General features: G+C 38.8%; 1 protein-coding gene across 5 annotated transcripts; it reads left to right on the forward strand.

Annotated features, from left to right (window-relative positions):
* The first annotated feature begins 34,178 nt into the window (after positions 1-34,178).
* On the forward strand, positions 34,179-37,982 carry LOC100520753 (macrosialin). 5 transcript variants are annotated; one of them, XR_014813732.1, is made up of 7 exons: positions 34,179-34,304; positions 34,389-34,885; positions 35,062-35,181; positions 35,313-35,385; positions 35,498-35,668; positions 35,967-37,362; positions 37,667-37,982. XR_014813732.1 is itself a non-coding variant. In XM_084973862.1 (7 exons), the coding sequence occupies exons 1-6, from the start codon at positions 34,256-34,258 to the stop codon at positions 36,098-36,100; spliced, it is 1,044 nt and encodes a 347-aa protein (XP_084829988.1). In that variant the 5' UTR covers positions 34,179-34,255; the 3' UTR covers positions 36,101-36,128; positions 36,162-37,982. The 5 variants fall into 5 exon arrangements, 3 of the variants coding, with proteins under 3 accessions (XP_084829988.1, XP_003128950.3, XP_084829989.1); XM_084973862.1 differs by having other exon boundaries at positions 35,967-36,128; positions 36,162-37,982; XR_014813733.1 differs by lacking the exons at positions 35,313-35,385; positions 37,667-37,982 and having other exon boundaries at positions 35,967-36,128; positions 36,162-36,368.
* Positions 37,983-72,089: the final 34,107 nt, after the last annotated feature.

Below are 72,089 nucleotides of genomic sequence, written 5' to 3' on the forward strand. Positions count from 1 at the left end.
GTTCGATCCCTGGCCTTGCTCAGTGAGTTAAGGATCCGGTGTTGCTGTGAGCTGTGGTGTAGATCACAAACGTGGCTCAGATCTGCATTGCTGTGGTTGTGGCGTAGGCTGGCTGCTGTAGCTCCAATTAGACCCCTAGCCTGGGAACCTCCATATGCCTCGGGGTGTGGCCCTAAAAAGACAAAAGACCAAACAAAAAAAAAAAAAAAAAAGAAAGAAAAGAAACATGAATGAGACTATATCTTTGTGGAAGGAAAGAGATTTTCATTTTCATCAAAGAGAAAAAATCATAAAAGATAAATTTTGATGCATTAAACTAAAAACTTCTGCATGATGAAAAAGATCAGACATAAATTGAGATCTTAAGTTGTAAACTGGAAGAAGATACTTATAATCCATTTAGCAGTCAAAGAATTAGCAATTGGAAAATACAATGAATATCTTCAAATCAATAGCTAAAAATGAAGCAAATCCAATAAAAACAATCCAAGGATAAAAACAGGCAATTCACAGTTGAGGAAATCAAGATAGACAATAAGCATAAATATATGAAATATCCAACATCACTCATAGGAAGTTAAATGCAAATATCAACAGTAAGAATCTCTCTCACATCAAGCTGTCAAAATTAATAAGTATGGGAAGATTAGGTGTTGATGAAAATCAAAGAGACTTATTAGTAGATTACAAAATATTAGAACCATTTGGTTACCAATTTGCTTAAGGTAGACACATGCTATACTATAACCCAGATTTTCATTCTAATTTGCTATCCTGGAGACAGGGCCACACATGTGAAGTATAAACATACACGAATAAAGGTTGATTTAAATGAACTTAAATGAACCTTAAGTTTTGACAGCTTTTATTTGCATAGGCCTCTTTCCAGGGAGGATTTTTTTTTTCTGAATATTAATCCATGGTTAAACATAAAATCCTTGATTTCTGGATATTTAAAGGTATTGAATATGATGACAGACACTCAGTGCATCATTTATATTCTGTTCTTTTAATAAGCTAAATAGGAAACAAAATAGTGGGGCCATAGGCATGCATTACCTTCTTGAGACAGGTCAGTGCTCCTTAAGCAGCTGGTAATGACCTCCACTAGCAAGAGTTTCTTCCTCTTGGGTCCCTGGATGTGTTGGACATAAAGCTGCATCAGTACAATAACAAGGAAGCTTGTGTGTGAAGTACTGAGTTTAATACACTCCGACTATCAATAATAAAAATATAAATTTAGTTCATCCATGCTAGAGGGAAAATGATTTTCTTTCTAATTGCTCCATAGAGATATTTTAAAATGTCATGGGAAGAAGTAATAAAGGACTATGGTCACAAACATAGACAAAAATGTATTATAGAGGTAGATTGGGCAATTTATTTAAAAATACGTAACTTTTGTGGATTGCATGATGTTTGTGACATTTATTAGCTTTTTTTCATTTTAAGTGTATTGGGATTTCTTATTCTAAACACATACTTACTTTTAAATTTGTCTTGTAATTGTGTATTTTTCTTTAAATAAGGGATCCAGGGGGCACGTATAAAATAACAGTTAAATTGTTTTTATGTACAAGATGACATACACAGGAAAGATACACAAGATTAAGATACTGCCTATTGATGGGAAGGAAAGAAGACAGAGGAGGAGGAATTTAGCTGAATCTGTACTATTTTAAATTGCTTAATTTTTATATTTCTTTTCTTTCTAAATGTCTTCTGCTTAGATTTATATTACTAATGTTTTGGAGAAAAAAAATTCCTCAGAACATGACTGGTTGAACTTAGGATGCAAAGGGCTACACAATGCATTCACTAATTTATCAAATATCTACTGAGCTAGTACCATGCTCTAATGCTAGTCCTGGGTGTAGAGACCTGATCCCAAATTTTATAGAGCTTACAGTTAACTGGAGAACTCAAACAATACATCAACAAGAATATAAGTATATATGGATTATACATTGTGATAAATGTTCTGAAAGGAAGGAAGAGGCCATTACTGGAGTAAAGTAAGTCAGGGGGTGAGGAGGCTACTTTAGGAATATCACCATCTTTGAAGATGACATTTTAGCACAGACGTAAAGACTGACACGGACTCAGTGTTCAATGAATTGATCAATAACAAAAATAACATGTCGAGATAATCCCAAAGTTTTGAAGCTGGAAGGATTTGGGGGTGTAAATGCCATTGGCAAAAACAAGATCAATTATAGGAGCCATTGTAAAAGGTCAGGGGAAATTATAAATTCAATTATTAGCATACTGATTTTGAGATGTTATTAGAAAATCAATCCTTGGACACAACCTCAGGAGGGAAATGGTATAATCAGCCAATGTAAAATCATATATAAGTTAAAATAAATTAAGTGCATCTATACGTTAAAACATAGCAAAATATCAGAAACATAACACTGACTGAAAGGGCAAGTTGGGAAACTTGATTTATAAAATGTGAAACAATTTATACAGAGCATAAAAATACAAAATAGGAGTTCCCGTCGTGGCGCAGTGGTTAACGAATCCGACTAGGAACCATGAGGTTGCGGGTTCAATCCCTGGCCTTGCTCAGTGGGTTAACGATCCGGCGTTGCCGTGAGCTGTGGTGTAGGTTGCAGACGCGGCTCAAATCCTGCGTTGCTGTGGCTCTGGCGTAGGCTGGTGGCTACAGCTCCGATTGGACCCCTAGCCTGGGAACCTCCATATGCCGCGGGAGTGGCCCAAGAAATAGCAAAAAAAAAAGACAAAAAAAAAAAAAATACAAAATAATACACACTGGTATGAGTTCATATATATATGTATGGGAAAAGCATAAAAATATGCATGGAATATATTTGTATATATTTTACAAGACATTGGTTACCTCTGAAGACATAAAAGTAAGCGGGATTAGAGAGGGATTTAGATATGTCTGCAATATTTTAGTCAAGAAACAAGATTTAAAAGCAAGTATTTTCAAATATCAATATCTGATCAACTTGCAGTGGATACTTAAAGATGTGTTACATTATTTTTCATACTCTATGATCTTGAAATATCTCATAATCTTGAAGAGCAGTAAACAAAAGGGAACACAAGAAAATTAATGAAGTAATAGCATAAATCCATTTTTTAAAATTTTTGTAATTATCTCCTTTATTATCTTTTTTTTTCTTCTTCTTTTTAGGGCTTCACTTGCAGCATATGGAAATTCCCAGGCTAGGGGTCAAATCAGAGCTACAGCTGCTGGCCTACACTACAGCCACAGCAATGCCAGAGCTGAGCCACATCTGCGACTTACACCACAGTTCACGAAAACCCCCGATCCTTAACCCACTGAGTGAGACCAGGGATCGAACCCACATCCTCATGAATCCTAGAAAGGTTCTTTACTGCTGAGCCATGACGGGAACTCCCTATCTTTTCTTTTATTTTGGTAAGTGTATTTTGCATTTCACTTTTGGTGGTAAAGTGAGGAGGCAACTAACATCTTTGGTTTCAGCATGATTCTATCAGTCATGATTCAGCAGCAGATAACAGAAAGAAGCATAGGTATTTTAAGCAGAAAGGCATTTAACAAAAGGAAATACATGCTTACAAAAACCACTGGAAGGTTAAAAAGCTAGTTCTTTAGGAATTAGGTCCATACCAGCACTATAAAGCTAGGCCAGAGAGAGCTGTTATCCTTACTATAATAGAGAAATGAGAAAGTGGAAACTTACCACCAGAAATTGTGGAATGTGCTCCACACGTGCACAGTCGTAGCGTCTGTCCTGAAATCGGGAAGGCAAGGTTGACCACACCCTGCCTCTCAAGTCACACACCTAAAAAGACCCGGGAAGCAGCGCTTGGAAGGTCTTACTGAGGAGACGTAAGGCGGCCATTTTCCCTTTCTTCCTCTGTGTTTGTCAGTGATAATGGAGATTGAGAAGTTAAATCAATGTTTCCAACACCTGACAACTGCTCATGTGAAACTTCCAACACCTGAGCACCATTCACAGTGGCTTCTACAATAGCTCTCCAGCTAAAGTAGCTACAGATAATCCCAGAAAGTTCCTGACTAAACTTTCCAGCAGTCATAGCAGCAGTTGCAAAAGTATGGCTCTGTTTCCTTCTATGTCCCAACCTAATTGGATGCACTGTATCACATCAAGAACCTTCTGCAAAAAGACCTTGGAAATGTAGATTTAAGCTTCACAATCTCCACATTTCTCACAAACACAGAAGAAGGGACAGATGGCCTCCGTGGTCTCCTGAATGGAACCCTCCAAGCGTGTCCTTCTGTTTTACACAAAGACCAGGGAGATTTTGACATTTCCTTTTAGGGTCAACCCAGGTACAGTATAAATAAGGGATAATACCTAGAATATTTAGAAAGAAGTATGAACTCTTTCCAAACTCAAATGTCAGCAACAAGACCAGCTGGCTGCAGAACTGAGAGCTGCAGCTGGTCAGTGCTGGTCAGCAGCCAGGCAAATGCAGAGTAAGCTGGGGAAGAAACAAACAGACTTTGTTTCCATACTCATTAGGAAATTCCATTTGGAGGTCTAGCAGCTGTTCATGGTGATAAGAAACCTTAAAATTGTTTTCTTTTTACATCTATAATAAGCTGAATTTATACAATCTACCTAAAAGATTTTTACCTGTTTGGCTTGGGCCCTGAATTTTAATTATCCAGAGGTCTTATTTTCTGGCTCATTTCCTTTGTCATTTCATTTTCACTTTTATCTCCTTACAACACTCCAACATTCAAGGGAACATTACTATATACTTGTCATTAAATAATGTCAGGTAATACTTCAAGCCATGAAAAAAAAGAGGCAAATAAAACTCACCCCCCCCCAAAAAAAAAGAAAATTCCTGCATGGATGGAAAGGAAGACAAGCATAGGTAACATTCATTTCTGACAGCACTAATAAGGTCAAGAAATTCTCCTCCCATGGGGAAGATTAATTAGGCATTACTAGATCCATGAGTCCTATGAGAGCATGAACTATATCATTTTCTAGTCCTAAAAGGTAGATAGAACAGAACTCTGTGCTGGAGCCATTGCAATATGGCCCTAATTCTTCACTTTTCCCTATGTCAATTCTCTTTGCTAGGTAACTCTGGAGTGCCCTCCTCCTCTGACTCTACCGTCAGCCACTGGCTTGCTTTGGTTGGTAGGAAGCCAGCAAATGTGACCAAAATGAGGTTTGAAAGATACTTTTTGAATTCAGCTTACCTTCTTTTGTACCTCTGTCATTTTGATAAGAACATGCCAGGGAGTTCTCTTGTAGCATAGCGGGTAAAGGATCTAGCTTTACCACTGAAGCAGCTTGGGTTGCTCCTGTAGCATGGGTTTGATCCCTGCCCAGGAACTTTCCCATCAGTAAACTTCCTAAACCAAAAAAAGGGAGGGGGGCTGGCTCACTGAAGTCATCCCAGAGAAGGCTGTCCTAGATCAGCTAACAGACAACTTCCATGTAAGTCTATGAGCCCTGACAGTAACAGCAGTGCTGCCTGGATGACCTGCAGCTGAGATAGATGCATGAATGAGCCAGGGTTAATTTAGCTAAAACTTACACACAAGCTAATTAATGTCTCTGTGTAGGCCACCAAGTTGTCTGTGATGTAGCATTCATGTGGCAATAGATAGCCAGTACAGTGACCAATGAGTATTACATGGTGGAAACTGATGATGATGCGTGAATATACAAGATATTCAAGTTTCATTTATAGGTCTTTAACCTGACTTTAGTAAACCAAGAAATCAGATCTGAGTTGATTCTATAGGTGCTTTGAATCAAAAGCTGTAATAAAAGGTGCAAATTATTTAGTACGTGAAATGTTTCTTTTCTATATTTCAAAACAATTGTTATGACCAAGGTCCTAGTCATGGTCACAATATCTTTCCAAAGTTCTGATGCTTGAGAAGAGAATCCCTTTTTGCAACTAGCTTTTAACAACTGCTTTGACTTACTACAATCCTTTAGGCAACCATATATTTACCGTAATTATTCCTAAAATGAAGGTAAAATAAGGAATGTTTAGTGTCAAGAAAACCCAAGATGTCTGAGATTTGAAGAGAAGGACTATAGTCTCAGCAAATTGATTGGGTTTAGCTTGTTTTCCATCTGCCTTCTCTTTGCATCATGCTTCTCCTTTTTCATAGTAAGGAACACAAAGGAATATAATTAAATAATATCCTGACACAGGAGACTCCTGTAGTCTCTATTTGTACTTTTTTCTTGACCACCATGAAAACTTCCAATCTTGTATCCTCAAGGCTCTTTTTGGACTTTTAAGGTTTGCCTATGTATAGAATTTTTCATGAATAAGACTCCAAGTATTCTGAAGCATTTATATTAAAATTCCTTCATTAAAAATGAAGCTGTTAGCCAGAAACATAGAATTGCAATAATATAACGGTAAAAAAAGAGTGAAAAAATAATGGTAGAAAAATAATGAAATGAGGTCAAAGTGTGCTATATGTAGAAAGACAAGCTTTAAAGCCATGTATGATAATTCAAAGAGGGCAAGAAATGTGACAAACTTTCTAGTTACGAAAGCAAGGGAGAAATATTATTCTTTATAAGAGTAGTTTGGTTCATAAAACAAAAATATATCCTCAGGATCAATAAACGTCCTAAAAATGATCTGAGACAAAGATCTTCCAGGTACCTTTATTTGGATTAAGACCTCAAGTATATCCTCTATAGTAAATAGAAATTACAATGAGACATTAAAAAAAAAAAAAACAAACCTACATGAATACCAAAGTAAAAGCAACAATATGAATGATGACAAATGTAGTCAAATTGTGCAGCTTTCTGGTTGTCATATTGATCCAGAAACAAATGCGAGATTACCCAAAGAGATGCATGAACTGCTTATCCTTCAAGCAATCTTTATAAATATAGCTTCTCGCTACCTAACTCCTGTTACACATTGATCTATAGACACTTTGCAGTCTCACATGCTAAAATAAGTTCAACTAAAAAGAAAATGTGGAGTTCCCATTGTGGCTCAGCAGTAAGGAACCCAACTAGTATCCATGAGGATGACGATTTGATCCCTGGCCTCAATCAGTGGGTTAAGGATCGGTGTTGCCTCGAGCTATTGTGTAGGTTGCAGATGCGGCTTGGACCTGGCATTGCTGTGACTGTGGCGTAGGAAGTGACATCCCTCATCTCACTAGAAAAGTAGCACCGATTACTTCTTAATTGTCCATGAGCTTGCGGTAGATAGGATTACATTCAAAATGCATTTTTATAAAATTGTGTGGATAGTCAAAATAAATTTGATTCTGTTTATGATTCAATTTTGTATTTTTCTTGTTGGTTTGATTCCCAGTAGATTGTTATATATACTCCATAGAAATCTGGGTTTAAGACCAGCTCTTTCAACTATGAGATCTAGGTTAATAGTCAATTTAGTTCCTTCCCTAAACCTAATTCCTTATTCAAAGAGTGAGCAAAAGAATAATAACTAACTTAATAGGATTTTACAAGAATTAAATGGGTAGTTATATTTGAAATGCCTCATACATGGTAAATATTCAATACATGTGGTTAGCAGTAGGGGCTGTCATTAACATCAACTTTGGTGTCATCACTGCCACCACCATGCCTATCACCATGGCCTTAAACTGCTTTATATAAAGAAGACAGCCCCTTTTTAAGGTATTTGGTAAATGTATGGCTATGTTAAGAGTACTCATGACTCACCTTTTTATATACTTAATTTCACCAGTAACTTTTTGTATGTGCCCTGGCCATATTATGATAAAAAATATAGATAGATAGATAGCAATTACCAAGCAACCATTTCAAAATCATTTTCAGTTAAAAAAAGCAAAATCTGGAGTTCCTATTGTGGCTCAGCAGATTAAGAACCTGACATAGTATCCGTGAGGATACAGGTTCACTCCCTGGCCTCACTCAGTGGGTTGAGGATCAGACGCTGGCACAAGCTGCAGCGTAGGTCATAGATGTGGCTTGGATCCTACTGTGGTTGTGGCACAGGCCAGCAGCTGCAGCTCAGATCCCACCCACAGCACAGAACTTCCATATGCTGCAGGTGCAGCCTTAAAAAAAAAAAAAAGACAAGAAAAAAAAAAAGAAAACTCTACCTACGAAAAAACAGAATTAAATTGTAGAATATTATGGATTATGGGGGAAATATCTTAGCAGATAATGCTACCTTGAAAATACTTTATATATTTTGTGTTTGTTTTTTATTATCTAGAAAGTAAGACTGTCATAATTTATTCTCTGAAGTAACAATTTCTTTTTTAAACTACTCTATAAGTGTTAGTTCACTCTCACTCATTCATTTATTCAAACATTTCATGAGTGTCAAATCTATGTTGAGCAAGCACTAGCAATTAGAAACCAAGTTAGACACTGCCCTCAAGGAACTCAAATTTGGGGAGAGAGATAAGACAGAGAACTGTACAACTGATCCTAAAACAAAGAGATGATTGCTCCAAGAAAGGTGTGCTTGAGGTGTTACTAATAAAAAAAGCAAAGTGTGATTTATCATGGAGAAGGGTTGAGAGGAGAAGTCAATAATTTTTTTTTTTTGTCTTATTTCCAGGGCTGCATCCGCAGCATATGGAGGTTCTCTGGCTAGGGGTCTAATCAGAGCTGTTGCTGCTGGCTTACACCACAGCCACAGCAATGCAGGATCTGTAACCCACTGAGCGAGACCAGGGATCAAACCGGCAACCTCATGGTTCCCAGTCGGATTTGTAAACCACAACGGGAGCTCCCAAAGAATTTTTAAGTGTGTCTTCTAAAATAATGGATTCAATACTATAATTAAATGGATGCCTTTTTAAATATTTGTAGCTGTTTAATTTTAAATATTTGTAGCTGTTTAATACGAGTCTATTTTTTTTCAACTAGACTTTTTGTCTCCCAGGGAGGAGGAAACATAATAAAGTTAGAATTTTAGAGCCAACAATGACTTTTAAAAAAGCTTTAGAAGTTCCCATCCGTCGTGGCTCAGTGGTTAACGAACCCAACTAGTATCCATGAGGACGTGGTTCGATCTCTGGCCTCACTCAGTGAGTTAAGGATCTGGCATTGCTGTGAGCCGTGGTGTAGGTTGCAGATGCAACTCGGATCCTGCATTTCTGTGGCTGTGGTGTAGCTTGCAGCTCTAGCTCCGATTCAACCCCTAGCCTGGGAACATCCATATGCCACAGGTGTGGCTCTAAAAAGACAAAAAAAAAAAAAAAAAGAAGAAGAAAAGAGCTTTAACTCAGCATTCCTGTTGATTAAACAAAACAAAACAAAACAAAACAAACCTGTTCCCAGGTAGTTTAGGATATGCCCGATGTAGGGGTACATACTTGGTTGGTAGGAGAAGCAAAGCTATAACCCATGTTTCCTATTTCAACTCCCAAGACAGGATTTGGTCTGTAGCATGGCTCTTCTTTTCACTCTTATGTCTTCATTTGGCTAAGTGCCTAGTACAATGCTAACTTTCAGAGGACGCTTACAAGAGATAATTGTAAAAGAGTAAATAGACTCCTTTTGGCCACTAGAATTCAGTGCAGCACCATAACATTTTATTTAAAAAGTGTGGTTGTTCTCAAACAGTTAATACAGCACCAAAAATGCATACCTATGCCTTCAGAGTAATTTATGCACTGCCAGATCTACTGTAAATCTCATTTCACAAGCCATGCTTGAGGAATACTGAAATTAGTGCTATTCACGAGACAATATTAGCAAATGTATTTTTCCTATGCTAAATATATCCTTGTCATTTTTATTACCTACTTGTATGCTTATTTTTATTACTTACAAGAAAGATTTATTTAAATATTTCCCTGTGGCCATTAGAGGCTGCAGAACAAATTTATCTTGTATTCCATTAATTTATTCCCTATCTTGTCATTATACTGGCAGCTCTATTACTATAGGTTTCGGTAACTATCCCAAAATGTCCATAAGATGAAGGTCTAAAAAGATAAGAGACAAAATTAACAAAGTCAATGAATCCCCCCAAAGTTTCTTTTGTTTATAAATTTCTATTTCATAAATTAAAAGCTTTCAAATTTATTAGGTTTACCTAGGGAAAGCTATTATACTGCAAACTGTATCCTTAAGCTGCATTCTGTTAGGCTTTTTTGTTTTAAGCTACTCAACTAATTTCCTAGCATTAGTAAATAACAATAATCCTACATACAAAGTTTCAAAAGCAAATTGTTAATATTCAAAAAATATACACAACCTTAATTGTCCTTTATTAATCAAATGGTGGCACACTGAACATAAGCTTGAGCGACAGTCACAATTCTAAATCTTTAGATGAAAAAGAGTTTACTGTAGGTTGAAACTATTGCCAGGCTCCATATTCAATTTTCACACTTCACAAATAAGAAATTTCAATTATTATTAAGGAAAATGCAATTTATTTATCATTTGAATGAAATTACAAAATTTTATTTTTAAAAATCATAACAAACTTAATTTTAATAATATTTGCATAAAGTATAAATACGATATATGATTTTAGGAACTCACTATCCTGTAATTGATATAACAGTATTGCTAAAATTTCTGGATAGCTTTTAAAGGTACTATTCTAAATTATATATTTCTGATAACTGTAACTCTTTTTTTTAAATGATTTTTATTTTCTCCATTATAGCTGGTTTACAGTGTTCTGTCAATTTTCTACTGTACAGCAAAGTGACTCAGTCACACACACACACACACATATATATATACACACACACATTCTTTTTCTCACATTATCCTCCATCACGCTCCATCATAAGTGTCTAGATATAGTTTCCAGTGCTATACAGCAGGATCTCATTGCTTATCCATTCCAAGGGCAATAGTTTGCATCTATTAACCATCCCACTCCCTCCCCTTCCCCCTTGACAACCACACATCTGTTCTCCAAGTCCATGAGTTTCTTTTCTGTGGAAAGGTTCATTTGTGCCATATATTAGATTCCAGATATAAGTGATATCATATGGTATTGTCTTTCTCTTTCTGACTTTCTTCACTTAGTATGAGAGTCTCTAGTTCCATCCATGTTGGTACAAATGGCATTATTTTGTTCTTTTTTATGGCTGAGTAGTATTCCATCATGTATCTATACCACATCTTCTTAATCAGATTCCTCTGTCAATGGACATTTAGGTTGTTTCCATGTCTTGGCTATTGTGAATAGTGCTACAATGAACATGCGGGTGCATGTGTCTTTTTCAAGGAAAGTTTTGTCCGGATATATGCCTAGGAGTGAGATTGCTGGGTCATATGGTAGTTGTATGCATAGTTTTTTAAGGTACCTCCATATTGTTTTCCATAGTGGTTGTATCAATTTACATTCCCACCAACAGTGTAGGAGGGTTCCCTTTTCATCACACCCTCTCCAGCATTTGTTATTTGTGAAGTTATTAATGATGGCCATTCTGACTGGTATGAGTTGATGCCTCATAGTAGTTTTGATTTGCATTAGAACTATAATTCTTGGAGTACCTCACTTTGTCTTTATAACTTGTCTTTAACATTTCTGGCTTTATAATATTTATATTTTACAGATGTTTATATTTCTAAGTTCTCATACCAACATTTTTTCAATATAAGTCTCTTTCATGAAGTATTCAAAGAGCTTTATAAATATTTCATTACCTATTTTTATCTCAAGTTGCTATAATGAGAAAATCTTTTGGACCATTTTGGTTGAAAAAATATGAATTCTACCCAACTATATCGAGTTTGTGCCAAAAGGAAATTTGGAGGCTTATGCAACCAAAAGTTCTAGGGTATATTTGATTTAAGATATGTCAGTGTTCAAGGACACAAATATATCACCAAGTCTCTGTCTTTTTCCCTGGGTAGTCTTCATTCTCAGGAATGTGTTTCCTTTTGTTGGCAAATATGACCACTGGAAGCACTAGTGTTGCTAATATTTTATTTTATTTTTGTTGCTAATACTTTAGAGAGAAGAGTCCTATTTTTCTCATAAGTCTAGAAAAAGAGTCCAGAAATGACTCTCATTGGCTCACCTGGGGTCACTGTCTATTCCTGAATTAGTAACTTTGGCCAGTTCTGAGCTGCTCTGTGAAGGACTGGGCTTGGACCCACATGCCCTGGATTGAAGCCAGAAGGGGGAGTCAGTCTCACTGAAGCCATACTAATGGGGAGGGATAAAGTCATGATTTCTCAAAATAAAGGGGTACAGAGGAAACAAGCTCACTAACTCACATAGGCTTATATTGCCACAAGTAACATGTAAAGCGTTATCTTTATCTCTGCCTTTGGAGATATACAAAAGATGATGTGATATCCCTGGGACATTTACACCCACTGGCATACCTAACAAAAAACATATCATGACAATCATCATTATTGGAAATCTGCACTCCTCACCGGATTCTCAAAATCCACTAAAATACCTGAATTTCAGAGCTAATGTGTTCTATAATTTATCTAAAGCTAAGACGAGTATAAAAGGAAACCTTAGTCACATAAACTTTGTACCTGAGAGAGTTGGTTGTCTAATATTTTAGGTCATGGTGATACTCTTAGGAATGGAAGACTTCAGCTAGAAAATGATGATACATATAGTGGAAGACAAATTATGTGTGGATATTCAAGTTTTTGTTTTTTAATTGCTGCATGAATTTTATTACATTTATAGTTGTACAACAATCATCACAACCCAATTTTATAGCATTTCCAACCAAAACCCCCAGCGCATCCCCCCACCCCCCCCAACCTGTCTCCTTTGGAAACCATAAGTTTTTAAGTCTGTGAGTCAGTATCTGTTCTGCAAAGAAGTTCACTGTGTCCTTTTTTTTAGATTCCACATGTAAGTGACAGCATTTGATGTTAGTGTCGCACCATCTCACTGACTTCACTTCACATGGTAATTCCTAGGTCTATCCATGTTGCTGCAAATGCCATTATTTCTTTCCTTTTAATAGCTGAGTGATATTCCATTGTGTATATGTATCACATCCTCTTTAGTCACTCCTCTGTCAATGGACATTTAGGTTGTTCCCATGTCTTGACTATTGCAAATAGTGCTGCAGTGAACACTGGAATACATGTATCTTTTTGAGTCATGATTTTCTCCGGATAGATGCCCAGGAGTGGGATTACTGGATCAAATGGTAATTCTATTTTTAGTTTTCTAAGGACTCTCCATACTGTTTTCCACAGTGGTTACCAATTTACATTCCCACCAACAGTGTAAGAGGGTTCCCTTTTCTCCACACCCTCTCCAGCATTTATTGTTTGTAGACTTTTTGAGGATGGCCATTCTGGCTGGTGTAAGGTGGTACCTCATAGTGATTTTGATTTGCATTTCTCTAATAATTAGTGATGTTGAGCTTTTCATGTGTTTTTTGGCCATCTGTATATCTTCTTTGGAGAATTGTCTGTTTAGATCTTCTGCCCATTTTTTTGATGGGGTTGTTTGTGTTTTTTGGGGATTGAGCTGCAGAGGGTGTTTATAAATTTTGGTGATTAATCCCTTGCCAGTTGCTTCATTTGCAAATACTTTCTCCCATTGTGTGGGTTATCTTTTCATTTTGTTTAGTGTTTCCTTTGCTGTGCAAAACCTTTTAAGTTTAATAAAGTCCCATTTGTTTATTTTTGTTTTTATTGTCATTACTATTGGAGGTGGATCTGAAAAGATGTTGTGGTTTATGTCAGAAAGTGTGTGGCCTATGTTTTCCTCTAAGAGTTTTATAGTATCTGGTCTTATACTAGGTCTTTAATCCATTTTGAGTTTATTTTTGTGTACGGTGTTAGGAAGTATTCTAATTTCATTCTTTTACATGTGGCTGTCCAGTTTTCCCAACACGACTTATTGAAGGGGCTGTTTTTTCTCCATTGCATATGATATTCAAATTTTAATGACTGTCCATTTTACAGTCAATCTGAAGGTCATCCTACCATTCAGTATCATAATGAACTCAATATATCCCTTTTTCCTAGCCACGCAATACCCAGAATAACAGCAGTATCTCAGGCAGCCAGATCAGTTGTCCAAAGAAAATACTCTACTTGCAGGGAATACAATAAAAAAAAAGGATAAAGGATGCCCATCTATTATTCAACATTACATATTGACATCTATTCTGTGTTGGTTACTGGGAAGGAATTAGTCAATAAAACAAAAATCCCTGCCCTTATAGAGGTTATATTCTAATGGATCAAGATATATTGAGCCCACTGTTAACTTTCCTTCTCACTTCCGAAATGGTGTTTTTTTTTTTTTTTTTTTTCTCTAGTGTTGCATATTGAGCATCTCTGCTTGTTAGCACTGATTGAAGCACTACTGGCGGTGTGTAATCTCCTCCATGATGCAGACTAACTTGAAGAAGTCATGGCTTTAGTTATGCTATCACACAGAAGATGTCTGAATTTAGAGAAGAGTAACCCCATAACATTCCACTCCTGCCATCCTTTTTGTTAAGCTTAGCATATATTTTTTTTAAGTAACAATTAGGTAAAGTTAATAGTTGTACCAATATTTAATTTTTTTTCTGAAAGCAGAGAGTGAGGAGCTTTTGTGCTTATTTGTGGGATTTTTAAAACATTAATGGTGATACTTTGATAATCTTTATACAGGAAGAAGAACAAGAGAGAAGCATGCTGAGAACTGATTGAAAGAGGATATAGGAGTATGGTCTGCAGACAAGCAGAGGACTCAAGTGGACAAAAATAGGACCACCTCTTTCTGAAAGAGCCTTTCCCCGCTGCATTAATGAGGTTCCTATAAGGCTTCCAAGTTCTTTTATGACCCCAATTTTGGCCACAGATTAGTGGTTCAGAAATTATTCCACAATCCAAACTAGGAAAGTAGGTAAGATTGCCTGCATTCCTGGGATTTTTAAATTGCGGGCTATGAAAATCAACTTTTCTCCTATGTTTGAAAGTATGAAACTTAGGTGCTGTTTTGGCTTTACATTTTCAACCATGAAGAGAGAAACCTCGTCTGAGAGCATAAAGCTGTCCCAAAGAAAAACAATGATAAAAGGAAGCAAACCATTATGTTTGAAATGGACGGGCAATGAGGTCCTACTGTAAAGCACAGGGAAATATGTGTGATTGGGTCACTTTGTTGTACAGCAGAACCTGATGAAACATTGTAAATCAACTATAATAATTTTTTAAAAAGGAAGCAAGTTCTTTTTTCTTCTTTTATTTTTTTATTTTTATTTTTTTGTATTTTTAGGGCTGCACCCGCGGCATATGGAGGTTTCCAGGCTAGGGGTAGAATCAGAGATGCATCTGCCAGCCTATGCCACTGCCACAGCAACTCGGGATCCGAGTGACTTACACCACAGCTCACAGCAATGGTGGGTCCTTTAACCCACCGAGCAAGGCCAGGGATCTAACCTGCATCTTCATGGATGCTAGTTAGATTTGTTTCCACTGAGCCACAACGAGAACTCCAGGAAGCAAGTTCTAATGGCCCTCTTGCTCCTGCTGCAAGTACTTCTCTTTTTACTGAAGATGATAAGCTGGTTTTCTGTCGCTTTCATAATGTGCTAACTAATGCACAATTAAAGGTCACCAGGTGTCATTAAAAGTACTCAGACTTTGTTCTTAAAGTTCTTTCCTTTCTTTTCTGTCAGTTTCACTCACCTCTTTCAGCTCCTTCCTGTTTGTTGGGAAGCCAATTAACAAATTTTCTTATAATTGTATCTAAACTAAGGTTTCTAATTGCATCTAAACTAAGATTTCTAACTGTATCTAAATTAAGTTTAGGTGCACTTTGTAAGGATGTGGACAGTTCTCTCTTAATTAGAATGCCTGAGCATTACTGAGTGCATCTTGGACAGCTGTTTCAAGAGTTAGGGGTCTTTTTGCTTCCTTCTACAGGGCAAACATCATGTATGTGAGGTTTGTTAGGGCAACCAATTGTCCTGGTTAACCTGGGACCAAGGGGGCTTCCAGGATATAGGCTTCCAGTACTAAAACTTTAATAAAAGTCCCAGGCAACCTGGGATGAGTTGGTTACCCAGGTTTTAGAAGTGACCTCGTGAAATGTAAGGCATCATTGTGTTTAGGCTCTGGAGACAAATCCTCTGGGTGAAAATTCTGGCTCTGTTACTTAAGGCATCATCTTCAACAAAGTATTTAACTTGTTTAAATGTCAGATTTCTTTTTCTTTTCTTTTTTTTTTTTTTTTTTTTTTGTCTTTTTTTGTCTTTCTCTAGGACCGCACCTGCGGCATATGGAGCTTCCCAGGCTAGGGGTTTAATCAGAGCTGCAGCCACCGGCCACAGCCACAGCCACAGCAACATGGGATCCCAGCCACATCTGTGACCTACACCATAGCTCACGGCAACTCCAGATCCTCAACCCACTGAACGAGGCAAGGGATTGAACCCATAATCTCATGGTTCCTAGTCAGATTTGTTAACCACTGAGCCATGATGGGAGCTCCATATGTCAGATTTCTTAATATAAAATGAGGATAATGGAGGTTCTCATGTGGCACCACAGGTTAAGGATCCTGCATTGCTGCAGCTATAGTGCAGGCTGCAACTATGGTGCAGGTTTGATTCCTAGCCCAGGAACTTCCACATGTTGTGGTTGCAGCCAAAATAAATGAATACATAAATTAAATTAAATTAAATGGGGGTAATAATTATATGGTCTTATTAAGCACGTTTTGCATATTGTTAGTTAATATATGTTGCCTTGAATGCCTTGAACACAGTAAGAATGCATTTTTGGCTACTGTTGCTATTGTTGCTGTTATTACAAAGTTTCTAGTTTGTATGATGAAACTGATGGTACACACTTTAAAGGAAATTTCAGTACTGGACTTAACCTCAAGATTTGAGAAGAACATTTGTTATAAAATACTCTAAACTTTTACTGCTACCCAGATTTTAGTTCTTCCATTAATTTTTCACAGTATCAGAATGGGTTTTTTTTGTTTGTTTCCTTTTCTCTAAATTCACTGTATCATTACAGATTATTCTGTATTTATTTATAAAACAAAACATTTAATTTTTCTTATAAAGTTTCCCACTCTTTTTTTCCCTTAAGACCAGGCAAAAAAGAAAATGAGGAAAATGAATAAGAAGAGAAAGAGGTGAAAGATATAATTATATGGTCATAAAATGTCATAATGGTCATATTCTAATTCAAAAAGAATTTGGCATTTGGTCTAAATTTAAATTCAGTTGAATTTGAACTGAATCTATACCCAATGGCATTCTTTTTACTTCTCCTTTTCTTCTTTCTTCTTACTGCACCTGCAGCATGAAGAATTTCCAGAGCCAGGGATCAAACTCACACCACAGCAGTGACCTGGGCCACAGCAAACCAGATCCTTAATCCACTGATCCACCAGGGAACTCCAATTTCTCCTTTCCTTCCTTCCTCCCTCTCTCTCTTCCTTTCTTTCTTTCTTTCTTTCTTTCTTTCTTTCTTTCTTTCTTTCTTTCTTTCTTTCCTTTTTTTACAGCTGCACCTGTGGCATATGGAAGTTCCCTGGATAGGGGTCAAATTGGAATTACAACTGCAGGCCTATGCCACAGCAACACCAGATCTGAGTCACATTTACAACCTATGCCTGAGCTTGTGACAACACCAGATCTTTAACCCACTAAACTGAGTGAGGCCAGGTATTGAATCTACATCCTCATTCTATGTTCTTAACCCGTTGAGCCAAAAGGGAACTCCCAATTTCTCCTTTTCTTTAATGGAAAAAAACAGTAGTTTTAAAATATTAAACAGAACATGAGAAGGTATCTTTTTTAAGTACAATAAAAATTGATTTCATACACACAAAAATAATAATAACAATGGCTTTTATTTTCTACTGAGGGACTTGATGAGTCCAAATACTGGTTTAAATGCTTTACATATATCAGATCTCATTTTAGCCTTTACAATACTTTGTGACTTAAATACTCTCGATAGCACCTTTACACAAAAGATGGAACTGCAGATGAGTCTCAGCTGAGAGAATAAGTAATGTCTCAAGTAAGATAAAGAGTATTTGAATATGCATTATCTTTTATTTTGCTCAGGCTAAATTTACAATATTCTTTTTCTATTACTTATGAGACTTTCTTTTTTTAATATATTTATGTAATGATTTTTATTTTTTTCCATTATAGCTGGTTTACAGTGTTCTATCAATTTTCTACTATACAGCATGGTGACCCAGCTACACATACATGTATATATTCTTTTTTCTCACATTATTATGCTCCACCATTAAGTGGCCAGACATAATTCCTAGTGCTACACAGCAGGATCTCATTGCTAATACATTCCAAAGATGATGGAGTGCTTGGGGTTAATAGATGCAGATTTTCTGTCTTTCTAATTCCACGAATCTTCTAATATTCCAGGCTTACAATAATTATAATTACTTTTGGATTACATGAAATGGCCCCCATTTGTATATACAGCGTCACCTAGATTTGATTATCACTTAAATTTTTTTTTTTTTTTAATCACAACAGCAGGGCTTCTAGGAAGCTGCTTGTCTGTCAGATAAGCTCAACTAACTCTTACTAGTGATTCTGTTCTGAAATTATATTGTGTTTGCATAACTGACCCAATATCCTGTGACTCCCAAACTAAGTCATTGTGAACCACTCTGGTTTGTCTTTGACAAGACCTATGCTTCTCCTCACTCTGCTTTATTCCTTCAGACACTAGACCTGGGTCAGAAAACCGAAGCCAGGAGGCCAAATCTCACTCACTGCCTGTTTTTGTAAATAAAGTCTTATTGGCACATGGCCATGCCATTCATTTACATGCTATAATGACAGAGTTGAGTAGTTATGTTACTGACCAGGGTTCTTGGCCTTTCTCAATCAACAGAAATTAATAAGAGGCCAGACAAGAAAGTCAGCTACGCCTTTATTGGGGGCTCCTGCTGAATCAGGAGGGGGCAGAAACAATTAACATGTTTCCTTGCTCATTCCCTGAGGAAGGCTGAGCTGGTTCTTATATGGGGTGAGAGTAGAGGAGGGTCAGAGGTCAGCTCAGAGGGGTGGCTTAGGTGGTTTGCCCACCTATTTTCTGGTATTATGTGCAGGGAGCATGCATAGTACCCTGCTTTTGCTCCTGGCTCTTCAGAAGTGAAAGCTGGGAGTTTTTTTGGTCTTTTTTTTTTTTTTTTTTTTTTTTTTGTCTTTTTGTCTTTTTAGGGCTGCACCCATGGCATATTGAGGTTCCCAGGCTGGGGTTGGAATCAGAGCTGTAGCCACTGGCCTACACCACAGCCACAGCAACTTCAGATCTGAGCTGCGTCTGTGACCTACACCACAGCTCACAGCAACAATGGATCCTTAACCCACTGAGAGAGGCCAGGGATCTAACCTGCGTCCTCATGGATACTAGTCGGATTCATTTCCACTGTGCCATGACGGGAACTACCATTTATTGGTCTTTTAGTATCTTGCCCATAATTTGCCCCAATTGTGCATGCAGGCAGTTATTTTCCATCCCTTCTAGTTTCTCTGTATTTTGTTGCTTGTGGAGACATTTGTCCATGTGCAAGTGCTGCAGCAAAGGGTCCCAGGTCCCAGATCCCAGCCTAACCCAGCTACAAAAGACACTCTATGGACCAAAAAGCTAAATTATTTATAATCTGGGCATCAACATAAAAAATTTGCTAACCCTTGGTCAACAAATCTGTTAGATTCTGTCTGATCTGGTTTTCCATTCACTATATCCATACCTACTATTTTTTCCTGTAGTTGAGAAGCCTTCTTGTGACCATCTACCTCAAATATGATTAAACTTTCCTTAATTGTCTCCTTGATCAGTCTATACTCACTGACATGGTCATTGCCTCTGTGCCATTGCAAAAAACATAGCCTTATGTATGACATGTTTCAATGAAGCAACTTTGTCTTATCCCTCAATAGTCTAGTTGTTCCTATTGTCGGGTTCATCTGCTCTGTGCTATCTCCCTCGGTCCTTGTCTACACAAAACAAGGATTTGGAGGTGTAGGCTGAGAAGCATGGTAGTGGTACAGAGATAGAGCCAGTGGGCTTTGTTGCGAAAGGATGGACGCAGGCGGTCTGGCGGGAGGGTGTTCTGGCTGGGAGGAGCTGCAGGAGCACCAGGATAGACACAGGAATGGAGGCAGGCAGTCTGTCCAAGTGGGAGAAATCAGCTCAGAATAGAAGCGGTTCTGGGTAGAAGGGAATTTCCCCTAGACCCGACACCTCGGTGTAATAGCTCTGACTTGGGCTCTTTTAATGGGCTGCTCAGGTCCATCCCCCAGAGCCTGTCTGCCTGAGACTCCTGCCGGTTGCCTTGGGGGTCACAATCAAGAGTCAGGTAGCAGTGTACAGCAAGTTTTATTTATGCCCTCAGAGAGAGAGGGCTGCCCTGGGTAGGGACTGGCCCTGGCTACAACTGGGTCTCTTTTTATATTCCTCTATTGTGGACCTGTTTGGGGACCCCTATTCCCTTGCCCCAGGCCCACAAATTTTCCTGTCCCAGCTCCCAGCGGCGCCGTGAGTGTGGAAGGAGGCACATTTAGATCTTCTGGTTTGGGTTGAGGATGCCTTATTTGCATGGGAAAAGATTATAGGGAGATGCTCCAAAAATCATTCCTCTAGTATCTGCATGTGTCTTCATTGTTTGATAGCAGGCCTCCTGTTTTTAGTAACAATAAATTGCCTGGTTTTGAATCACCTGGGTCAGAGTCCCTATCCTATCCTACCTAACACTATCAGCTCAACAAGAAGGGGAGAAGAAACGGGTTAGCATCCTACAGGTAGGCTGACTTAGGGAGATGAGGTCATTAATTTGTTATTTATTATTATTTTTAACATGCATTATATTCATGGTGTTTTTATTTCCTTGGTTTTAAATGGTATTTAGGAAGGGGAAATATAGAGACATTATTCTTTTTAATTTTTGGCATATTCTGATCTTTATTACTTTCTTAAAGAGTAATAAGAACAGAATTCTAAATAAGACTCCAATACACACATCTTTCCATGGAAGGATAGGACTTCATCAAGCAGGGAAGCTATTAGAGGATAATGACTGTTATATCAACTTAGAGCATTTAAAAAATCACAGCCACAGCTGTAGAACTCCCACTGAAAATGAGCTAAAATTAAAAATTCTCAGGTCCATAACTGAGGCTCCCTGTTGATGGGCTGCACTCCAGATGACTTGCCAACTGCCTGCAGTTTGCATGATTGTTCTTTGAGGCCAGAAATTTTCCCTTGTTTCTTAATCCTAATTGGTCTAGTTAGAACAGGGCAGGCTGCTGCTGATTCAGACAACTCTCTGAGAATTTGGATCAAGCAATGAACTGTACAACTGAGGTCTGGTGCTTATGGCCAGGATGTCTCAGGGACATGGCTGTTTCTAGAATAAGCAGCAGAAGGCCTGCAAATTCTTAGATAAAGACTCTGCTTCTGTGAATTCCTTATAAATACTTTTGCTGGCACAGATTATAGGAAGAACAATGTTCCCACTTGAATTTGGAGAGATTTCTATTTGCTGAAAATTGAGAAAACAGGGGAAGAGCTGCTTTGTAATTAAGGATTTGTATTCTACTGTCATTGTTACCATGGAGGACATGAACCACATTTAATTTCTTCTCTGATACAGAGCTCTCCTTGAAAAACCTGAGGCTGAGAGCAGCACCTGTTGTATAGAGGTGATTTTCCTCTCTTGGTAGCTTCAAATTGCTGGCTTGATCTTCTGATTACCTAAAGCTGTTTCTCATCCATCTGTCATAACACATAACAAGATATTTAAAAGAATGTCTGACAACCAATGTGAAAAGCTATTCAGTTCCTCGTCTAGCTTTTCCAAATGGTAGTACATTGATCAGCCAGGCAGTTTAATGAGTCTGCCATCTTGCATCAGCAGTTATTCTCTAAATTAAGTCATATTCCATATAAAAGCCTGATTGTTATTCAGGGTGCTTCCCAACTACAGCTGTAGGATTCGATTAAATCAATATGTTCCTGTGAGGAACAGCTTGTTGGGGGAAGACAATGTGAAAATGCACAAGGTAACAATAGAAAAAAAAAGGGGGTTTCATTTTACTAATCAAGTTTCAAGGTATGTTTTCATATCCTTGTAATGTATCTTTTCAAAGACTCCTCCTTTGGAATCTAAAGTTTTCTTGCCCCCAAAGGATGTAGATAAGAACGCTCTGAAAGTGAGAAAACGGGTTTCAGGAGATTGTCTTAGCTAAAAGCAGTATGTCTTATACATATAAGCAGAGATGTCTGGCCTGAAATAGTCTGCAAACTGAGCAAGTACCCTTATTTATCCAACGATATTAACATAAAACAGAGTTACATCATCATTGTCCTTATTTCGGCATTTAAATGATGGGCTCTGAGTGGCATCTAATCCTGTCAGAATTACAGGTACATTAGGAAGTAATACAGAATTTATTTTTAAGAAGGACCAGCCTCTATTCAATTCCAGACCCTCCCTCCACGTGTGTGAACTAAGCCATCACTTAACTCTTTTGTAGAATGAGTCACTGCTTCCTTGTTTCTTTCGCAATGTTGTTGTGTCTCTTGTTCATTTTTGTATCCTCAGGAGCTAGACCAGTGTCTGGAACACAGCAGGTACTTAAAATTTTTGAGGAATGAATGAAAGGGCTGTGAAGCCCTGTAAAGCTTCATGCTCTGGTATTATTATCATACATTTGAAGCCAGTGCATGTGATTGGTTGGATTACTGGCCCAAGTTCCTCACCCTGACATTTCCTCACCATTTGTCTTATGACTCTGCGGTTCCTCCTCCCACTGTCAGAGTGTATTTCTTAACCTCTTGACTTCTGGCTTCGACATGAAAATCATGTTGACAAGTGGGAATGGGTGAAATGGCAATTGTTCTAATTAGGCCTAGACAAAAAGAAGCATTGCATGGTTCAGCTGACTCTCTTGCTCTCTGCCATTACCATGAGAGCATAGCCCACCTAACCCACTCATCCAAGGAAGATGAGAAACTTGTGGAACATTTCCAAACAGAACCTGCTGTTGAGAACCTCCCAGGCAAGCCCCAAGCTGGATTAGCTGAACCCCTGCTAAACTGCAAAAGCATAAGCAAAGCAAATGTTTATCACTGAGTGCCTCAGAGATTCTATAGTTGTTTGTTAAAGCAGCAACAGCTAATGAATATATTTTGCAATTTAAACACTTACTGACTCTGCTGGGAAGTAACACCCTCCTAGGGAAGGAAGGGGGAAAGAACAAACACAGAGATAGATATAGCCTGATTTTCAAGAAGCTTATATGCTATTATGGATACAGACAAATATAACACCAGAAAAGCACAAGAAATGTACTATAAAGTCAAAGATGGCAATAGTAGAGGTAATGTGGCGGTCAGGGAAGATCCAGTCATTCATTCAATAAGTATTTATATAACGCTTATGCTTATTATGTGCTAGGTACTGGGAAACAATGGTTTGCAAAAAAGACTCATTATCTATCTTCAAAGAGATTACCATCTAGTAAACACAAAGAGGAGGTAATATTTGATCCTGGATAAAGAAGATACACATCTCCCCCCCCCCACACACACTAGCAAAGATGAAGGAATGAGGACCCAAGCAGAATACATAGCTTGTGTCCAGGAGCACAAAAGTGGATGGAGTGATCTGAGAGAGGAAAGGATGGTGTCTCTACTTGAATGTACAGTGGAAGATTCAGGTTCTCAGAGATTATTAATCAAAGGCCAAATTTTCTCCTACAATGCTCACCAAGTCTACTAGATTTCTAAATCTCTCTTTATTCTGAAATTTAATGTTATTATTCCATTCAGTCTTTTGCCACTTAAGTGTTAACCTTGTTCTCTCTCTCTCTCTCTCTCTCTATATATATATATATATATATATATATATAATATATATATATATAATGTGTTCCATATATATATAAAATAAGTGCACATATATAAAGGCACTATACACATATACAAATATATCATATATATACATATGGTGTTAAGAAGTTATGATATAGCAATGAAGCAGACAACAAAATCTCTGATCTCACAGAGCGTACATTAAAGTGCAGTCAAGAAACAAAGTCAACAAGTTAATTATATGTTAGGTGGTGATAGTTATAATAAAGAAAAAATAAAGCAGCACATAGGAAGAAGAAATTATGAAGAGGTATAATTTTAAATAGAGAGATCACAAAATCCTTATTAATTTTTTTATGGCTGTGCCCATGGCACATGGAGGTTACATGAGGCACAGCTGGGCACTGAACCAGTGCCTCCACAGTAATGTGAGCCACTACAATCGGATTCTTAAACCACTGTGCCACAGTGGGAACTCCAAAATGTTGGTATTTTCTGAAGAAAGTAAGGAAGCAGGCCATAAGGATATCTGGGAGGTAAGCATGCCCAGTGAAGAGAACAGCAAGTGCAAAGAGAGGTGGGATCATACTGAATTGATCAAAACATTGTCATGATATCACCATGGCTGGCATGGAGTGAGAGGGAAATAAGACACTATCAGAGTGAATAGGAGCTAGACTGTGTGGGTACAGTGTTCTTGGGTCTTTCTCTGAGTTAGAGGAGGAACTATAGGAGGTTTTTGAGCAGGCAAGTTCATGATCTGATTTACATTTTAACAGGTCGTATGCTAAAGAGGTAGCAGTATAGTTTGGAGGCTACAATTCAAGTGAAAAACGAGGATGTCTTGGACCTGGGCAGCAGCAACAAAGGATGTGAGAAATGGTCCACATTGAGTGTATTCTGCAGGTAGAGTCAACAAGATTTGATCCATGATTGAAAGTATAGTGTGAGGCGATAAAAAGTAAAGGATCAGTTTAATGTGTCTGGCCCCAGTAATTGCCAATTACTGAAATAGAGTAGATTGTGAGATGAGCTACTTTCATGGAGATATATCATGAATTTAGTTTTAGACAGATTATGTTTGAGATATTTATCTCTAAATGGGGATGTAGAGACATCAATTTCATTAACCAAGAATTCAGGGAAGAGAGCTGTGCCATGGACATAAATTTGGGAGTTGTTGGCATATTAGAAGAATTTAGGACCATGGACTGGATGAGATCACCAAGTATATAACTGAAGTAGAAAAGAGAAAATGTCTTAGGAGAATACCCTGGGAATTCTACACTTTAAGTGTCAGTGATAGTAGATTTCACTAACAAAGAAGACAAAGAAGGAGATGTCTATGAAGGAAAAGAAAAATTTAGTAGAGTATGATGTCCTAAAAGCCAAGAATTAAGCAATGATCGACTGGGTCAAATGCTGACAGGCCAAAGTGAAATAGGACAATGGCATCAAGGAAGGTGATAGAGAAAAATAAAGCTGCACATAGGAGCAGGGAATTCTGAGGCAGGGTATAATGCTTTTATTACATCGGCGTGTTTGTAAGTTGATGGGAATATTAATAGAAAGAAACAATAGGATTCAGGAGAGGCAAAGGACAACTGCCAGGGCTTTGTCCTTGAGAAGCCAAGAAGGGATAGGACCTAGAGAGTTGTTACAATTTCTGTATTCCCATGGCCTAGCACAAGGCTAACTGGAGTTCAAAACGCTTGTTGACAGACTAATTTCTCTCATGGATGAAAAAAACAAGGAAGATGATAAGGCTAAAAAAATAACTCTTTGGAAGATATTTCATTATCCATTCAATTTTGCTGATGTTGACTACTTGTCAGGTATATGAACAAATACATTCAATTTCCTGAAGTGTGGAGTTCAAAAACATTATTGTATTTTCTTGGTATCAGAATACAAATTTCCCTATGGAACATAATGCAATTCTAATGAAAATGATGCATTTCTCTAACTAGCTATTCATGACACTATAAATACCTACAGCTAATCAACATTATGTTGAGGACTGTTACACAAGTTGATGAATATTAATTACTAATTAGTATGCATCTGGATTTCAATGTTCACATGGAACATGCACATAAAAGGGTAAAATGAAAATGTGTCCTAGAAATGGAATTACTGCTTTATTACCTAATTTCATCAAACTCTAACCCCACCAGATCCCTATCTCAAATGCAGATTTTTTTCTTCAATTTATTTTTATTTGAATGATTACATTGAAATGAAGAGTGATGTCATTGATTCTTAAAATAGTAATATTTGCCAAGGTAATTATTCAGATCTAAATATTTTTTCTATGGCTCTTTTGACATCTGGAAAAAAAGAGGTTTTCCTTTCAATGTCTCAACATCTTGCAAGTCCTCCTGGTACAATTCTAATGGGATCTACAAAAACCCTTCAAGAGGGTGGGGGGGAAAGAAAAGCATTACAAAGAATCTCTTACAGGTCTAGAGCACTTTATAGCCTTTCAAGTGTTTTCAAATAATGTCCTCTCAGTTGATTGGATCTTCATAAGTCTCTTGGGTCTCAGGGGCCAGCCAGAAAGGGTCTAAGAGCAGCTGGTAGAGCAGGAGTCAAAGATTTATCAGGAATGCCTGCTGAGGGTTATGCCCACAGAAGTGGTGCTGAAGGCACAGGTTATGGGATAGTTACCATGCTTGCTAGAGAGCAGCTGTGCCAGAAGTTGGGGTGGGTTGTTGATATGTGTAGCCATTGTCAGAGGGGTTCCTGGAAAGAGAAAACCAGTGCTGGACTCAGGAAGGTGCAGGCTGTGAAAATGAGGCTCAGATTCTGACTTTCCACCTAGAGTTATACAAGTGCAGAGTCCTAGAGTTTGTCTTGGTTGTTTAGGAGAGCCATGGTAGGAGATGACGGCTTTGTCTCAAAAGGAGGCTCAAAGATGGTAAACTAAGTGTTTTCTGTGTTACTGAGATACAACATCAAAAACCACTTTGTCCTCTTCTACGATTTCCCTCCTGACATTTGGAGATAATTCTATGGTATGTTTTACCAATTTCCACTTTGAAAATTTAAAGCAAAATTTTTTTTGAATATTGATTAAAAGCATTCAGAGCTTCCATCTTTATTCAAGCCAATGTTTTTATGAAAAAAGAGTGGTAAGAAATAAAAATAGTTAAAAGATGTCTGTGAAACCATTTTATAATTTAAAAATTGTTTTTCATGAGTTAAAATGTCACGGTTTCTTCACTTTGAAAAGAGCACTAGCATTTTGATAGTCCTCATTCGTTTTATTCAAATAGAATACAAGGGGTTTTTTTCAAAGTAATATTTGAAGTCCTTGCAGATTTGGTTTCCTCTCTCTCTCTTATAAATGTAAATTTAAGGATGATTGTGGATGGAAATCATCTTGGATACACAATTTAAAAATATGACCATATAGTATTATAGTAACAGGAAATAAAATGAATTTGGCTTACAGTTGGATGGGCTTCCCAACTCTACCGCTTTCTTGCACTGTGATTTGGTCATGTTTGAGCCTTCATTTATTCATCTATTAAGAAGCGTAATAATACTTCCCTATAAGTGTGCTTGTGAGGTTTAAATTACAATGGTTATTCCATTCTTAGCCTGTAAACAAACACACAGATACTCAATTACATGTTAGTTGTCTTCAAGTATCATTAGGTCACAAACCTACCTTTTTCTAATCTATGGGTTTTAGTGACAGCTCAAATTCAGTTTTCAAAGGTCCTCCACCAATTGCATATTTCTTAAGTGATGTTATAACACTCATGTTCTCCATCTAATCCAAGTGAGCCCACTTAATACCTTGCCTTTACTATTTCTCAAATTTAACAAAACTACCTCCAAAATTAGTTTTCCATTTTCTCCCTGAAAAATGAAAATAAAACTAAAAATGTTCAAGTTACTGTAAGTATTGCTCAGTATTAGCCAGCTTCCTGTGAGAGTCTTCCCAAAGAAAGCCTAGCAGATTGCAATCACTTAAACTCACTTAGCGACTCTCAGACCTTACTTGTAACGAAACTGTGTTCATATTTATTTGTCATTTTCTTAGTTATTTTCATCTAGGGAATGCTCTATTTCATCCCTTAAAAACTAATTTTGGGTCAGGTCCCTTCTAATATGTAATTATGTATTCCCCATAGGATTACTGAATATACTCCCCAAGATAAGAAGTGTTTTTTTTTTTTTTGCCTCACATGTGGCAAATGGAAGTTCCTGGGGCTAGGGGTCAAATTAGAGCAACAGCTGCCAGCCTATGCCACAGCCACAGGAATCCAAGCCACATCTGTAACCTACACAACAGCTTGCAGCAACGCTGGATCCTTAACTCATGGAGTCAGGCCAGGGATACAACCAGCACCCTCACAAGCACTATGTTGGGTTCTTAACCTGCTGAGCCACAACGGGAACTTCAAGAACCATATTTAATAAATTATCTTACCTAAATGACAGTACCCTGTGCTTTCCAAACTTATCTGAAGATGAGAATCATCTGTTGTCCTGGCTAAAATGCAATTTCCTAGGCCCCCAACCCAACCTGACAGATTTAAATTTCTAGGGAAAAAAGCACCCTAAATGATTCTTCTCATTAGAGAGGTTTGGGAAACTCTTAACTCATTTTGGAAAACAGAGATAAGCTGCTTCCATCTACCCGGAAAGGACTAGTTAAAGGTACAAGAAGAGGAATAAAAATCTTCTTGTGAGATGCACAAAGAAAGAAGTGAGAAAGAGTATAAGCTCTGATCAATGTCTGTGTTTGGGGATGTGGTAGGAAGTTGAGAATGTTCAAGCTTAAATGCCTAATGAAGTTTAATTTTTCTGAGAGATAAAAATGTGCAGACATCTGCTAGGGAAGAGGCAGGAAACCCATCAGGGGGTTGAAGGGCATGGTGAAAGCTGGACATATGTAAGAATGGGAGAGGGGACAGGTAAGAATCACAAAGACTTTGAAGTGATAACTGAGTACTCTTCTCCCATGGGAATGCATTGCAGATATTAGGATAAATTCATGTTGATATAGACAGCTACAAATAACCTAACTAGGTGGAAAACTTCCTAAAGAAGGCTAACATGTATGGTAGGCAGCCTCTGATAGAACCTCCAGGGATCTTAGTCTGTAACCACTTTCTTGTGGAATCCCCCCCCACCCTTGTTTGTGAGTTGGACTTACTGCTTCATCTAGTGGATACAATGTGGCAGAGGTAATGGGATATCACTTCCAAGATTGGGTATTAAAAAGTCTGTTAGGAAAAGCTTTCAACTTGGATCTCTCACTCACTTTTGGACTACTCCCACTAGGGGAAAGGAGGTGCCAAAGAACCCCTGCAGAGAGGCCACATGAGTGAGACTGGAAACGGTCATCTGAGGCCTGCCAGGGGTCACATGAGTGAGCTTAGAAGTGGGTATTTTGATGGAAGGGAGTCTTGAGATGACTGCAGATCTGGTCAACAGCTTGAGTACAACCACATTATAGATCCTGGGCCACAGTGGCCCAGCTAAACCACATCTGGATTTCTTACCCACAGAAACTGTGAGAATGTTGCTATTACATTGCAGGAGATATACAAATGAGCATATAAAGACAGAATTAAGCAAAACAAAGAAATTAGCTAGAAATTAACCCTTTACAATATGGAATAATTTTTGTAATTGTAATTCTATTTCATTAAACACTATTCTATTTTTTTTTTTTCTTTTTAGGACTGCACCCATGGCATATGATATGGAGGTTCCCAGGCTAGGGGTCTAATTGGAGCTACAGCTGCTGGCCTACGCTACAGCCACAGGATCCAAGCTGTGTCTACAACCTACACCACAGCTCATGGCAACACTAGATCTTTTTTTTTTTTTTCCCACAAGTGAAATTTTATTGGTAAGCAATAATATTATTAATTATATCATAATTTTTCTTTATTCAAATTATTACTTTAATTTCAGTTTTAGAGGTAACTTTCTTTCTTTTTTTGTCTTTTTAGGGCCACACTTGCAGCATATGGAGATTCCCAAGCTAGGGGTCAAATCAGAGATTTAGCCGCCAGCCTACACCATAGCCACAGCAATGCAGAATCCGAGCTGCATTTGTGACCTACACCACATCTCACATCAACACCAGATCCTTCAGCCACTGAGCGAAGCCAGGAATCAAACCTACATCCTCATGAATGCTAGTCAGATTGGTTTCCATTGAGCCATGATAGGAACTCGAGAGGTAACTTTTATTTCTCCTTCTCCATGTCTCTCCTTCAAATATCCATGAGCTTTCTTTGTCTTCAGAGACCTTTAATCTAGCTGACCTCTCTTAGTTGTAGAATGATTCCCTCCCTCCTTTGACTCCCAATGTTCCCTGAAAATTAATCAACCTGTTATCATTTTTTTCCCTCACCTCTATTCATCCTTCAGACAGCAGAAGTTTGATTCCTGCCTTGACTCCTTCATTGACAATGACCAGCTGAGGCCCCAGATATTATGTTACCGAGACCCTTTCTCCCTTTTCTACTGGCCACTGAATATTCCCATGACTTTCTTTCTTTCTTTCTTTTTTTTAAATCTTATTTTTTTTAATTGTTATTTTCCCAACACAATTTTTTTTTCTACTGTACAGCATGGTGACCCAGTTACACATACATGTACACATTCTATTTTCTCACGTTACCATGCTCCATCATAAGTGACTAGACATAGTTCCCCATGCTACACAGCAGAATCTCATTGCTAATCCATTCCAAAGGCAATAGTTTGCATCTATTAACTCTAAACACCCAATCCACCCACTCTTCCCCCCCCCTTCCTCTCCCCATCCCCCTTGCAATGCCAGATCTTTAACCCACTGAGTGAGGCTAGGGATGGAACCCACAACCTCGTGGTTCCCAGTCAGATTTGTTTCTGCTGAGCCACAACAGGAACTCCAACTCTATTCCATTTTTAAATACCTACAAAGTTGATTGGTACTATTTTCTATTTTTCATTAAATCCATAATTTAATTTCTTATTTATGAGGCATGTGGTATATTATTATTTTGATTTTTTTCCCTTGCGTATAGAAATTTTGGCCTGATGTGACAGCTGCACTCTCCTGTTCAAGTACCAATCAAAAAAAAAAAACCTGTCAGAAATAAAAGCAGAGGATTAAGGAAATAACCCATTTTTAAATATTTTCTAAATCTTTAATCCTTTATTCATGACAGGAATACTAAAACAATGTAGCACTTGGTAATGACTGCAATTGTATAAATAGCATCTTTTAAATATGTAGATTTATTGGTTCTTAATATCCAGATGCTCTCAAACTCCTAAGTATCTAATATAGAAATATTTTCCACTTTATATTTTAGCCTACCAATTAATTTATCTCAAAACTAGTTTTGTATAGGCAATGATATTTATAACAATAACAACTATGTAAGAAGAATGAAACATGTTTTCTACAAGTTATGGCCAATGAAATTAATAATTATCCTGGAAAGTTAAAGTTAATATATAAAAGAAAATTCAGGAATGATATGACAGATCTATATATATAGCTCTTAAACCTAGCACTTACCTGATTTAGGTAATGTGATTCTCTGAACCCTGCTTGGCTATTAATAGATTTTCATCTATTACATCACAAATACTGATTAGATTGGTTTGAGTAATAAGCAGTCTTTATAGAATTATAAATATCCTCTAGCTTTTTATATTACCATAATGTTCTTGCTTAAGCTTACCATGTGCTCAGAGATCTTTGGAAATAATCCTTGACACTTGATGTATGAAATAATGAACACAGACTTCATAGGGTATATTGTAATAGCACACACACACACACACACACACACACATTCAAGAATTGTAATTTCTCTTCTACTACAAAATAATGCAGGGGAATACCCATTTATAACAGTGAACATGGACACGTATTTTTTAAATTAAACTACAATTTGTGTGAACTAACAGAACTCTGAACAGCAGCGGTTTATTTTCTATATAATAATGGCAAAAAGGGCAGCAATTTCTGAAAATTAAAAATTCAGCATTTTGAGGAACCAGACAGAAGATATAAACTTATATTTAAAGTATCCTTTGCTTAATATAAGTTAAAAGTAGTAAAAATAAAATAGGACCCTTAATAAATTTTCATGAAAATTTTTAAAAAATGGGACAATCATCTAATCACATGAGTTTCTTTAAAGGACAGAACTGGTATATTTGGCTTATCAAATATCTACTTGAAATATATCATCCTATTTTAGTTTAAGTTAGGCATGCTATACTCAGTTGGATTACAAAATAGCATACTGAGTCTTGAATGTTGTTTCCAAAGATATTTTATGTTAGAATTACATCTTTATACTTATCTTGCAACATCATTTTAGAATTTTAGTTCTTAGCCAAGTTAATTCATCAAATAACTTGAACTAGATTGATTGACTTTTGCATCATTTTGGGTGATTTTGGTTTGGAAGAAAGTGATTACAGTCATACCCACATATGTACACACAAGCATATGTATGCTATAAACATATAAGCTACACATACAAGCTACAACACACACACACAAGCACAGATACACATGCCACATATGTCCACCACACAAAAAGCAGGAGTAGGTGCCTGGAATCTCGACACAGATGGCTTTAGAGCCCCAGGCCCAACTGCAGGTGATAGTGTCAAACTGGAGAAGCTCAGATCATGCTGAGACTGTTTTTCTACGGCTCACACTCCATAATGAGGCAATGTAGACTACCCATCCATTCACTACCACTTAAGGAAACACTAATAACTAAAGGGCTCTTCTTTATTAAAACAAAAATCAAGACACACTTTGGGTAGAAAAATATTCAGTTAGTGCTCCAGCTTTCCAGAATTCTGTAAAACCTCTCAGTAATGCCCTTGATAGCACTAAAATATCATCTAGATAATTTTAGAGGGTTAAATTACAATAGTTCTCACTTTTTTACTTTCTCTTCAAGAATCTGTTTTGAAATTTATATTTAATATCAGAGTCAGCTAAAAAGATTTTGCTGCTGTTTCTCAGCTGTGTATCTCTAGTGTAGACATCCATCCTAAACACAAGGTCTATAGTTTTCTAGAACTATCCATCTGGAAGTACCATAAGAACAAGAGATGCAGAAAGGCTAAAACCAAACATATCAACATTGTTCCCCTTCTCCTGCTTGTCCCCAAACCTGCCTCTGTTCCCATTTTGCCTGTTTATGACCATGGCCTGAATCAAGGGCAAAATCTGAGTCTTAATAGTCCTTGAATCTGTATTTTCTTCTCCCGCCTCACTGACAATCTTTGTACATGCCTGTATTATTTATTATTTCAGTTATTTTAGTCACAGTCTAAGTGGCCTCCTTTCCTTCACATGAGCCCCTTCTGCTTATCCTCCATATTATAAGGCAGAATCATTTATCGTAATGCAAATCAGAACATACCCCTCTCCTGCTTGGGAAAGTCGTCAGTGACCCATCATTGATTTCAGAATAAAGTAAAACATGATAAGCAATTTATTTTATGGTGTTGTCTTTCTGGTCCCCATACGCATCTTGCCACAAATACCAGTTTCTATTTCCTATGTGTATTGTGTGATCTTACAGACCCCTGGATTCACACACAGTGTTCCACTAGTTAACCACTTCCCTCGCTCTTGAAAAACTCCAGCCTTGAGGACTCAGGGAACATTTCAACTCATTCCTATTGAGGAAGCAGAATTATATGCATTTTTTGGTATTTGTTTTTTTGTGTTTTTGTTTGTTTTCTTTTTTTTACATTGTTTTGTATAGTATTTATTAATTCAGGAAAGAAACACAAAATTTTTAGTAAAATAACTTGGAAACTGCCTGCTTTGCTTTCTCATTTCTTACTTCCCTTTCCCTCCCACCCGCCATAGGGTATAGCTCTGCTCCCCTGCTTCAGCTAATACTTACCCTTCTGTTGTGCTTTTTTTGTTGCCTAGAAAATGGTCTTGTTTACTGGGTAATATGACCTTTCTATAAGGTGTTGGGCAAGGACTATCATAAGTATCTCACATGTCTCAACAAAGAGGAAGTGATAGATAGAGCCGAGAGAGAGTAGAAATAAAATTTCTAATTTTACATCAAGGAGAGGGGTAGCTGCTGGCTCTGTAATCAGTTGCTAAAACTACTGGGCATGTTTTGCTGAGGTAGAAAAATGAGTCCTCAAGGAGGCCCCCAAACTCCCTCTCATTGCCCACATGACACATGACACTGACAGCTCCCACTTTGGTGACACCAGGGCCAATCATCTAACTTAATGACAAAAACCTAATGACCAAGAGACTGGTGGCTGGGGCTGAGATGCCTGAGTCAGGCTGGGGGTGCGGTTGTCTCAGTTACAGGAAGTCAAATATTTATTTCCTCTTTTTCCAAACAAAGGCTGAGGGAAAAGGGTTGATTGAGCAGGTAGCTGGTAGGGACACAGAACCTAGATGGACTCTGGGTGGAGGCTGTTCAGTCATGAGGTTGGCTGTGATCTTCTCTGGGGCCCTGCTGGGACTTCTGGCAGGTAAGGAGACAGGCGGCTGAAGGGGAGGGACCCTGGGAAGGAGACTGCCCCAGGGTTGCTAACCAGTCTTTCCTCTGCTGAAAGCCCAGGGCACAGGGAACGAATGTCCTCATAAAAAATCAGCCACTCTGCTACCATCCTTCACTGTGACACCTACGGCTACAGAAAGCACAGGGACATCTACGGCCACAGAAAGCACAGGGACACCTACGGCCACAGAAAGCACAGGGACACCTACGGCCACAGAAAGCACAGCCAGCCCTGAAACAACCAGACACAGAAGCACCACTCAAAGAACCACCACTGCAGGCACCCCCAGCCACAAGTCCACAACAGCTACTCACAATCCTGCTACCGCCACCAGTCACACAGTTCACCCAACAAGCAACAGCACTGCCACCAGCCCAGAATCCTCCACCGGATCCCCCCACCCAGGACCACCTCCACCCACTCCAAGTCCTAGCCCATGCTCCAAGGAGGTGAAAGGAGACTACACTTGGACGAATGGCTCCCAGCCCTGCGTCCACCTCCAAGCCCAGATTCAGATTCGAGTTCTATACCCAACCCAGGGTGGAGGAAAGGTAAAGCTAAAGACAGTGGAGGACATGAGGGGAAGGTGATGAGGCCTTCTGCTGTGGTTTGGAAGGGAAGGAAGAGTAGAGAAGGGGACATATACAGGATGAAGATGATAGGAACAAGGGACCTTGAATGGCACAGCTGTGTAATCCTGTGGCGCTCCCATCTTTAACTTCTACAGGCCTGGGGCATCTCTGTAGTGAACCCCAACAAAACCAAGGTCCAGGGAGGCTGTGAAGGTGCCCATGCCCACTTGCTCCTCTCATTCCCCTATGGACAGCTCAGCTTTGGATTCAAGCAGGTACTAACTCCTCATCCTTCACTCTCACTCTCCAAGTGCCTTATCCCTACCAACCCCTTGCCACACTCCTTACTCTATATCTGGTTGTCACTCTCCCCTGCTGCCCTGAGTCTTCCTGGTCACTTCCCCAGGAGCCACTGAAGAGCACTGTCTACCTGAACTATATGGCTATTGAGCACAACGTGTCCTTCCCCGGGGCAGTGCGTGAGTAACCTTCCCTCTTTCATCATTTGCACTTCATGTCTGGGCTCCTGAAAGGACCTATGCTGGGCTGTGAGGATATGGACATGGAGCTGACTTTTCCTCATTCTTTTAGAGTGGACATTCTCAGTTCAGAATTCATCCCTTCGAGAGCTCCAAACCCCTCTGGGCCAGAGCTACAGTTGCAGAAATGCAAGCATCATTCTTTCACCAGCTTTCCACCTTGACCTGCTCTCCCTGAAGCTACAAGCTGCTCAGCTGCCCCCCACAGGGGCCTTTGGACCAAGTAAGACCTAGTCCTTCCCTCCTAGAATTCTCCCACTGCACTGAAAACCCCCACCCAGGCCTATAATCTCCCTTCTTGCACCCCCCGAGTTTCCTCCCCCTCTCAAGTTTGTCATAGCGAGGGCAACTGTCCTCCCCTCTGCTACACTCTGCCCATTCTCTCCCTTTATTTCCTGCTGGGTCATCTAGGTGAGCTTCTCACCAACTTCCAACTTCCCAATATGCCCTGTGTTCCCTCCTCTCACCTTTATCCACCCCCACCACCATTATGATGTCTACGTGCCCTTTCTTTCTTCCAGATTTCTTTTGTCCCAGTGACAAATCCAACATGCGGCCTCTCATCATCAGCCTGATTTTAATTGGCATCATAATCTCGATGTTCGTTACCTTCCCCTTCATACGGAGACGCCGACGCATCTACCAGCTCCTCTGAACATCTGCCCCAATGAGGGCCCCGGAGGGTGCCCTCATTTCTCTCCACTCTACTGACTCAGGGACAAAGTTACCATCCTTCTCTGTCTTGATGAACAAAAGCAGAGATAGTGCATTTGAGAGGGATGAGGGAAGAGATGTTTATTAAATAGGACTGATTCCCCCTTCCCCATCTCCAGTGCGAGAACAGTAAAACCTGCTCACATCTTTATCTTTGTTTTTTTCTTGTCCTTCCTGCCAGGATTAAAAGCCATGAGTTTTGTGTCACATGCCTTTCTGCACCTTCCATGTCTCAGGGAGCCAGAAACAGCTGGTGAGGAAGGATGAAAATGTCACTCTGTGACCCAGTGCCCTCATGGGTCCATCCCCCAAAGCCTGTCACGCCTGGTGTCAAATCCCTTCTCCCTTTTCTTCTGGGGCCTCTGGCTGCTCCAGATCCCTGTCTCCTCCCAACCTGGAGCCACCTTCGCAGGAGCCTCCTTCCTGACCCTCACATACAATTCTACATAAAACAAGCAGCAATAGCAATGAGTGTGGGTGGGAAGGTCACAGATGTGTTCATTTCTTTCCAAAGGCTGCACTGGTGGCTCCTTAGCAACAAGAATGTGTCCATGCTAGAGAACAGCCCAGATTAAACCCTTCTGCACCTGGGATGCTCCTAGCTCAACTGCAAAGGGTTTTTGTCAACCATGGGAGGGGTGGGCACTCTGACTTCCGCGTACAATTACCCTCTAAACTGCTGGGAACAACATGCCTCTAGCCTGGGAAGCCAACCCTGAAGTCCTAGTGGTGGTGGGTGGCACCCTCCAGGGCAGCCTGTGTTCGTATTATAAAAAGTACCTCCCAGACCATCAAGCCTGCATGACCAATGAGTGCCACTACCCCTTTTACAGCTGACCATGGACAATCCCAGGGGCTAGAATAGGGCCCTTCCTATTCTAGCTGTGTAAGGAGAATTGCAAACCTTGTAAAGAGTCTTGTATGGCTGCAAAAACAACCACCACCGGGACCTGGAGACACACCACTTTGAGGGCAACTTTGACATTGATGGCAGCACACCACATGGCAGAGAAACAGTAATCTCGCTACCATGTTGCAGATACTACGTATGACCTTGCAGAACATGGCACAGGAGTCCCTAAAGGGTACAGGACTTTGGAAGGCATCCAGCCACCTGAGCGGGATGGCCAGGCCCAGGTCCATTGAGAGTTGGAATCCTGGTGCTGCATGGCAGAGAGAACCCCGGGCCCTTGTCTCACAGAGGTAGCTAGGAATGGGCCCTCAGCAGGGTGGGGGCTCTGCTGTCGCCCCAAACTGGGCTTGCCTTCCCCACCTCCCCCGCTGGCCTCTGCTTCACTGTCCTGGCCAAGCAGTGGCTGGCACACCTATCCACCAAGGCCTGAGCAAAGCTGAGGAGGGAGAAGCATGGATCCGGCACCTGGCTCATGCCGTCCTGCTCCCATCCCATAGGATGCTGTGTCCTCTGCAGATGCTGAGTACAGGAGATAGAAAACTACAGAGCTCCCACTCAATGCCATTTTACAGATGCATGCTTCTTCTCCCTCAGCTTCTAACAATGAAAATCAGCTGGAAGAAGGCAAAACGGTGCCCAGAAGGAAGAGCGGAGAAATGCGGGAGGATAAATCCTGCTGCCAAAGGGAAAGTATAAACCAAGATGCAAACAAGGGAACTGCCCAGGCCTACAGCTTCAGCACCTTAAAACTCCAGCACAGGGCGGGTGCCTCCTGAAAACATGGTCCCCGGAAAGAGATGCCTTTGTCTTTTAGGTACTGGGAAGATTTATTTTATAGATCTGTATTGATTTTTAGTTAGCTCTCGCTCTGTACTTTTCTTGAAAACAAATAAATAGTGGCAGAAATTTATTACTGCACAGAACTGAAGCAGGAAATGGCAGAAATTTCAACACCATTAAGCTTCATGTTTGCATGCACATGCTCTTGTTCTCTTCCTCTCTTCCTCTCTTTCTCTTGCTTCACATTAGAATATTTACTTCATTTTTCTCCACTGAATAACATGGTGATGAACATGGGAATATGATCTCACTGTATTACACTGATAAACTATCAGTACACAAGAGCCAAAAAGCAAGAGTTTTTTGTTTTTTGATTTTTTCTCTAGGTGTATTAGAAAAAAAAACTTGGAGAAGACGTGTATTGGTTTTCTTGTGGTGCATGTCCACCTCTGGACTGTCACTGTGGGCAGGCAGGATGACTGAGTACTAGGACTGATTGTTCCTGACACACATCTCCCCCTGATGTGGCCCAAGATTTAGGATGTCTTCTGTACCAATGCCATGTAAAGAAATTCTGGCCCTCCTGGGTTACCTACCACCCTGTCCATTGATTACTCCGGGGCAAGGACATTGGGCTCTGTTACCAGAAAGTGGATTGGACTGAGAGAGTCCTAGGTCAACTAAAACAAGACTCAGAACTGCCTCCAAACACTCCATAAATCAGATTAAGAGAGTCAGAGTAACAGTCCTAAAGCATGGTTTAAGTTATACAGCCATCTGCCCTCACTCTACAATCCTTTGTTAAATAAATTTCACATCCCTAGTAAGTCATTCAATCTCCCTCTGCAACAGATTAGGTTGAAATAGGTTATGATTATCAGTAACTTTCTTTTTTCCTTTGGAAACCTCCATTTGATTAACCTAAACAAGAAGGGAAAAATGTTTGTTAGTGAAGAAGGAGAATTCTCAAAGATGATACTGCTTCTAATACATGCCATTTCACATAATGAGTTCAGGGAAAAGTTATAAACCCACATTCCTTTCAGTCCTGTGAAATTTTGAAAACTGTCTTTCTGGTGGGACAAAGGAGTCTGTCACACATCAGCAGTGTTTCTGTCTTTTGACAAACTGCTCTTTATGTTTCCTTTACCTTATGTAAGATCTCACCTGTTCAAGTCTTTAAAGGTGATGAAGGCATCATCATGGATGACACGTCTTTCTGGAATTTTAAGTGAGAAATGTTTATTTTAATACAAGATATGATCTCATAGCTGACAATTATGTTGTTACGTATATCCAAGTGCCAGGGAAATGATAAGTATTTCTAGTGGTAAAAAATGACTTTCCTCTAGTAACTATTTATACATCTTATAAATAGAATAATTGCATGAAGAATGAATTCAAATTAGACAAAAAAAAAAAAAAAAAGATTTGTAAAAAGGAGACAGCACCTAAGAGATTTATCCAAAGGTCTGAAAGGTTTATACTAAATATATAATTATTCACTGTCCAGTGCTTCCTGAAAGGACCACAGTAGCTGTCTAAAGGAAAGGGTACATTAAAATGGGGGTGAGTTCTCAATTATAGGTAATCGAGCTGTGATTTTTCTATTTAAAAGCATCAGGATATTAGTAGACAGATTCAGAAAGGCAGCAATGACTTGAGGTTAAGAGTTCAGTACTCAGAGAAAAAAAAATCTAGCTTTAAACTTCTAATTAACTTAAATTCTCTCTCTACTTTGCTAATCCTAGGTAAAGGATCTGTTGCCTGGAGGCACTGCCCTCTAGCTACTAAAGAGCTAGTGGCACTGCATTCTAGCTATTGAAGAATTCTAATTACTTTTTTGTTGTTGTTTCTCTCTTTTTCCGCCACTCCCACAGCATATGGAAGTTCCCTGGCTAGGGATCAAATCCACAGCTGTCATGACTGATGCCATAGTTTTGTCAACACCATATCCTTAATCCACTGCCCTGGGCCAGGGATTGAACCTGCACTGCCACAGAAACAACAGCTGATCCTTAACCTGATGAATTGTCATTACATTTTATCTTTCTAGAATTGGTTGCTCTTTAGGGCTTGGCTTGCCCCCAAACAACTACAGCAGATCAACCTGACAATTGTCGAGTCAAGTGGGGAAATGTTCCCCACATTGTTTAAAGGCTGGTTTCAGCTTCCCTTGATATTTGTTTCCACTCTACCATGCTGTTAATAACTCAATATCCTACTTCAATCTAGACAATGATATCAGAGTCGATGCATCAGATAACTACCACATTTTATTTAAGGGCTACAGTGTGATGGGATTCTCAGTGTCCCCATCTTTAGAAGAAAACATTGCCTTCCCATCATTCATGTTTCCATAGGGGAATATTACCTGCACTTTGAGCTTTTATTTCATTAATTGCTTCCTGGAGGAGGAATAGTGCTTTTTCTAATAGATAAAACATTTTACTTATATGTCTTCACTCCCTCCTGTGTATGTGTGTGTGTGTGTGTGTGTGTCCATGTGTGTGTGAGACTACAGTTGCCTGTGTTAAAGTGCAGTCTAGTCTGCTCTCTCCAAACTAGGGTTAACTTTATGAGAACAGGCTCTTCTGAGGTAGCAAAGTCTTGGATCTCTCTCTCTCTCTTTTTTTTTTTTTTTTTTAGTGTTTAGGGGGGTGGGATATATGGCTAATATCATCAATAACTTGACATTTTTATCTTTATCTGATAAACTCTAGTGTCAAGTAGTTCAGAACTCAAACACAGAACAAACATGGGTTTTGTTTAGTAGTTTCTCTAAGATACATACTTTGGGACATTGGTTGGAAACTTTGGGAAAAATGATACAAAGCAAAGGCTGGAGACCAAATAACTGGCAGCACCAGGGGGTGTGGCTTTAGGCATTAGCTTAAGTAAGATTAACAACGACTGGCTGAAACCTTAGCAATTTTCAGGGGCTCTGCTGCCCCAGGTGCCTGAATTTTACATTGGTGGAGATAATTTCTCATTTGTATAACCTGGACAAATATGTGAGAATTAGACTCTGGTAAATATGATTTCTGTGGAATCTGGACCTTCTCAGAGCCCTGAAGTTTTGACAGTGTTGATTGCAACACTGGTTGTTTGTATCTGGTGTGGGATTCCGCAGGTAGAGGCCATGGACATAAGACTCCACAAGCCTAAGAAGGAGGGCTCCTGACACGCAGTCCCTGCAGCAAGACCTTGACTTCCTCAGGCATCTGTGCCACAGGCACAATAGCTGCATGGATTATTAGCAAAGAAAACCTTTTAGTCCCAGGGAAAGCTCACTTTACAAACAGCGGAGTCTCAGTTATTGCTTCTGTTGGACTTTTCAGCCATGTATGCAGGTCAAGACACTGGGGCTTTGAACAAAAAAGGTGTCTGAAATCTATAAGAGCATTTGAGGCTTAAATTGTTATTATCAGATAGCTCTAAATTCTGCTGTCCTTTCATGTTGTTTTTAATTACCTCCTGGGCCAAGGAAAGAAACTGCAGTTTCTCCACAGGTTCTTAAGGGCAATACTGAACCAGACAGCCTCAAATATGTTAATTACACTCAGAAGTTACTATGCTTTTAGATTTAAGAAACTGAAAATTAAGGCTTACAGCCGCATAAGGATGGCAATTTGTATTAATACATAAGAAAAGGGATGTCCTTATTATAAGAAAATATGTCATCTGCTTGAAAGAAGCTGAGAAATAATACAGTAAAAATATTACAGCACGGGTGACATCACCAAGATGGCAAATAGGAGGTCCTGGACTCTCTTTTCCCTCATGACATGGATCCAACAGAAACACATGTATCAACTCTCTTCGTGAGAAATCAAGAATATAGTAAGAGGATTCTGCACCCCAGGTGAGTTAAAAACTAGCACCACCAAGACTGGTAGGTAAAGCAGAGACATGCTTTCACCAAAATGCCCACTCCCAGAACAGTCCCCTATAGCTGGAAGAAAGCCTCCAGCTCCCAGCTTCTCCTGAAGAGCAAGTGAGGCTGCACATCTAACACCCCACTTTCCTGGGTTCTGCCTGAGTGAATGACTTCTCTCTTTCCTTTGAGAACTGATGTAGTCTAGAATTATTCTAGTCCCTCATGGGCTACAGAGAACAAAACAGCAGTCAGAACAACATGCAGGCACTCACCACAGCTCTTCTCTCTGGCTCAATGCAGGGTAGGTGGTGATACACCCCAGCTTCCAACTTCCACTACCAAAGAAACTGGCTTCTATCTTGCCTGTCTCAGAGATCTGACAGGGCCCAGCATATACTAGTCCCTGATACAGAGCTCAAAGCCATTTTTTATTCATTTTTTATTTTTTTATCAACGAATTTATTACATTTATAATTGTACAATGATCATCACAATCCAATTTTATAGGATTTCCATCCCACAACCCAGCACCACCCCCACACCCTCTGAACTGTCTCCTTTGGAAACCATAAGTTTTTCAAAGTCTGTGAGTCAGTATCTGTTCTGCAAAGAAGTTCATTCTGTCCTTTTTTCAGATTGTACATGTCAGTGAAAGCATTTGATGTTGGTGTCTCATTGTTTGACTGACCTCACTTAGCATGATAGTTTCTAGGTCCATCCATGTTGCTAAAAATGCCAGTATTTCATTCCTGTTAGTGGCTGAGTAATATTCCACTGTGTATATGTACCACATCTTCTTGATCCACTCCTCTGTCAGTGGGCATTTAGGTTGTTTCCATGTCTTGGCTATTGCAAATAGTGCTCCAATGAACACTGGAGTACATGTGTCTTTTCGAGTAATGGTTTTCTCTGAATAGATGCCCAGGAGTGGGAGAAGGAGAAATTGCCAACTAAGAATACTATTCTTTACAAAACTGTTTTTTTCAAAAATGAAAGAGAGATAAAGACTTTCTCTGACAAACAAAAGCTGAAGGCCTTCACCAGACTTGCCTTACAAGAAATGCTAAAGGGAGTTCTTCAACTTAAAATAAAAGACACAGACACCAACATGATAATATAGAAAGTACAGAATTCATTGCTAAAGATAAGTATATTGACAAATATTAACATATTAGTATTACAATGCTAGGTAAATCGCTTTCAATTCTCATATAAAAGTTTTTAAAGGTATTAAAATAACTATAACACATTAATGAACATATATATAAGTTGTGATATCAATGACAAAGTGTTGAAAGGAATAAAACTGTAGAAATTTTGTATGCAATAAAAATTAACTTGCAAGAGAAGGCAAGATGGTGGAAGAGTAGGGGGACACGCTCACCCTCTCCCACAAATACAACAAAAAAAAAACACATCTACATGTTAAATGACTTGCATAGAACAACAACTAAATGCTGGCAGAAGAACTTAAACTTCCAATAATGGCAAGAATCTGATGACATAACTGGGTAAAATAAGAGAAAAGAGAGTGAGAGAAGGGGAATCGGGACCAGACGGGCACTCCCAAAAGGGAACTGTGAAAGGAGAAAAGGAACCCACACCCTGGAAAGTCACCTAATTGATGGAAAGATCAACCGAGTTGGAGGGATCTCCAGACACCGAGAAGAGCACAGCAATAAGTCTGGGATCTGAAAAGCAGAGTGAGAGCCGAACAGATCATCTGAACTACTGGCACAGTCACCAAAAACCAAGATGTTTGGGTGGGGGCTGGGCACGAAGACCTCGGCTCTCCTGAGGTTAGTCCCCAGGAGCGTGCTGGGGTTGGCGGTGCGGAGACATCCTGGGGAACTAGGAAGCGGTTGGTCAGGTTGGCAGTGTGGAGATAGCTTGGGGGACTAGGAAGCGGTGGGTCGGCTTGGTGGTGAGGAGACAGCCTGAGGGATTAGAAAGCCGTGCCTCACAGGTGGAGGGAGCAATATACTAAGGGCTGGGGAGTGGAAAGCCACAACAGAGGAAGCCTGGGAAAAGAGCTGGACCCACAGGAGAGACAAGGCACCAGTGTTGGGGAGGGGAGGAGAGGAGAGGAGGGGCCAGCCGCCATAGAATACTCTTTGCACCCCAGTGAGCATGCTTGCCCACCAGCTAACAGAGAGCAGTGCTACCCAGTGCATACCCCCTCCCCTACCCTGGTGCCTGACCTGAGGTTGCCTGCCATCCTAGAGGGCTGGCCTCACCACTTGCAGGAAGTCAACCACCTCAGGGGCTTTCCCCACCCTGGCCTGCCCACCCTCTGGAGGGGATACATTCTCACTGAGCAGCACCCAGCACCACCAGCCCCCTGGAAGAGCTCTGCAGCCCAGAAACGCCAGAGGAAGCTCTGCCCGGCCACAGGAAGTCTGCCTCCATCGTGCTGGGCAGTCCTGCCAGTTCCAGCTGCCCAAAGTGCCCCTTTATCTCCCAGTGGCCCGGCTAGCCGCTCCCACCTTCAGGAGGTGCTGCACTCCCGTGGAGCAGCTGCCCAGCACCACCAACCCCCTGGAAGAGCTCTGTGGCCCAGAAGCACTAGGGCAAGACCCGCTGGGCAACAGGAAGTGTGCCTCCATCGTGGGGCTCCTGCCAGTTCTGGCTGCCCTGGGGAAGTGCTTCTTTGTCTCCCAGCAGCCTGCCTAGCCACTCCTGCCCTCGGAAGGTGCTGCACTCCCATGGAGCAGCTGCCCATAACTGCGTGCCCCCTGGAAGAGCTCCACAGCCCAGAAATGCCAGAGCAAGCTCTGCCCAGCACAGGAAGACTGCCTCCATCATGGTGTGGACCTGCCAGTCCCACCTTCCCTCAGGAAGTCCTCCTTTGCTTCACAGTGACCCTGCTAGCCCCCCCGCCACCCTCAGGAAATGCCCTGCTGCCTCAAAGAAGACCGGCCAACACTGCCAGCCCTTGGGAAACACTCCACAGCAATGCCAGGGCAAACACTGCCCGGCCACGGAGAGTACACCTCCACCAAGAAAAAGAAAATAACAAGCAAGATGAAGAAGCTCAGAAACCATTCCCAGTTAAACCAACAGGAGAACTCACCTAAAGCAGTCAAAAATGAAACAGACCTCTGCAGTCTGACAGACTTTGAGTTCAAAAGGGAGATAGTGAAAATACTGAAGGAATTAAGAGAAGATATGAACAGTAATGCCGACACTCTCAGAAAGGAGCTAGAAAATATCAGGAGGAGCCAAGAAAAACTAGAACATTCATTTGCAGAGATACAAACTGAGCTAAGAGCAGTAAAAACCAGAATGAATAATGCAGAAGAACGAATTAGTGATGTGGAAGAGAGAATAATGGAAATCACCCAATCAGGACAGCAGACAGAAAACCAAATGAAAAAAACATGAAAGCAATATAAGAGATCTATGGGATAATATAAAGTGGGCCAATCTATGCATAATAGAAATTCCAGAAGGAGTAGAAAAAGATAAGGGGATGGAAGATATATTTGAAGAAATTATTGCTGGAAACTTCACAAATCTAAAGGAAACTGATTTCAAGATACAGGAAGCACAGAGAGCCCCAAACAAGTTGAACCCAAATAGACCCACACCAAGACACATTATAATAAAAATGGCAAAAGTTATTGATAAAGGGAAGATCCTAAAGGCAGCAAGAGAAAAGCAAAATGTCACTTATAAGGGAACCCCCATAAGGCTATCATCTGATTTCTCTATAGAAACTCTACAGGCCAGGAGGGAATGGCAAGAGATATTTAAAGCACTGAGAAAAAATATGCAACCTAGAATACTCTCTCCAGCAAGAATATCATTTAAAATAGAAGGGAAAATATAAATTTTTTCCAACAAATAAAAGCTAAAATAATACAGCAATACAAAACCCATTCTAAAAAAATATCGAAAGGGTTTCTTTAAATCAAAAAAAAAAAAAAAAAAAAGAGAGAGAGAGAGAGGAAGGACTAGGATGGAGGAAACCACAATCAGAGAGCAGTCACTCAAATAAGTCAGCCTACAGATCTAATCATGAACAGGTATAAAACAAAATAAAATTAAAAAGAAAGAAAGAGACATCCAAAATCATAAAATGTGGATAAGGGAAGTAGGAAATAAAAAGATTATTTTTTAAAATTTCTTTCTTTTTTTAATTTTAGTATGGTAGTGAAGTGTTTGAACCTACAGGACTATCAGGCTAAAACACACAATTATAAGAAGGGGTTAACATACTTAAAAAACAGGGCAACCACAAGCCAAAACCAAACATTGCATTCACAAAAAATCAAAGAAAAACACTCGAGCAGAAAATAATTGGAGACCATCCAACTAAAAAAGGAAAGAAAGAATGGAGAATCATAGAATCAACTGGAAAATGAGGTTTAAAATGGCAATAAATAATCATCTACCAATTATCACTTTAAATGTCAATGGACTGAATGCTCCAATCAAAAGACAAAGAGTGGCTAATTGGATAAAAAAAATAAAAATCTTCAATCTGCTGCCTACAGGAAACTCACCTTAGGACGAAGGACACATATAGATTGAAAGTGAGGGGGTGGGAAAAAATATTTCATGCCAATAGACATGACAGGAAAGCAGGAGTTGCAATACTCATATCAGACAAAATAAACTTTAAAAATGAAAGCCATAAAGAAAGACAAAGAAGGACACTATTTAATGATTAAAGGATCCATTCAAGAAAAGGATATTACTATCATCAACATATATGCCCCAAATATAGGAGCACCCAGATGCATACAACAAATATTAACAGACATAAATGGAGAAATTGATGGGAATACAATCATAGTAGGAGACTTTAATACCCCACTCACACCAATGGACAGATCCTGTAGACATAAAACCAATAAAGCAACAGAGATCTTGAAGGAAACAATAGAAAAGTTAGACTTAATTGACATCTTCAGGACACTACATCCAAAAAAATCAGAATACACACTCTTCTCAAGTGTACATGGAACATTCTAAAGAATTGATCACATACTGGGGCACAAAGCTAACCTCAACAAATTTAGGAGCATAGAAATTATTTCAAGTATCTTCTCTGACCACAATGGCATGAAACTAGAAATAAACCACAGGAAAAGAAATGGGAAAAAACCTACTACATGGAGACTAAAAACCATGCTACTAAAAAACCAATGGGTCGATGAGGAAATCAAGAAGGAAATTAAAAAATACCTCAAGACAAATGATAACGAAGGCACAACCACTCAAAATCTATGGGACACCACAAAAGCAGTGCTCAGAGGGAAATTCATAGCAATACAGGCCTTCCTCAAAAAATAAGAAAGATCTCAAATTGACAACTTAACCCAACACCTAAATGAATTAGGAAAAGAAGAACAAAAAAGACCTAAAGTCAGCAGAAGGAAGGAAATTATAACGATCAAAGAGGAAATCAATAAAATAGAGATTCAAAAAACAATAGAAAAAATTAATAAAACCAAGAGCTGGTTCTTTGAAAAGGTAAACAAAATTGACAAACCCCTGGTGAGACTCACTAAGAAGAGGAGAGAAAGAACCCAAATAAACAAAATTAGAAATGAAAAGGAGAAATCACAACGGATACTGAAGAAATACAAAAAAACATGAGAGAATACTATCAGCAATTATATGCCAACAAATTTGACAACCTAGAAGAAATGGATAACATTGTAGAGACATGTAGCCTGCTAAAACTGAATCAAGAAGAAACAGATCAGTTGAACAGACCGATCACTAGAAATGAAACTGAATATGTCATAAACACACTCCCTACAAATAAAAGGACCAGATGGCTTCACAGGTGAATTCTACCAAACATACAAAGAGGATCTGGTGCCCATCCTCCTTAAACTTTTTCAAAAGGTTGAGGAAGAAGGAACACTCCCAAACACATTCTATGATGCCACCATCACCCTAATTCCAAAACCAGACAAATATACCACCAAAAAAGAAAACTATAGGCCAATATCTTTGATGAATATAGACGCAAAAATTCTCAACAAAATTTTAGCCAATTGAATCCAACAACATACCAAAAAGATCATACACCATGACCAAGTGGGGTTCATTCCAGGTTCACAAGGATGGCTCAACATAAGTAAACCAATCAACATCATACACCACATTAACAAAAGAAAAGTCAAAAACCGCATGATCATCTCAGTAGATGCAGAAAAAGCATTTGACAAAGTCCAACATCCATTTATGATCAAAACTCTTACCAAAGTGGGTATAGAGGGAACATTCCTGAACATAATAAAAGCCATTTATGACAAACCCACAGCAAATATAATACTCAATGGAGAAAAACTGAAAGTCTTCTCACTCAAATTTGGAATAAGACAGGGATGCCCACTCTCACTACTGCTATTCAACATAGTTTTGGAAGTCCTAGCCACAGCAATTAGACAAACAAAAGAAATAAGAGGTGCCCAAACAGGAAGAGTAGAGATAAAATCGTCACTGTATGCAGGTGACATGATACTATACATAGAAAACCCTAAAGACTCAACCCAAAACCTACTCGAACTGATTAACAAATTCAGCAAAGTAGCAGAATATAAGATTAACATTCAGAAATCAGTCGCGTTTCTGTTTACTAACAATGAAATATTAGAAAAGGAATACAAAAATACGATATCTTTTAAAATTGCACCCCAAAAACTTAAATACCTGGGAATATACCTGACCAAGGAGGTAAAGGACTTATATGCCAAGAACTATAAACCGTTAATCAAGGAAATTAAAGAAGATGTAAAGAAATGGAAAGATATACCATGTTCATGGATTGGAAAAATTAATATTGTAAAAATGGCCATACTACCCAAAGCAATCTACAGATTCAATGCAATCCCTATAAAATTGCCCATGATATTTTCCACAGAACTAGAACAAACAATCCAAAAACTTATATGGAACCACAAAAGACCCAGAATCACCAAAGCAATCCAGAGGAACAAAAATCAAGCAGGAGGAATAACTATCCCAGATTTCAAGCAATATTAAAGATCCACAGTCATCAAGACAGTGTAGTACTGTTATGAAAACAGACTTACCAATGGAACAGAATAGAGAACCCAGAAATAAACCCTGACACCTATGGTCAGTTACTCTTTGACGAAGGAGGCAAGAACATAAAATGGGAAAAGAAAGTCTATTCAGCCAGCATTGCTGGGAAACCTGGACAGCTGCATGCAAAGCAATGAAACTAGAACACACCCTCACACCATGCACAAAAATAAAGTCAAAATGTCTTAAAGACTTAAATATAAGACAAGACACCATCAAACTCCTGGAAGAGAATATAGGCAAAACATTCTCTGACATCAACCTCATGAATATTTTCTCAGGTCATTCTTCCAAGGCAACAGAAATAAGAGCAAAAATAAACCAATGGGACCTAATCAAACTGACAAGATTTTGCACAGCAAAGGAAACCAAAAAGAAAACAAAAAGACAACTTACAGAATGGGAGAAAATAGTTTCAAACGAGGAAACTGACAAGGGCTTGATCTCTAAAATATACAGACAACTGATACAACTCAACAGCAAAAAGCCAACAACCAAATGGAAAAATGGGCAAAAGACCTGAATAGACATTTCTCCAAGGAAAATATACAGATGGCCAACAAGCGCATGAAAAAAATGCTCAGCATCACTGATTATTAGAGAAACGTAAATCACAACTACCATGAGATTCCACTTCACACCAGTCAGAATGGCCATCATTAATGAGTCCACAAATAACAAGTGCTAGAGATGGTGTGGAGAAAAGGGAACCCTCCTGCACTGTTGGTGGGGATGTAAGCTGGTACAACCACTTTGGAGAACAGTATGGAGGTACCTTATAAATCAATACATAGAACTACCATATGACCCAGCAATCCCACTCTTGGGCATATATCTGGACAAAACTTTCCTTAAAAAAGACACATGCACCCACATGTTTATAGCAACTCTGTTCACAATAGCCAAGAGCTGGAAACAACCCAAATATCCATCAACAGATGACTGGATTAGGAAAAAGTGGTATATATACACACTGGAATACTATTCAGTCATAAAAGAGAACGACATAATGCCATTTGCAGCAACATGGATGGAACTAGAGACTCTCATGCTGAGTGGAATAAGTCAGAAAGAAAGGTAAATGCCATATGATATCACTGGTATCTGGAATTTAATATATAGCACAAATGACCATTTCCACAGAAAATAAAATCATAGACTTGGAGAACAGACTTGTGGCTGCCTGGGGGGAGAGGGGGGAAGTGGGAGGGATCGGGAGCTTGGGGTTAGCAGATGCAAACTATTGCTCTTGGAATGGATTTACAATGAGATCCTGGTATGTAGCATTGAGAACTATGTCTAGATACTTACATCACAACACAGCAATGGGAAGAAAAAGTATGTATACATGTATGTGTAACTTGGTCCCCATGCTGTACAGCTGAAAAAAATAAATAGATTAAAAAAAATTAACTTTCTATCAGCAAACTGTTATAATTATGGTATTTTACATAGGCTCCATGGTAAGTACAAAGAACTACAAAGAAAGTACTGCAGTTGTTAATACAAAAGAATAATAAAAAGGATTCTAAACATATCAATACAAACAAAATACAAAAGAAGATGGCAACAGAAGAAAGAGGAACAAAAGAAAAACAAGACAGAAAAAACAATAAAATGTCTGTAATAAATCCTTTCCTATAGTATTTTCTTTTGTTGTTGTTGTTGTTGTTGCTATTTCTTGGGCCGCTCCCGCGGCATATGGAGGTTCCCAGGCTAGGGGTTGAATCGGAGCTGTAGCGTCTGGCCTACGCTAGAGCCACAGCAACGCGGGATCCGAGCCGCGTCTGTAACCTACACCACAGCTCACGGCAACGCCAGATCGTTAACCCACTGAGCAAGGGCAGGGATCGAACCCGCAACCTCATGGTTCCTAGTCGGATTCGTTAACCACTGCGCCACGACGGGAACTCCCTATAGTAATTTCTTAAAATAAAAATAGATTAATCTTTCCAACCAAAAAAAAAGTCAGAGAATAGCTGAATATATTTTTAAAAAATAAAAAACAAATAAAAAAACAAATATATGCTCATTATAAGAGTCTCACACACACATAGGCTGAAAGTAGGATGGGGAAAGATATTCCATGCAGGAGCTCCCACTGTGGCTCAGTGGTAATGAACCCATCTAGTATCCATAAAGAGGAGGGTTTAATCCCTGGCCCCACTCAGTGGGTGAAGGATCTGGCATTGCTGTGAGCTACAGTGTAGGCTGCATGCAGGTGCAGCTCAGATCTGGCATTGCCGTGGCTGTGGCTGTGGCCAGCAGCTGCAGCTCTGATTTGACCCCTAGCCTGAGAACTTCTATATGCTATATGAGGTGCAGCCCTTTAAAAAAGAAAAAAAAAATAATAATCCATGCAAATGGTAACCAAAAGAGAGCATGATTGGTTACACGTAATAACAGACAAAATAGACTTTAAGTCAGAAACTGTCACAAGACACAAAGGACATGAGATAATAATTAAAAGGGTTGATTCACTAGGAAGATATATTAATTATTTAATTATTTAATTATTTACATAGACATAACAACCATCAGCACATCTGTTAATATTAACAGAATGAAGGGAGAAATGATAGTAAAATAATAGTGGGAGACTTTAACATCCCATTCTCAATAACAGGTAGAACAACTGGACAGCAAATAAACAGTGGACTTGAACAACATTATAGATGGATCTAACAGATGTATATAGAACATTCAACCAAACAGCATTAAAAAAAATAAAATGCATTCTTCTCAAGCACACACAAAAATTCTCCAGGATAAATCACATGATATTTCATAAAACAAGTTTTAACAAATTTAAGAAGACTGAAATCATATCAAGGATCTTCTCTAATCATTATGGGATGAAAGTAGAAATATAGCAGAGGGAAAACCAGAAAATTCACCAATAGGTGGAAATCAAACAATACACTGAACAATCAGTGGATGAGAAATGAAATGAGAAATTTAAAAATATTATTTTTTAAAAATTTAGACAAATGGAAGCACAACATACCAAAATTTGTGAGTTTCAGGAAAAGCAGTACTAAAAGGGAAGTTAATAGTGATAAATGCCTATATTAAAAAAAAGATCTCAAATAAACAACTTTATATCTCAAATAGCTAGAAAAACAAGATAAATGAAAACCAGTTAGCAGAAGGAAGGAAGGAATAAGGAGCAAAAATAAATGAAATAGAGAATTGAAAAACAATAGAAAAAGTCAATGAAACTGAGCTGTTTTTTGAAAAGATAAACAAAATTAACATCTTTTAGCCAGAATAATTAAGAAAAAAGAGAAGGAGTTCCTGTCGTGGCTCAGTGGTTAAGGAATCCAACTAGGAGCCATGAGGCTGCAGGTTTGATTCCTGGCCTTGTTCAGTGGGTTAAGGATCCGGTGTTGCCCTGAGCTGTTGTGTGGGTCACAGACACGGCTCAGATCTGATGTTCCTGTGGCTCTTGCATAGGCTGGAGGCTACAGCTCCAATTAGACCCCTAGCCTGGGAACTTCCACATGCCGCGGGTGTGGCCCCAGAAACAGACAAAAAGACAAAAAAGAAAAAAGAGAAGACAAATTAAATCAAAAATAAGTGTTACTACTGATGCCACAAATAAAGAGGATCATACAAAGCTACTATAAATAATTGCATGCCAGGAAGTGGAATAACCTAACAAAATTTAATAAATTCCTAGAAACATTCAACCTATCAAGACTGAATCATAAAGAAAGAGAAAGTCTGAATAGACCTATAATTAATAGGGCGATTGAATTAGTAATGTAAAACATCCCCAAACAAAGCCCCAAAATGGATGGCTTCACTAGTAAATTGTACCAAACTTTCAGAGAAGAATTAATGCCAATCCTTCTCAAATTCTTTCTAAAAAGTCAAAAGGAGACAACACTTTGAATTTCATTTTATGAGGTCAGCATTACCATGATACCAAAGCCAGACAAAGACACACCAAGAAAAGAAAACTACAGGCCAATATCCCTGAAGAATATAGATGCAAAAATCTTCAACAAAGTACTAGCAAATTGAATTCAACAGCACATTAAAAGGGTCATACACTATTCCAAATATCCATTAAAAATCTTAAAAAGAATGAAACTGACTCATCATCCTTCCTGATTTCAATATATTTGCAAAGCTGCCATAATTAGAGCAGTATTGTACTTTTATAAAGACAGACATATAGACTATCTGAACAAAACAGCCCTGAAATTCATGCATATATGGTCAACTTATCTTTGACAAGGGTGCCAAGAATAAACGATGGGGTAAGGATAGTCTCTCCAACAGTGGAAAAAATGGATAACTGCATTCAAAACAATGAAACTGGACATCATCACAAAAATCAGTTCAAAATGGATTAAAAACCTAAACATGGACCTGAAACTGTAAAATTCTTAGAAGAAAACACAGAGGGAAAAATAATTTTTTTGGCTTTTTCTGGGCCACAGCTTATAGAAGTTCCTGGACTAGGGGTCAAATCAGAGCTGCAGCTGCCAGCCTACCTCACAGCCACAGCAATATAGGAACCAAGCCACATCCATGACCTATATCACACATAGCACATGGAAACACCAGATCCTTAACCCAATGATTTAGCCCAGGGATAGAACCCACAACCCCACGGACACTAGTCAGGTTCATCACGGCTGAGCCACAATGGCAACTTCAGAAAATTTTTCATGATTTTGGTCTTAGCCATGATTCATGGTCATGGGACAAAAAAGCACAGACAATTAAAGCAATAAGATAGATAAAGATGATGATATTAAACTAAAACACTTCTACCCTAGCAAAGGATATAATCAATAAAGTGAAAAGGAAACTTACAGAATGGAAACAAAAACTTGAAAACCATAAACTGATCAGGTTAATATCCAAAAATATATAAAGAACTCCTACATATCAGTGGCAAAGAAGAACCCCAAATAACCCAATTTAAAAATGGGTCAAGTACTTGAGTAAACATTTCTGCAAAGAAGATACCCAACAAGGACATATAAAGATGGTCAAAGTCATTAATCATCAGGGAAATGCAAATCAAAATCACAATGAGATATCACCTCGCATTTGTTAGCATGGATATTATCAGTAAAAACAAAAGACAACAAATATTGGTGAGGATGTGGAGAGATTGGATCCCTTCTACACTGTTGGTGAGAATGCAAAATAAAGCAGCTGTTTTGAAAACATTATAAAAGTTCCTCAAAAAATTAAACACAGAACTATAATATGAGAAATTTCACTTTAGGTTGTCTAACGTAAAAACAATGAAATCAGAATTTCAAAGATATATAAGCTCCCCTATGTTCACTGCAGTTCTACTCATGACAGCAAAAATGTGGAAACAACCTAAATATCCACTGATGGAGAATGGATTTTTAAATGTAGTATACACATACAGTGGAATATTATTCAGCTTAAAAGTGAAGGAACTTCTGCAATATGGTAGTCTGTATGAACCTGGAGGACATAATGCTAAATAAAACAAGCCAGTCACAGAAGGACAAATACTGCATCATCCACTAATCAAATCACAGAAATACAGAACAAGATAGTGTTTGCTAGGGGCTGGTGGGATGGAAAAATGGGGATCTTGCTAATCATTAGATATCAAATTTTAAGTTATACAAGTTGAATAAGTTCTGGAGATCTGATGTACAACATGGTGCCTAAAGATAAGAGTATCATATTATATAATTTAAATATCTGTCAAGTGACTAGATCTCATGTTAAGTATTCTTCCCACAATACATCTTTAGGAGCTATATAAAAATTTAAATGCTGCAAATGAAAATTTAAGATGACAATTTAAAAGGCTAGGAATCAGATCTCTAGGAATCCGATCTTCACGGCGACTCAGGAAGTCAACTCAAGGAGGAGTTGGAGTGTTTTGGAAAATATGTTTCATAATGACCATTAAAACAGGAGCAATAGAAGACTGCAAGTTCAGTAAAGGAAGATGGGCTGATTAGGATGGAATAAGAGAGATTCTTTTAGGAAAAAGGTTGACTTTAAAGAGAATAGACAAGAGTTAGATGAAGTGGAAAATAAGAACTTGAATGTGTATGTACACAGGAAACAAAAAAGGAGTTGCGCCAGATTTCTGTATCTATTTTGAATTGATTTAAGAGTGCCTGGATGAAAAGAGTATTATAATGTATTGCGTAGCTCTACCCTGTCATATCTAAACATTTGTTTCAGCCTACAAGTTATTTTTACAAATGTAGACACCCTCCTATTTTCTACACAAAATCCTTAGCATTGAATTCAAGGCCTCTCCAATTTGGATCTAGCCTGTCCTCCATATCTCATTTGTTCATACATTCACTTACTCAACAGCATTTATTTGGAACTTACCCATGCCAGCCACTTTTCTAGTACATGGAAGACTAACAAGACAAATGCGGTCTCCTACAACATAAATTTACTATCTTGATGGAAAGACAAATATTGCAGACAATTTCCGAAGTTGGTTTTCAGTTGGAATTTTAATAAGAGTAAAGGGGACACACAACTATTCCATAGTCATATAAGGAAAGGACTTAACCTAGTCTTCCCTGTCAAATTCGATGCCCCGAGGAAATGGGGGTTAGGCTTAGCTCTAAATTTGAGGGGGTATTAGCTGGAAGATAGAAGCTTTGGAGGTAGAGGGAGAGAGATCTTTCCAAGCAAAAGAGAGAAAACACGTAGGGTAGTTGGGAGCAGACATAGCTGACTCGAGGATGTAAACTGTGTGTAAGACTGTACAGTTATAGCTCAAGAGAATCCTCAAGGATGAGCAAGTACTAAAGTGACCAAAAGGAAGTTTAGTCATTACAGCTGTATCGGTTGTGTGAAAAGAAGAAGTTTGTTATGAGACCATGGGGGCTCTGTACCAGAGGAAGGCAGCAGGAAGTGGTTGAAAGCAGGTTACGAGGGCTCCTAATGTAAGTGGAAATAAATAATGAGGCTGGAAGCTTCCACAAAGGACAGATGTGGGGACATTATAAGGCTTGTGGTCTTCAATCAGAGCAACTAGAAACCACTGACGTTTTCTAAGGTGGGAAAGACAGGATCACACTTGCATTTTAATTCATTTTCATCGAAGTAAAGTTGACTTAAAATATTGCATTAGTTTCAGGTATGTAACATAGTGATTTGATATTTTTCTATATTACGAATGATCACCACTATGAGTCTAGCTACCATCTGTCGCATACGAAGTTCTTACAATATTATTGACTATATTCCCTATGCTGTCCCAATTTATTTATTTTATAACTGGAAGTTTATACCTCTTAATCCCCTTTACCTATTCTGTCCATCCCTTCACCTCCCTCCCCTTTGCTGGCATAATGGCACTTTTTAAGAACATCAGCATGGGTCTACAAAGTGAAGAATGGTGGCCGGAGACGTGTGGAGAAAGAATAAGCAGATTGAGGCTACTGCCGTCATTCACAATTCCCTGAATGTGCCTTAAGATATCTCACATCTACACCACTGTTCACTCTTTCTTCCTTCTGAAATATGTTGCCTCTCTCAACCCCTTTTCCTGTTTCAACATATCCAAGTTTCATGTGTCCTTCATTGTGCAACCAAACTTCTGCTCCTTCATAAATCTCACCATCAATTAAACTCAAAACGGTCCTGAAAGATCATCCTATCCTCCAGGAATTAATTCCTCTTACTCTCAACTGGCCCGTTTATACTAAAAACATTTTTGCACCATTTTATCATACTTCAGACAGTTTACCTTTATTGAGTGTTAGCTGCAAAGATTTTTCTCATCCTCAATATTTTTCAGGGCATAAATCATATCTTTATCTCTATATATCCTCCTAGCATCTAGGATGGTGACTTACAAATAGCAGATGATAATTTTTAAAAAATTTAGCAATCTATCGACAGAGATTTTTTTTAAGGGTCATATCTGCGGCATATAGAAGTTCCCAGGCTAGGGGCTGAATCAGAGCTGCAGCTGCCCACTTACACCATAGCCACAGCAATGCCAGATCTGAGCCACTTCCGCAAGCTACACCACAGTTCACAGCAACACTGGATCCTTAACCCACTGAGTGAGGCCACGGATTGAACCACATCCTCATGGATCCTAGTTGGGTTCATTACTGCTGAGCCACGACATGGGAACTCTGTGGACAAAGAACAAGCAAATGGAGGCTTACTGCTGTCTTTTACAATTCCCTGAACGTGCCTTGAGATTTCTTATTCCTGCACCACTGCCAGGTTTGTAACCCACTGAGCCACAATGGGAACTCCCCACACAGAGATTCTTAATGCATGATTTGGAAAGATGTTGGGGGACTCACCAGAGACTTCCCGATGGAGAGTTCAGCAGAGAACCCAACTGATTTCTGCCTAGACTGTTTCCTTACTCCCTTGCTGGGCTGTCAATATCACCTGATCCAGATGTTAAGACCTGGATTTTAGAGATTGCTTCAATTAGTATTTGCTTCATGGATTGAGAAATAAATGCATCGTTTTAAATGTTTTACTTCCACTAAAAGCTGTTTGTATGGCTGAAGGATGTGATTAATAAAATCCATTAGGAAAAAAAGACTATAAATAATTGCTTTGTGAAATGGAAAATGCTAATTGCTAGAGACAATCAACAAGAATCCTTGTGCTTGGATAGGCAGCACCAAACTATGTAATTGCTTAGTGCTTTCCCTTTGTGTTTTACAGGAGCGAAGACCAGTGATTTCTTGTTAGTCCATAGTTTTATCTGTACTATGCACCCCCTGATTTTGAATAGAATAATTGAATTGTTCAATTTACAATTCTATACCTTCTTTAAAACTGTCATAACTCTGCTTAGTTAAAAAGAATTAAAATGATAGCTTGCAAAGTATCTGTTTTAGGTTGTACTACTTAATTACTGAGATAGATCTCAACTTCCACAGGTAAAAAAACAGTCTTACTTTCCTTAACTACTTCTTTGAAGGGCAACTTCCTTAGGTACTTGTATTTTTTCCCTCCAAACTATTTTATCTGACACCAAACATAGGTTTTACATTTCCAAGCAAAGTACAACATCTCTCAAGGTTTGTTGACATGTTTCCAGTCCTGTGGGTGTCTCCCAGGCAACAGAAATTTAGGGGAACTAAACATAGTATATGAAAAACAGATGGAAATTGAGATGTTGATCAAATGAACAGTGAAAATGGAAACTAGGAAAATGCCAGGCCTCACATAGATGCTTGTAACCTGATGATACCGCAAGACGCAAGTGGTGAAGACTGGCTGCTGAAATACCAGCTTGTATTAGGCAGAGCTGGAGGTAGGCTGTGGGGTTGAGGACCTTGATCAGTGTGGTAGGCAGAATTTTCCCAACCCCCTAAATATGGACACACCCTAGTTCCCAGAATCTATGAATATGTTAGGTAACATGAACAATGGGAATTAAGGTTGTTAATCAGCTGACTTTAAAATAAGGAAATTGTCTTGGGTTATCTAGGTGAGCCCAGTGTAACCACAAGAATCCTTAGAAGTGGGGGTGGGGAGGTGGGCATTAAGAGTCAGAGAGAACTCTGACTACAAACAGACAGAGAGAAATGCAGCATTGCTGGCTTTGAAGATGGGGGAAGGGATCCAAGAGCTGAGGAAGGCTGGTGGCCTCTTAGAAATGAATTCTCCCCCAGAATCTCCAGAAAGAAAGGAAGCCTTGCCAGTATCTTAATTTTAGCCCAGTGACACCCAGTTTGCATTTCTGACCTCCAGCACTGTAAGGTAACAAATTTGTGTTGTTACAGCCACAATAGGGAAATAGTACAACTAGCATTGTCTCTTCTTCACGGTTACAGGGCTTGGAGCTTAAGGGAATCCTCAGGATTAAAATAAGCAGTCAAAAGATGGGTCACTACATATGTGCAGAGCAGGTGGGAAAACAGAACTATACTAAAAGGTCTAGTAGTTTTTAAACCATGGGGGATCCAAAATATGCAGTAGTTTGGGCTCACACAAAAATAGGGAATGGGAATTCTCCTTGACATAGGGATTTTTATAGAATCAACACCACACCCTCTTCAGAATCCTCTCCCCATATTTTCCTGAGGCATCTAGATGGACTAAGACACATATATAAGTATCTGAGGCAGAAAGATATTTCTCCTGACTCACAACTCCCAGACAACCCCTTTCTAGATACCTGACACTGCCACTGGCTGGGGAGCTATGATATTCTTATCCTGAAAACTGAGGCAGGTTATTATGATACAAGATGGAAAATGGGAGTCTCAATGAATTAAACATAGCCTAAATTGTGAAGCATGAAAAGGATCTGAAAGAAAAGTGGAAGCCAGAGTCAGTAGGCCACATTACTGACAAACTCCTTAATCTCAAATATCCCCAGGTAGGGTTCCCTATCTTCTGGCTTGGACAAGCTGTTTCTGGATGCTGGGGTAAAGCTTGGCTACACATCTCACTCAGAATGTCTCCCTTAAGAGTCATCATTTCTGGAAGTGCTTCCAGGTATGATTCTTCCAGTTACTTACTGACCACTAGTTATAAAATGGAGATGGAAGTTGAAGAACATTTAAGGAAGAACATCATACATTGTTATATACAAGTGCTGCTATGAAGAGAACACTGGACCAAGTATGCTGTGCCAAGGGGTGTTAACAGTAGAAGTAGTCTTCTATCATGAAACTAGTATAATTTCATTAGGCTGAGGTCGGCGGCGGGAGGGGGGATGTGGGGGGGACATGTAGTTGTTACTCGAATGCAAGTCTCTGTGCCCATTGCTCAGTGATGCCAAACTACACCAAAACATCAGAATTTGGAGCAGAGAAAGGTTTATTGCTGAGCCATGCAAGGAGATGGGTGTTTCGCACCTCCCAAACCCTGAACTCTCTGAAGACGTTCAACAATGCTCTTTTAAAGGCAAGATGAGGAAGGGGTATGGTTAGTTGTTGCAAATTTTTTGGTGCTGGATCCTTTGCTCTTAGAGCTGTCCGCTTAAGTCACGTCACAACGCTCCTATAAACCTTCAATAAAACATATGCTATTCTCTGTTCTGCAACTTTTTACCTAAAAATGTAATATTTAAGAATAAAATGTAAGCCTTAAGAACAGGCTGTCTTTTATATTTCAGGCTATAGGCAGCATCCTTTTGCAAAACTTGTAGAGCTAGGATGATTAAGTACATGTGGCAGAGGTTAAAGTAAGGTTAAAATAAAAAGAATAGATCTAATACGGAATCAGATTTGTTCTTCCCTACTACATGGGCATGGTCCTGGAGAAAGGTGAGCATGAATATGAAAGATGTAGATTTTAACTATCTAAAATCAGGATACTATCTAAAATTAGAAAATAAGTATGTGAAGTTAGATATCTGGATCTTACAAGTCCCAGGAAAAAGAGAACTTGTTCATAGACACACACACAGAGGTATCTTGAGGAAAATAATATAGAGTGATATTACATATAATTATGTAATTGTGTAACACATTATGAATATGTTCATGCCAACTATGGGTATAACTATGATAAATGGTAAAACCAGAGATTTAGGCTATAATGGACCTTTGAGTAACAAAAGATGTGTACCAGATCCAGGTTTGTGCATTGGGCTATTAAATTTTATTTACATAACATTTGGTATGTTTTTTTCTTTGTTTTTTGTTTTTTTGTATTTTGTTTTGTTTTGGCTGCTCCTGCAGCATGCAGCAATTCCAGGGCCAGGGATCAAACATGTGCCACATCAGTGACAACACTGGGTTCTTAACCCACTGAACCACCAGGGAACACCATTCAATATTTTGAATAGATTAAAAAGAGGTAGTCAAAATGCTAATACAAGAAGCCTAATACAAGGGGTTAAAATGAGAGTTGTTGTAGTTGTTTAGTTTTTCGGGTTTTTTTTTTTTAAATCATTTGCTATGCATAGCTAGAGACTAAGGGAGAGTTTAATTGAATCATGTGTTGCCTATATCCCCTCTAAATCATAAAATCCCCAGGGGAAAAATACACCTCAGGTAAATAAGGAATGAAAAGCAAAGCCACCCATCCCTTATTAGTAGCTGAGCCTCCTATGTATTTCTCATAGTAGAACTCCAATAAAGCTTGATCTGGAATTTCAACTCAACTTGGAGACCTAAGCCAAGAGTTAAATCATATAATCTTATCATCCTCTGATCAGCTACATAGTATAGAAAAATAAAGCAAAGAAGCTTAGTCTGAAACAGAGTGTGATCAGGCACTGAACAGGCCTTGGGTCTGGTTCAGCTTAGATTTCAGTTCATGGAAGAAAGGATAAGAAAAAGAAGAGAGATTCGAGCACAGGACATTTTAGCACAATAATTCCATGCATTTATAAAGTAGCATCTGGGAGTTCCCTGGTGGCTCAGCAGGTTAAGGATCCAGCATTGTCACTGCTGTAGCTCCAGTTTAATCCTGGGCTTGGGAACTTCCACATGCTGTAGGCACAGCCAAAAAAACAAATAAATAAAATAAAATAGGGCCTAAATTTTATCTTGTCACTTAACATTAATATTTCCTACCTTTGTGAAGAAGCACAGAAGAAGGTGGGCAGTAAAAAGGAGCAGAGAGATGCCTTCTCTCTCATAATTTGTGGTGGCAAATGTAGAATGCTTAGGTGTGAGTTGTTCTAGCAGTACTATTCAAAGAGTATTAGTTAGGAGAGCCCTGGTGGCTACAACAAATAATACTCCTTTATTTTTCAGTGCTTTAAAGATAGGATTTTATTTCCTCCTCACATAATATTCCACATGGAAAATCAAGGACCCAAGCTCCTTCCATCATGTGGCTTAGACGTGGGTCCTCTCTTTGCAGCTAGCAGAAGAAAAAGAGAGTGGAGAAGGCATTCTTAATTAATTTTGCTTTTTAGGGGGGCACTTGCAGCATATGGAAGTTCCCAGGTTAGGGGTCAAATTGGAGCTACAGCTGCTGGCCTACATCGCAGCCACAGCAATGCCAGATCCAAGCCGCATCTGCTACCTATGCCACAGCTTACGGCAATGTTGGATTTTTAACCCATTAAGCAGGGCCAGGGATTAAACCTGCATCTTCCTGAATACTAGCCCTGTTCTTAATCTGCTAAGCCACAACAGGAACTACCGGCACTCTTCTTAAACACTTTGGCCATGAGGTAATTCCATGTCACTTCTCACCTTCCACTGATGAGAACCCGACCATATCTGAATGGAACGGTGACCAGATTATACTGTTCCTGCCTGGGCAGCCACCTCCCAATGACAACTGCACTCTGTGGAAAGGGAAACAAAGAGGTTTGGGTTTCGACCGTCAGCCAATTACCACACCCACTTTTGGCTATTCACCAAGCAATTCAGCCAACTCATGTGGATTTTTTATTTTTTGTTTTATTTTATTTCATTTTTTGTCTAAGCAATTTTTTCCTTGCTGTCTGAAACCAGTTGCTAAATTCACTCTGTTATCCTGATCCCTAGCACCATCTTAAGCTACTTTAATTTACTATTTGTTTAAATGTCTTAGTGGAAGCATCTATTTTTGAGTTTTCTTATTAGAAATAAACATAGCATCTGCCACTTTACTCCAAAAACGTCAGCTAAAAATAATTATTGACTAAAAATAAGAAAAAAAACCTTCCCAACCTTTTCTTCTTCCCTAGTCAGTCTGGGTTCCAATTAAATACCTGGATTATTATTGCAATGAGAAAGGAAAGGAAAAGGGGTCAAAATCAGAATAATGAGCTCATCTTCTGATGGTCTTTCTTTCATTATCAGAGTTTAGATTTAAGTCAAAATCTGAAAAACAAATATCAGACAAATTCTTATCTAGAATACGTGGCCGTGAAGTTATATTCAAATTACAATGCATAGCGGTTTGAAGGGATAAGGAAGGGGCAGTCCCTCCTCTTTATCTCTCAACCACATTGACTGAGTCTAGTGAGAGTAGAACTTTCTGATTAGCCCAGGATGCAGACACAGTTTTTCACCTGCATTCTCCTGCTACTACTACCACCACCTGGATAGGTTTAGAAGTAAGGACTCATCAGTGCCGAAAATACTGTGGAGGAATGCTTGGATCCAAAAGAAAAACAAGATAAGTTTAATACATAAAATATTGAAAAATGTTAGTGCAAGAAAAATCATATTTTCAGACCCAGAGTATAGTATTTTTAAGTCTTTTTTAAATTGAACTTTTTGAACAGCTTGATATAGAAACAGTGCCCTATTTAGGAAAGTGTCAGTTCCAGGATCTTCCTTGATAGACATATTGTGTGAAATGCTAATAAGTACATATCCAATCCATTGCTAAGGATTTCCAATCAACCTGGACCTTAATACACAGAGCAAAATGATTGCTTCGAAAAGACACTAAGAAACAATCAAAATGAAGATAGCTCTCTAATCCTGGTATTATGTGAAAATAACTTCAGGGGCCAGATTAAACATTAATAATTACTCCTATGAAAGTCAGGGGAAATGGCGTAAGGTGATATCTTAGTTTGGGTTGCTATAACATAGTACATTAGGCTGGGTGGCTTAAACAATATTTATTTTTCACAGTCTGGAGGCTGAAAGTCTGAGATCAGGGTCTCGGCACAGTGGGGTTCTTGGTGACGGCCCTTTTCCTTATCATGTGCTTGCCTGGCCTTTGCTGGTGAGTGCTTGCACAGAGGGTGATCTTGTATCTCTTCCTCGTTTTATAAGGGCATTCATTTCATCACTGGGCCTCCACCCTCAGGACCTCATCAAACCCTCATTACTTTCCAAAGTTCCACTTCCAAATACCATCACACTGGGGATTAGGACTTCAATGTATGAATCTGAGGAAGACAAATATTCAGTCCATAACATCTAACAATTGTTAAAGAAGTGCTACTTATATAGTTCATGTGTTCTGGGAAAACTCCTATGCCAATCTTCCAATAAAGCTTAAAAGACACATTTCTGTCTCTCTCTCTCTCCTCTCTTTCTTCCTCTCTCTGTCTCTCTCTCTCTCACAATCAAGAAAATATCTCAACTAGAGCTTATTTGATAGGAAACAAAAGGTGAGGAAAACTAAAAGATACTTTTTTATTATATTTCATGAGTTACACAGAATGCACACATTCATATCCTCAAGAGGGTGTGATATGTGTGTGTATGCTTGTGTGTGTGTTTATTACTTTAAAATAAGTTTAAGGGGACCTTAGCATAAAAATTAATTATATTTATTTTAATTAGAAGATAAACTTCACAAAGGATAAGCAATGAAATTAAAAAGTGTATATGGAAAGGAAGGTACCAGCTTTGGCTTCCAGAATAGAGGGGCATTAGTTCTCTTTGGTTAAGCACTCAGGTGGCTACAGCAATGGATTTGACTTTAAAGTTGGTTTTTTCATTACTAGATGTATGAACTCAAACTATTACTCAATCTCGGAGCCTCAGTTATCACATTAGATAAAGTGGGAATTGTAAGCTTGTTGCGAGAATTCAATGAGTTAAATATGTAAAGTACTTAGTCCTTGGAACACAGCAGGAGCTATGTAAGCATTTTCTATCATTATTATTATTATTATTATTACTACTACTACTACTACTACTACTACTGCTGCTGCTGCTGCTGCTGCTGCTGCTGCTGCTGCTGCTGCTGCTGCTGTTGCTGCTGCTGCTGTTGCTACTACTAGTACAAGGGCACAAGAAGGCTCCCAGAGAATTCACATAGTTCACATAGTAGCCAACAGTGACTTAAGGCAAAACAAGGTAGAATTTAAAGTTCAGTGAAGAAATTAGTTCTTAGTACTCAAGAAAATATAAACAATTTCATCTAGTTTCAAGGTACAGAACTAATGGAAAACAGGGGAAAGGATGAAGATAGAGTTTGAAAAATGTAAATCAAAGAAAAAGAAAGTAATAATCACACAGCCAGGTCACACAAAGAAATACACCCATAGGAGTCTCCGTTGTGGCTCAGCAGGTTAAGAACTTGATTAAGATCCACAGGGATGCGGGTTCAATCTCTGGCCTTGCTCCATGCGTTAAGGATCTGGCGTTGCCATAGGCTGTGGTGTAGGTTACAGATGCGGCTTAGATTTGGTGTTGCTGTGGCTGTGGTGTAGGCCAGCATCTTGCAGCTCTGATTCAACCCCTAGCCTGGCAAATTTCGTATGCTGCAAGTGCGTGCAGCCCTTAAAAAGTCACATGTAAAAATAAAAGGAGGACAGAACTAACTAGCCACCCAGGGCCACGAAGTGACGAGAACACGATCCTGACAAGGCAGCCCTGGTCAACTGGCTCAGGTAATTATGGCGATGGGAAAGAAGAACCCAAGCAAAGTCTGACCTTGTGGCTCCATCTTGTAGGCCTTTCAAGCAGCCCAGTTTCCTCTTGGTGGTATGCAGTGGTAGGGAAGACCCCAAGAGATGTCCCCTTTGTTTCTCATCAGTTCTGGAAGATGGGTAAGGAGCTAAATTTACCTGGACTCTCCTTTTGAAACTTTGGGACAAAATGAAGATTAAAAAGCTCCTGACAGTAGGAAAGAAAGTAAAGATGTATTTGGAAACTTCGACAAATTATTTTCTGGGATGGCTTTGAATAAAAGTAAAAAGAACTAACTGCATCTCTCTGCCTCATATTGTTTTCAGAAAGAGCTAGATATACAGTAAGTTTTTACAACTAAGTAAAGGGCAAACAAAATAGAATATAGTCTCATAATCATCTTTTAAAACTACACAGTCATGGAGCAGCAAATATTGGAAAAACATCGTTTCATGCTCAAGAGAGTTATCCCTGTTCTTACTAATATCTTTGATTCAGAGGGTGATGGCAGTGGGTTGGGGACATGGTTACCCAAAAGGCAGAATGCAGGGAGAAGGTGATGGTCTTGCTACCTGGTACTAAAAAGTAAAAATTTATGCATAAAAAAAAAATACTAGCAAGTGATAAGCTCCACTTCTTCTGCTCCACCATCACTGATATTTAAAGACTTACTTCTTTTAAAATAATTATATTTTCCTTTAAATAAAGATAAAGCTACTTCTGCTTGCAGTACAACGCTTAGGATCTCCTCTCTATTTAATGATTTTTTTTTAAACTTGATGTGGAGATGACCAGTGATCATCTGGTGAGGCAATGTGATTTCACCTAGGACCTGGCTCTCCTAGGGAATGTAGGGCTTGCAGGGCTTGCTATTCATATCCCGCTCTCCTCTCCTTCTCCTCGATCTACCCTCCCCTCACCTTATCCCTCTCTCCTCTTTCTCTCCCCATCCCTCTCTCTCCCCCTCTTCCTTTCCCTCTTTCCCTCCTTCTTTTCCATTTTCCTCCTCTCTGAAAACTTCTAGGTACCCCTTCACAGGAAGGGCATAGCTATTTCACTGTTCTGTGCTTTCATTCTCTCTCTCATCTATAAAATAGAACCAAGAATAACTTTAGGTTATTGTGAAAATTATATAAAACATTCTACAGTAATGGACTTGGCAAAGCATTTGGTGCATAGTAAGTGATCCAAAAATAATGGCAATACTAGTGATGGCGATTACCAAAGAAAAATTGTATCAGACGGAGTTAAAGATACAAGACTTTATTCAAGACTATTGCCAACAGGTGAGGGAGAATGAACTCCAGTGAAAAGAGGGAGAAAGCTCCCACTGTGGCACAGCAGGACTGGCAGCTTCTTGGGAGTGCTGGGATGCAGGTTCATTCCTAGGCCTGGCACAGTGGGTTAAGGATCCTGTGTTGCCACAGTTTTGGCTTAGGTCGAGGCTGTGGCTAGGATCTCATCCCTGGCTCAGGAGCCAAGGGGCCAAGGGGGAAAAAAAAAGAAAAAGGAAAAGAAAAAAGGGAGTAATTTTTAAGCATTGGGATGAGTTAATAGATTAGTATTGGAGATTGTTGGGTGAGTAAATCATCAATGTGATTAGGCTATGGGTGTTTGCTAATTGGCCTAAATTAAGCCCCAGCCCTCCCACACAGACTGGGAGATAGGGGCTGGATAACCTTTAACGATTCCATTTGAAAGGGATAGCTCCCAGGGCTGTGAGAAAGACATTCCTAGGCTGTAAAACTGGCTAGAGTCTGGGTGAAGAATTGTCTTAAAGGGGCTGAGAAAGGATTTACAATGAAAAGTTTAGCTCAGTTAAGTATTCTAGGAAAAGGGAAATTAGGGACCTAGAATCATGAAGAAGTCTGTCTAAAGTCTAAACTGAGAGGGACACTAAAGCCATCTTGGTCATAATATTCAGGATGAAGAGAAAAGTAACTGCAAATGCACGTGGATTATGGGAAAAACGAATTAACAATAAAACGATATATATTTCATATTTATTTTCTTTTAGAAAAACATAGCATAATTTGAGCACAATGACACAGAATCTATAAGGCCCTCATTGTGAGCTTTTGTGGAGTGTTAATTATGTAGGTTGAAATCTTCAATAAACCAGATTTCTATTCTTTTTAATTTTAAATTTAGAGATTTAATATCAAAGCCAGCCACAGAGGATATATTTATTATGGGAAATGAGAGGGAATGTATAATCCATTAGTGCCTCATGCCGGAGTTAAAATATTTCAAAGGCAAATCCTCATCATTCACCTCTAAATTGACATGTGAATGTGTTATTAGTATACCTTCAGTATTAACCTTGCAATGTGTAGCCTCAGGCACCCTGACAAGAGTATCAGAATAACTACTCATTGTTTACAAAGGACTGACAAGATTTGAGTCTGAAAATATTTCCTCGTTATGCTCTATAAAATTTCCTTTCTTGAATTGTGTTGAAGCTAAAGTTAATTCTGATTATGAGTAGAAAAGGCCACCTATTCTCAGCAACTAGACTAACAGGAATATGCAGATGAATTGGATGTGCTGGCAAAATTAGATAGAAAAATGCAAATATTCTGGCAATTAGGTATTTAAGTCAAAGGAATATATGCAAATTACTTTGTTTTCACACTAGAGACTTTTATTAAAATCCTGTTTTTGAATTTAGGAAAATGTTAATTATTTCTTTCATGCTTAAGATGTAAATGAGTTTTTCCTGTAATTATATCCATAATAATTGTTTTAAAATATACTAAACAATGACACAATGACAGACAACATTTAGTAATGAGGGTGAGACAGTCTGTGTTAACACTCGCATGACCTTTGGCAACTTTCTTAGTCTTTCTGGACCTCAGGTTCTCACCTGTAAAATAAAGATAAAGGGTACCTCTTCTACTATTATCACATTACCCATCTCAGGAGAACTGATGGAGGTGGTATTCCACTTAAAAATGATATTTATTTATTTATTTACTTACTTATTTTAGGGCCACACCTACACCATAGGGAAGGTCCCATGCTAGGAGTCTAATCAGAGCTACAGCTGCTGGCCTACACCACAGCCACATCAATGTGGCATCCGAGCTGTGTCTGCGACGTACACCACCGCTCACCACAATGCCGGATCCCAGACCCACTAAGCGAGGCCAGGGATCGAACCTGCATCCTCAGGGATACTAGTCAGATTCGTTTCCGATGAGCCACAATGGGAACTCCCTAAAAATGATTTTTAAATTTCCAAATAATGAATACATTTCATTGTGGTCATTAATTATTGGGTTCCATGTGAATCTCAACTGAATTCTAAGTATATCTCACATTGATTTTTCTGTAGAACTATCCTAGGGTCTGTATATATGAAATAGACTTCAGTCCTAGAGGGAACTGGAAGTCCTAAGACTTTTGCAGATGGGTAGTGCGCTTACCTTCTTGAAGTTGTCTCTGTTTACTCTTATTTCTGCCTGTGTTTTTCCTGTTCCTCACTGAGTACTGCTGATCTAAATGTAAAAATCCTCCATTGTTTTCCAAAAAACAAAATGACAAAAACAGAGAAACATGCACCAAAAACATTTTTAGTAGATTTTACAGATAATTTTGGAGTTCCATAGTTTAAACAGTATAGTAGGCATTTCAATTCTTATCACTCTAGCCCTACTGCCTCTAGAGCTTACTGACCTATACCCAAGCATCTAATTGTTTTGCTGCTGTTTCTCCTTTTCTTCTATTTGTACTTTTCCTAGGAGCCACTAAAAATATCAGGAAACAAATATAAAATTCCTGTCTTTTTCTCATACAGAAAAGCTTGATTTTATTTTTATTGCTTGCCTCTAGGTAATCCACAAGCCTTTGGGGTCTCACACTGCACCCCAGTAGACTACCCTAATGTTTATCAAATAGCACCTGACTTAAAAAAAAATGTTTGGGTTCCAATTGCCACAATTAAAAGGTTGCTTTGCCTTGCTTACACAAGGAAGAACTGTAATCATTAAAACAAATTTTTGGAAAATGTTAATATACTTCTTGTCTTTTTCTGATGAGGATAATGGACCATAGTGACATTTTAGATACTTTTAGATGAGGAGTTCAGAGCTCTTTTAGTGTCCAATGTGAGATAGCTAGCTTTTTTGGAGTCAATTCTGAATATGTACAGGTAGTTCATTTCTATAACACTGTGATATAATTCTAGGTTTTGTGGAGGCCTTTCTTGGTATAGATGGAGATCCTATTCAAGATAGTAATTTTCTAGTAGAAGTAATTGTGAAATTATTAAGTTATATATAAGACCCATAAGCTCTTATTTCCTCTTCTATTCTCAGAGCCAAGTTCAGCACCCAGTATTGAATAAAAGTTTAATAAAGTATGTCATGATAACAGAATGAGAAAATAAAGCAGAAACATAGTATTTTATCAGTACCGTAATATCAGTGCCCCCTTTTGGAAATTTTGACTTCCATCCCTTTATTAATATTGTTTGACATTCATTTTTGTGAATATTTCCTATTATAATTTTGTATCCTAATTTCCTCAGTCTATCCAATCTCTTTCTGCCTTTCTCTTTTTTCTTGCTCCCTTTTTTTACCTTCTTGCTTGTGAAGCAAATATTTCAAATACTGATTCAACCCCCTAGAAGAATAAAACCAGATGAATCAGCTGAGAGTCTCTATTAAACACATGACTCACTGTTCAGTCCCAATAACCACAGATATTAACGAAGGCATTTGTTGGTATGAAAATGTGCATGAGGAACAGAAAGTACTGCTATGTAAAAGGGTATGAGCTGGCCTGCTCACTCTGCCTATTCTCTAGAATAGCTTGTTACTGCAGATTCAGCAGGAAAATATGCCAATTCCGACAGGCTTTCATTACAATTTTTAGCTAACATGGTCACAATGTTTATTTTGATAGATTCATAGTGAACACAACACAAGCAGGGGAACTAAGAATTAATATTCTTAGGATGAAGAAAAAGCATCCAAGGAACAGGAACATGGAATATAGCTCATCATTCTGATTTTCAACAGCATAAATACATGCAATGTAATTGTCAAAAAAAAAAAGAAAGAAAAAATGGATGTTTTGCAAATAAACTATAAATTTGGAGGAGAGACTATTCTTTTGGCTTTTATGGTAATGATCTTCACAGATTGTTTTTGTGATGTTTTCCTCCATTCCAACAACTCTGTTGATGACCAAAAATCATTCTTCTCCTCACAAGAACATTGTTGAGATGATTAAGATGAGGAGTTACCTTGTGGTGCAGTGGATTAAGGATCCAGCTAGTGGCTCAGTTTGACCCCTGGCCTAGGAACTTCCACATTCCACAGGTGCAGCCAAAAAAAAAAAAAAAAAAAAAAAGGATGATCAAGATCAAGACTATATCAGGATGTTTTCTGTAATTTACTCATCCTGGATTAGAGATGTCTGTATGGAATTTGTGTTTATTGCTAAAAGAGAAAAGGAAGAGGTTATCTCTTGGTAATGGTGGGTGATTAGTAGGGAAAAGAGGTGGGGAGTGGTTGTTATATTAGACAATTGAGAGGTAGGTTGCTAAAGAGTATAGCAAAAGCATCCTGTGATTTTTTTTATGAACTACATGTTCCTTGGTTATCTGGCTTGTCCCTCAGAAGTGACCCATTTCCTGGTGTAAAAGGCCACTAAAAGAAATTGGGCTAAAAAGAGAAGGTACTTGAGAACATTAGATCCCTAATGGAAAATATTTCTTTTGAAGTCACTTCCACAAATATAAATCAGAACCCCAAATAACAAATTGAAGAAGGATGAAAAATTGTGTCTAGATAATTAAGCTTTTTGCAGCTGTTATTTCAATTTGTAGGAAATAACATCTACTGACACCTCAATTCCCCATGGGTGAGACTGAATTGATGTGTTATTTTTCCAGCACCTTTTTTTTCCTAAATAAAGTTAATAAGACTGATGTTATAAATTTCATTTAGATTCTGGTAGGAGTAACTATTTGGAGTTCTATTTAAAAGAGTTTCTTAAATGTGTCAAAATGAAGATGTATGGGAGTTCCAACTGTGATGCAGTGGGTTAAGGTTCTGGCATTGCCACAGCTATGGCATAGGTAGCAGCTGCAGCTCAGGTTACAGCTATGGCATAGGTAGCAGCTGCAGCTCAGGTTCAATCTCTGGCCTGGGAACTTCCATATGCTAAGAGTGTAGTCAAAAAAGAGAGAAAGAAAAAAATATTTACAGAACTAAATAATAAAAATCCTAGTAATAATATTTCACATTTATAGTTAACTGCTTTGTAATGAGAATTTAATAAATTATTAGATGACTAATTACACTTTTATTTTATAATAATTGAGATATAGTATATTGTACTTGTTAAGAACATGAAAGACAGGTTCACATGTTCATACATGGGCATATTGCATAGTTTTCTATGCCTCAGTTACCTCAACTATAAAATTGAAATTAGAAAAGAGTTTCAAATGATGCAACTGACAAGGGCTTAATCTCTCAAGTATTCAAACAACTTATACAACTCAACAGCAAAAAAAGCCAACAACCCAATGGAAAAATGGGCAAAAGACCTGAATAGACATTTCTCCAAGAAAGATGTACGGATGGCCAACAAGCACACGAAAAAATGCTCAACATCCCTGATTAGTAGAGAAATGCACATCAAAACTACCACGAGATACCACCTCACAACAGTCAGAATGGCCACCATTAATAAGTCCACAAATAACAAGTGCTGGAGAGGGTGGGGAGAAAAGGGAACCCTCTTGCACTCTTGGTGGGGATGTAAGCTGGTACAACCACTTTGGAGAACAGTATGGAGGTACCTTAGAAAACTATACACAGAAGTACCATATGACCCAGCAATCCCACTTTTGGGTGTATATCTGGACAAAACGTTCCTTGAAAAAGACACATGCACCCGCATGTTCATTGCAGCACTATTCACAATAGTCAAGACATGGAAACAACCCAAATGTCCATCAACAGATGATTGTATTAGGAAGAAGTGGTATATATACACAATGGAATACTACTTAGCCATAAAAAAG

This window comes from Sus scrofa, chromosome 8 (assembly GCF_054392235.1).
Source record: "Sus scrofa isolate SSC_HxYL_T2T_F1_AM1 chromosome 8, Sscrofa_HxYL_maternal_Yorkshire_Landrace_v2.0, whole genome shotgun sequence".
Classification (NCBI taxonomy): Eukaryota; Metazoa; Chordata; class Mammalia; order Artiodactyla; family Suidae; genus Sus; species Sus scrofa.

What these genes read in the sequence shown, in the direction of transcription:
- LOC100520753 (XM_003128902.5), top strand. Translation starts at nt 34,256, where the DNA reads ATGAGGTTGGCTGTGATCTTCTCTGGGGCCCTGCTGGGACTTCTGGCA. An exon ending in CCTGCTGGGACTTCTGGCAG is followed by an intron (nt 34,305 to 34,388) that starts GTAAGGAGACAG and finishes CTCTGCTGAAAG; the next exon opens with CCCAGGGCACAGGGAACGAA. An exon ending in GTCCTTCCCCGGGGCAGTGC is followed by an intron (nt 35,386 to 35,497) that starts GTGAGTAACCTT and finishes TCATTCTTTTAG; the next exon opens with AGTGGACATTCTCAGTTCAG.